The 64466-nt window shown below is 43.9% G+C and overlaps 1 protein-coding gene across 1 annotated transcript; it reads left to right on the top strand.

Moving 5' to 3' along the window:
* Positions 1-6890: 6890 nt before the first annotated feature.
* On the top strand, positions 6891-63699 carry FBLN5 (fibulin 5). The gene is made up of 11 exons (XM_075282419.1): positions 6891-7235; positions 21097-21151; positions 24368-24419; positions 26809-27054; positions 31325-31447; positions 54921-55037; positions 55472-55591; positions 57427-57549; positions 59180-59306; positions 60772-60967; positions 62669-63699. The coding sequence occupies exons 1-11, from the start codon at positions 7222-7224 to the stop codon at positions 62828-62830; spliced, it is 1335 nt and encodes a 444-aa protein (XP_075138520.1). The 5' UTR covers positions 6891-7221; the 3' UTR covers positions 62831-63699.
* The last annotated feature ends 767 nt before the right edge of the window (positions 63700-64466 follow it).

Here is a 64466-nt window from a genome sequence, read left to right as displayed (position 1 = left end):
CGCCCTACAGCTATTCCTCCCAACTCTCCTATAGACATACACTCTGTTTTGCCAGGCTTACATGTGTTTTCAGTGGGGAGTGTTGGGTAAGCCATTGCCAGACTGCTCTACTAGTAGCTTAAAGTGATACTCCCCCTCCTTTGTGAGGATGATGTCATTACAGGTCCTGGAGGCTGCAACAGATGCTGATGACCACATTGGATAAAGTAATGGTTGGGTCTAGAATGGAGTGGTTTACATCAGGTGAGTCACGGATCCGGTAAGGTGAAGCTGCTTGCACACAACTGTATGCTAATCGGCTGCTGTGAATAGGTGGCACACGGGACAATGTCACCCGTGCACCAGCCGTGCTTGCGTGTCTCCTTTTATTAAATGAATAGGAGCCATGGAAGCAGGGCTGCAAAATTTGACAGGAATAGGACCTGTTCCATATTTTGCAGGAAAAAACCTGTATAGCATACTGACCAGTCATACGGTTGTCTACAAGGGGGCTTAGCTGTGTGGACTAAGGTTTCAATTTCCACTCCAATCCTCCCCTCCTTTTTTTATCAAATCACCAGCTATTATTGAAGCACAAGACCTCACTCTATTACTGGCTACCAATCGTATTTCAACCCATCTGTTCTAAATTGTCTGGGTTTTTACTATTACAGACCTGATCACTACTGAGCATGCTCGCTAACTTAAAGTAATATGACATGAGGATGTCAGTATAAGTAAAAACATGGCGGGGGGCTTCTGGTATCTTTGTTTTAGATCAGTCACTGAATTTCTAGTGTCTCTTTAGATAACAAATATGATGGTGGAAGATCCCAAATAACGTTAGGATTAGAGATGAGCGAACAGTGTTCTATCGAACACATGTTCGATCGGATATCAGGGTGTTCGCCATGTTCGAATCGAATCGAACACCACGTGGTAAAGTGCGCCAAAATTCGATTCCCCTCCCACCTTCCCTGGCGCCTTTTTTGCACCAATAACAGCGCAGGGGAGGTGGGACAGGAACTACGACACCGGGGGCATTGAAAAAAATTGGAAAAAGTCATTGGCTGCCGAAATCAGGTGACCTCCATTTTAGACGAATAGTGGATTTCAAATCCGGGTCATATGAGAATGTGAACTTTGTGACTATGAGACAGGGATAGCTGTACAGGCAGGGATAGCTAGGGATAACCTTTATTTAGGGGGGAATGTTATTAAAAATAACTTTTTGGGGCTCTATCGGGTGTGTAATTGTGATTTTTGTGAGATAAACTTTTTCCCATAGGGATGCATTGGCCAGCGCTGATTGGCCGAATTCCGTACTCTGGCCAATCAGTGCTGGCCAATGCATTCTATTAGCTTGATGAAGCAGAGTGTGCACAAGGGTTCAAGCGCACCCTCGGCTCTGATGTAGCAGAGCCGAGGCTGCACAAGGGTTCAAGCGCACCCTCGGCTCTGATGTAGGAGAGCCGAGGGTGCACTTGAACCCTTGTGCACCCTCAGCTCTGCTACATCAGAGCCGAGGGTGCGCTTGAACCCTTGTGCACACTCTGCTTCATCAAGCTAATAGAATGCATTGGCCAGTGCTGATTGGCCAATGTATTCTATTAGCCTGATGAAGTAGAGCTGAATGTGTGTGCTAAGCACACACATTCAGCTCTACTTCATCGGGCTAATAGAATGCATTGGCCAGCGCTGATTGGCCAGAGTACGGAACTTGACCAATCAGCGCTGGCTCTGCTGGAGGAGGCGGAGTCTAAGATCGCTCCACACCAGTCTCCATTCAGGTCCGACCTTAGACTCCGCCTCCTCCGGCAGAGCCAGCGCTGATTGGCCGAAGGCTGGCCAATGCATTCCTATGCGAATGCAGAGACTTAGCAGTGCTGAGTCAGTTTTGCTCAACTACACATCTGATGCACACTCGGCACTGCTACATCAGATGTAGCAATCTGATGTAGCAGAGCCGAGGGTGCACTAGAACCCCTGTGCAAACTCAGTTCACGCTAATAGAATGCATTGGCCAGCGCTGATTGGCCAATGCATTCTATTAGCCCGATGAAGTAGAGCTGAATGTGTGTGCTAAGCACACACATTCAGCACTGCTTCATCACGCCAATACAATGCATTAGCCAGTGCTGATTGGCCAGAGTACGGAATTCGGCCAATCAGCGCTGGCTCTGCTGGAGGAGGCGGAGTCTAAGGTCGGACCTGAATGGAGACTGGTGTGGAGCGATCTTAGACTCCGCCTCCTCCAGCAGAGCCAGCGCTGATTGGTCGAGTTCCGTACTCTGGCCAATCAGCGCTGGCCAATGCATTCTATTAGCCCGATGAAGTAGAGCTGAATGTGTGTGCTTAGCACACACATTCAGCTCTACTTCATCAGGCTAATAGAATACATTGGCCAATCAGCGCTGGCCAATGCATTCTATTAGCTTGATGAAGCAGAGTGTGCACAAGGGTTCAAGCGCACCCTCGGCTCTGATGTAGCAGAGCTGAGGGTGCACAAGGGTTCAAGTGCACCCTCGGCTCTCCTACATCAGAGCCGAGGGTGCGCTTGAACCCTTGTGCAGCCTCGGCTCTGCTACATCAGAGCCGAGGGTGCGCTTGAACCCTTGTACACACTCTGCTTCATCAAGCTAATAGAATGCATTGGCCAGCACTGATTGGTCAGAGTACGGAATTCGGCCAATCAGCGCTGGCCAATGCATTCTATTAGCCCGATGAAGTAGAGCTGAATGTGTGTGCTAAGCACACACATTCAGCACTGCTTCATCACGCCAATACAATGCATTAGCCAGTGCTGATTGGCCAGAGTATGGAATTCGGCCAATCAGCGCTGGCTCTGCTGGAGGAGGCGGAGTCTAAGATCGCTCCACACCAGTCTCCATTCAGGTCCGACCTTAGACTCCGCCTCCTCCAGCAGAGCCAGCGCTGATTGGCCGAATTCCGTACTCTGGCCAATCAGCACTGGCTAATGCATTGTATTGGCGTGATGAAGCAGTGCTGAATGTGTGTGCATTCACATTCAGCTCTACTTCATCGGGCTAATAGAATGCATTGGCCAATCAGCGCTGGCCAATGCATTCTATTAGCGTGAACTGAGTTTGCACAGGGGTTCTAGTGCACCCTCGGCTCTGCTACATCAGATTGCTACATCTGATGTAGCAGTGCCGAGTGTGCATCAGATGTGTAGTTGAGCAAAACTGACTCAGCACTGCTAAGTCTGCATTCGCATAGGAATGCATTGGCCAGCCTTCGGCCAATCAGCGCTGGCTCTGCCGGAGGAGGCGGAGTCTAAGGTCGGACCTGAATGGAGACTGGTGTGGAGCGATCTTAGACTCCGCCTCCTCCAGCAGAGCCAGCGCTGATTGGTCGAGTTCCGTACTCTGGCCAATCAGCACTGGCCAATGCATTTCTATGGGGAAAAGTTAGCTTGCGAAAATCGCAAACTGACAGGGATTTCCATGAAATAAAGTGACTTTTATGCCCCCAGACATGCTTCCCCTGCTGTCCCAGTGTCATTCCAGGGTGTTGGTATCATTTCCTGGGGTGTCATAGTGGACTTGGTGACCCTCCAGACACGAATTTGGGTTTCCCCCTTAACGAGTTTATGTTCCCCATAGACTATAATGGGGTTCGAAACCCATTCGAACACTCGAACAGTGAGCGGCTGTTCGAATCGAATTTCGAACCTCGAACATTTTAGTGTTCGCTCATCTCTAGTTAGGATTATTTCAGAGAGAAATGCATGAGCTAGCCACGGTTAGGAGATGGAATTGAAAGATTTATATATTCAGTTATAGCTATAAGAAAGTATATTACTGTCTGAGTAGGGATCTATATACATCACCTTTTAATGGTATATTTGATGAGATAAGAGAGAACGGTCACTGTCATTTTAAATGATAGATGTGTTCACCTGTTTTAATGTGTTATAATTTAGGGTTGGAAATTGATCCTTTCTCATCTGGTTCAACGTTGGTTCATACCTAACTCTTACTGACTTTAATGAGTCCTACACTTTGAGGCTGGGACCCCACATTGCAGAAACACAGCATTTTTTGTTGCAGATTTTGCTGTCGTTTTTCGAGCCAAAATCAAAAATGGCTATAAAGGAATGGGTAATTTATAGAAAGTGCTTACACTTCTACCTTCTGCTTAATCCACTCCTGACTTTGACTCAAAAAAACTAAACAAAATCTACAAAAAAAACTAAAGCTACGTTTCCGCAACATGGGGCTTTAGCCTAAACAAGCGATGGGAGCTGTGATGGGCCAGACAGCACACCTGTAGCTTCAGTATTTTGTTGTTGCATTGCCTTTCCTATATGAAACCTTAACCTGCCTGATATGATGTGGACACAGCAGGTGATGCCTTATAATAACAGTCACATGATGGAGCGCCAACTACTGGATCTACAGCACACCTGGCAGCCCCTGATTTTACCCTCTCTATTGTAGGATCTACTGTAAAGTAACAGGGTCATAGTGACTTGACTGTGAGAGAGAGGGGGAAGGTTATAGACGCAGAGGAGTCATTGTCGCAGAAGAACTCACAAATACAGCCATCATTAAGATGGTTATGTTTACTACAATTTGCATCATGTGCCTTTCCAGCAGGCGTTCTACTTTATCATAGCCTAAATTCCCACCTAAATTGGTTGGTCCATCTTGCTGCACAGCCTGGGTCTAACACTAGCAGTGTAAAAAAAGAAATGTCTTCTATTATCCACTTGTAAGGTAACGAAATGAACCACCATGGAAAAACAAAACATTATTATATACTATCCAGTTTCCATAGGAATATGAAGAAAGTATTTTAAGGGGATATTCAGGACTATGATTTTCACCTTTGTCACTACTTAGCAAGCACCATGCTGTACATTGTATAGTGCATGTGTTTGGTATTGTTGCTCTGACCCATTCATTTGAATGGGTCTGAACTGCAGGATAGCCATGTGACCAATAGGCATGATATTACTGGCACGGCACAAGGAAGTGGAGCTCAATATCCTTGTCCGGGACACCCCCTTTAACACACTAGTAGTTTATAGGATTTATTCCATAAACTGCACATAGAGAAGAGGAGCAGATCCAGCATCAGTATGAAAACATACAGCAGTACTGAGCAGTTTAGTGGGACAGTAAGTCGCTTACTAGTCTCTTTCCAGCCGCCTCTACTCCCCATTCCCTCTCTATAGACTTCTATAAGCTGTAGAAGTTACTGGATCATTTTATGAGCTGCTAACTACTCTTTCCTGAGGAATGTGAATTCTGGGTGAGTGTGTAAGGAGGCAGAGGAGTGAGCGAGGGGCCTGATAAGTGGAAAAAGAGGCATTTTCCTGTGAAAAGATACATCACAAAGTTTTTTTTATCTTAAATAGTGCAAATATTCTTTATTGGAAAATTGTTACCATATGTGATTCAAAAGAAATAACACTTTTTCTTTTTCCTCCGTGAATTTCCATGACCCACAGTGCGGTGTGCCTCTTTATATTACAACTTGTTTATGAATTCTCCCCTGCACCCAGCCTGGGCCCGGGCAGCTTCTCTCTGTCTCTTATAACTTGTAACAGATGAAGAGTACCTGCCTGAAATGTTGCATTGTGTCCATATACCTGATGGTGGCTTTATATAATAATTGGTTCATGTTGTGGGTATGAGCAATGACATTCATCCATTCATCCTATCCAGTGTGGTGGAGTCAGAGAAAAAGTTACCGATGGCTTAAAAATAAAATGATTATTTTTAATTCTATTATTGATATTACATAATGAATTAGTTATAGTGTGTTACGTTTATTTTTATAGGCATTCAATTGCTGACTTTTTAATGTATTTGAGGTTCGCGGCATCTGACCGCCCGTTGTCATCCTTTCGTGAAGTAGTCGGAGCAGGAATTTGAGTTGTTCTGTGGAAAAATAGAGGCCTACCAACTCCAAAGCCCTGATTCTGTCTATTCACCACCATCGGAGGAGATGTCACCTATAAATCACTGGATCTTACTGTATGCAGTCACTTATATGACTGGTACAATATTTCAGAATTGGGAGCCCACTTTTCACTTTGCCCAGTTATCCCTTTAGTAATGGAGGCTTCTATAATGGGGTGAGAATGAAGATAAAACTACTATGATTTTAGGTGTCCTGTCTTGATGAAATCTGTCATAAAGTGAACCTGTTGCCGTAGGTTTCAGTTTTATGTGAGAGCTGAGGTAGAAGAATAGTCACATGGGTGGGAGAGGACACATAATATACAAGTGCCCAATGGGACCAGGGCTCCCATCGATTTAGAAACTTTTCAGTCTGTCTGTGCCCCTTCCCCCACATCTCCCAGCAGACTGTATCGCTGATGGAAATTGGGTCCATCCACAGCGGAAACGGTCATATGGCAACTAGTCAAATGAAGCGGCTCTTCTGCTTGTGGGGTTAGTTCCCTCATAAGATAACTATTCAATGTGATCCCTCCTCCTTGTAATGATCAGTGCGCAGTCATGAAATGGAAAATATGTGGATTTTTCAGTATTGCTACTTTTAGCTTTGTATTGCGTGTCCTGGACCAGAACACTCTGTAAATGGATCTAGTAGTCACCTTGTTGCCCATTGTATCAATGTCAGCGGTGAGAGCAGCTGGTGTCCAATGGCCAGGTCCCACATTCCCTTCTCTAGCATTTCTTACTGTAGTTCCCATGTACTGTAATAAATCACTGTAATAATTACACAGAGGAGGAAAGTTAATTACTCAATGAGACAGGGATTTAGGAATTCAGTCAAAGTACTTTTTTTTTTCTCCAGTTTCCACTCCTGTTGCTTTTATGTTTTACAGGAAAAGTCCAAAACAAGAGGCTTTTACTGCAGGGGAAGGGTTAATGTGTATAACCTTACCCCCCTTCCTTTTTCTTTGGCAGTCACCCCAAGATTGTTGTGAGGAGTCTGGCCAGTTGGTGAACTGACTAATCAGAACCATCTGTCTCAGACGAGGCCCCTATTTGCATTGTTTAGCATACTCCGAAAATGAAGAGCTCATTTCTTACATTCCTCCTACGACTGGTCTAATGTAGAATTACAGTCGGGCTAAGCTGAACCAGGTGCACCCCCAGAGCTCACTTCAGTGTGGACGGGGCTGGCTGCAGAGCTCTCCCTCCTCCTGACATCATCCTCCATTCCCACACCAAGAAACTCAGAGAGACCCCCTCAGCTGCTGATTCCTCAACTGCACCCTGGGCGTCCACATCCCTCACCATGCTCAACTTCAGGTAAGGTTCTAGATTACTCTGTCCTGCTGGGTAATGGGGGGCCTGGTGCCCACATCTCTGCTATGCTTGTATCAGAACCCCCTGAATTGGGGAGTGCAGCCTGTCGTCTGAGCCATGGACCGGTGGGGTTTGCTCTAGAGAAAGATCTCATGAGATTTTGCGATTATTTTTTGTTTTTTCAGTAATTTTTATTATTTTCGCATGACTGCTTTCCATTGTACACTGTGCTATAAGGAAAGATAAGTAATATAACCAGAACCAGGAGATAGTAGTATTTTCAGTGGTTTATCTTTTCATTTTATACACTTTTATTTAAGAGCTTGTATATGATACTTATATGTATCTGCTCCAATACATTAAATTGAAACTAATATTTTAATTTTCAACAAAGCCTTATTTTTATAGTTATCTGGCTTGGACAGTGTCATTTCTAGGTTACTAGTATGGCTAGTAATATACAGATCACCTTGTAGACATCCATTTAACGGATGCAAACGGATGGCCATCAGTGTTGATCAGCCATCAACGTTTAAAAAAAATAAATAAATCTGTTGCTGCCATATAAAATACTTTTGTGTCCATCCAAAAAACATTCAAGTTTATGTTGCATCCATTTTTTGAATAGAGCCTGACTTGTTTGCGAGGTACGTCACGTTGTTACTTGTATCAGTTTGGAATAATTTTATTTCTATTCTTATATGCTTATAACATCAAATGTTTTTCAAAGCAACAATGTTACACTGATACACTTGCTAATCACAAGAAACTAATGAATGTGACTGGAGTATTATGCATGATGTAACTGGTGTATAAGATAAGTACAAGAATAAGGAGGATACAACAACACAAATTCATTAAGCGGCATATCCCTATAAAAGGGACTCTACCACCACCTAAGACACTTCTAAACCACTTCTATGCTGCTGTAGGGGCTGTTAGTGACATGAGATTTTGTGCTAAAATGCAAACCTGCTGTTGCGAAAATCAACTTTTAAACCATATGGGAATGAACTGTTGGGCGTATCTGGGGCACGGCCGAGCCTGTCAGAGCAAGTGTTTCTGCCTGTGATCTCTGCACATCGGCACCTGTCAACTGTATACAGTAAAGGGCGGCTCCGGGTGGCAACCACAGGTGAGAATGGTTGCTCTGGCAGGTGTGGCCATATCTTGGGTGCCGTGAATGGCTAAATTGGTTACGGTCGGATAAAGTTTATTTTATTGGCAGAAAGATTACACAAAAAGTTCTGTTCACTATGTCACTTACCGGCCCTATAGTATAGAAGTGATTTAGAGGGAAGCTTGGTGGTGGTAAACTCCATTCAATGGATTCATATGGCTAAATTTCACTCATGAAACTCTGTACAAGTGTGTTCTGGAATACCCAACCTGTACAGTGTGCAAGGAGAGTGACTCCTAGCAGTGTAGTTATCTCTAATGCAAGGAGTCCCGCTCCTGGAATCCTGTTCAGGTTGGAAAATCCACCACACACACAGGCGCATTTCCGTCTCTTTGCGCAACAGAAAACACATGCTACCCTTGCTGCCATATATTTTAAAAATAATATACGCCACGTTCTGGCATTTTTAGGAAAGTACTAGGAGTGACATAAAAAGTTATAATTTTACTAAAAAATATGTATTTTTTGTGCCAGAAAACTACACTTAAGCAGCTTGATGCATCTCCCTTCCCCCAAGTGCTAACAAAGCGACTAGACAGATAAAGGCACAGGAACGCAACTTTTTTGTTGAAGATTTTGTGTTTTTATGAGCCAAAGTCCGCAGTGGATTTAATATACAGGCAATGTGAAAGACCTTCCTTTTAAGATTACCATTAGAGATGAGCGAACACTAAAATGTTCGAGGTTCGAAATTCGATTCGAACAGCCGCTCACTGTTCGAGTGTTCGAATGGGTTTCGAACCCCATTATAGTCTATGGGGAACATAAACTCGTTAAGGGGGAAACCCAAATTCGTGTCTGGAGGGTCACCAAGTCCACTATGACACCCCAGGAAATGATACCAACACCCTGGAATGACACTGGGACAGCAGGGGAAGCATGTCTGGGGGCATAAAAGTCACTTTATTTCATGGAAATCCCTGTCAGTTTGCGATTTTCGCAAGCTAACTTTTCCCCATAGAAATGCATTGGCCAGTGCTGATTGGCCAGAGTACGGAACTCGACCAATCAGCACTGGCTCTGCTGGAGGAGGCGGAGTCTAAGATCGCTCCACACCAGTCTCCATTCAGGTCCGACCTTAGACTCCGCCTCCTCCGGCAGAGCCAGCGCTGATTGGCCGAACGCTGGCCAATGCATTCCTATGCGAATGCAGACTTAGCAGTGCTGAGTCAGTTTTGCTCAACTACACATCTGATGCACACTCGGCACTGCTACATCAGATGTAGCAATCTGATGTAGCAGAGCCGAGGGTGCACTAGAACCCCTGTGCAAACTCAGTTCACGCTAATAGAATGCATTGGCCAGCGCTGATTGGCCAATGCATTCTATTAGCCCGATGAAGTAGAGCTGAATGTGTGTGCTAAGCACACTCATTCAGCACTGCTTCATCACGCCAATACAATGCATTAGCCAGTGCTGATTGGCCAGAGTACGGAATTCGGCCAATCAGCGCTGGCTCTGCTGGAGGAGGCGGAGTCTAAGGTCGGACCTGAATGGAGACTGGTGTGGAGCGATCTTAGACTCCGCCTCCTCCAGCAGAGCCAGCGCTGATTGGCCGAATTCCGTACTCTGGCCAATCAGCACTGGCTAATGCATTGTATTGGCGTGATGAAGCAGTGCTGAATGTGTGTGCTTAGCACACACATTCAGCTCTACTTCATCGGGCTAATAGAATGCATTGGCCAGCGCTGATTGGCCGAATTCCGTACTCTGGCCAATCAGCACTGGCTAATGCATTGTATTGGCGTGATGAAGCAGTGCTGAATGTGTGTGCTTAGCACACACATTCAGCTCTACTTCATCGGGCTAATAGAATGCATTGGCCAATCAGCGCTGGCCAATGCATTCTATTAGCGTGAACTGAGTTTGCACAGGGGTTCTAGTGCACCCTCGGCTCTGCTACATCAGATTGCTACATCTGATGTAGCAGTGCCGAGTGTGCATCAGATGTGTAGTTGAGCAAAACTGACTCAGCACTGCTAAGTCTCTGCATTCGCATAGGAATGCATTGGCCAGCCTTCGGCCAATCAGCGCTGGCTCTGCCGGAGGAGGCGGAGTCTAAGGTCGGACCTGAATGGAGACTGGTGTGGAGCGATCTTAGACTCCGCCTCCTCCAGCAGAGCCAGCGCTGATTGGTCGAGTTCCGTACTCTGGCCAATCAGCGCTGGCCAATGCATTCTATTAGCCCGATGAAGTAGAGCTGAATGTGTGTGCTTAGCACACACATTCAGCTCTACTTCATCAGGCTAATAGAATACATTGGCCAATCAGCGCTGGCCAATGCATTCTATTAGCTTGATGAAGCAGAGTGTGCACAAGGGTTCAAGCGCACCCTCGGCTCTGATGTAGCAGAGCCGAGGCTGCACAAGGGTTCAAGCGCACCCTCGGCTCTGATGTAGGAGAGCCGAGGGTGCGCTTGAACCCTTGTGCACACTCTGCTTCATCAAGCTAATAGAATGCATTGGCCAGCACTGATTGGCCAGAGTACGGAATTCGGCCAATCAGCGCTGGCCAATGCATCCCTATGGGAAAAAGTTTATCTCACAAAAATCACAATTACACACCCGATAGAGCCCCAAAAAGTTATTTTTAATAACATTCCCCCCTAAATAAAGGTTATCCCTAGCTATCCCTGCCTGTACAGCTATCCCTGTCTCATAGTCACAAAGTTCACATTCTCATATGACCCGGATTTGAAATCCACTATTCGTCTAAAATGGAGGTCACCTGATTTCGGCAGCCAATGACTTTTTCCAATTTTTTTCAATGCCCCCGGTGTCGTAGTTCCTGTCCCACCTCCCCTGCGCTGTTATTGGTGCAAAAAAGGCGCCAGGGAAGGTGGGAGGGGAATCGAATTTTGGCGCACTTTACCACGTGGTGTTCGATTCGATTCGAACATGGCGAACACCCTGATATCCGATCGAACATGTGTTCGATAGAACACTGTTCGCTCATCTCTAATTACCATTCCTTTTTAAGTCACTTCTGACTTTGGTTCAAAAGCCTTCAGTAAAATCGGCAGCAAAAATGTGCCGTTTCCACAACATGGGGCCTAAGCCTGAAGGGGTTTTCCCATGAAAACAAATGATTCCCTATCCTTGGCCATCACTTTATTTACAATAGGGGACAAAAGGTCAGTAGAGATCTGAGGCGACTGGGCCTCCACACATTTGCAAGTTATCTGCTCTCCTATGGAAAGCCCCCATGATATATATTGGGGTGCATGTTTGGCACAACACCCTTTCTTGTGCCAAATGTGCACCTCAGGTCCTGATCTGCACCTCGCCAACCACATTCTGTAACTGTAGGCATTGCAGGGCAAGGATGGGGGCAGCCCGAGGTGGGGACCAGCTGATTTACTAAAACTTACACCAATTTCCTGAGGTGAATTAGAATAGGAATCTACGCCAGATTTTCATTCTGGTGCTGTGAAAGCACAGCTTTTCCATGTAATTTTTTTTTCTGCAACATGTGTATTACATGAACCAAAATGTCATTCACTTTGCTGGTATTGTAAAGTGCAACGTGAGTTTATGGACCAACCAGGGCAGAGACCCTTTTCCATTTTTGAGGACCCAGATCCTCGCATTGATTTTCTAAGATAAATGCAACCACATCCTTTCAGGAGAATACACCTTGCCAATTTTTTTTCAATTCAATCCTAAAAACCGCCATCTTCTATCTATGTGAGCGTAAACTCTTTAACATCTGTGCTTCACAAATTAAAAGGAAATGCTGAGACTTGTAGTACCACAGCAGGCAACCACTTGTACCTCTCCCTCCTGTTCTTTCTGTTGTACTGCACATCTGTAAAGCACATTGTATGTCTCCATTACCCGCAGAAAGTCACACTTTACACACATTCTGCAGATGATCGCCATCATCCCACACATCCCCAGTATAAGCCAAAACTTTAACCCTCCCCCTGCTGAGCCCCTGACAAATATTAATACAAGGAGCCCTGCATTCTTCCAATAGGACTGTCTTTGTTGCATTTTGCAACCAATCACAGAGCAGCTTTAATTTTTCATGAGTGATTTAAGAAATGAAAGCTGTGCTATGATTGGTTGCTGTAGGTATTCCTGCTTGTTGTCAGTGAATGTGAACCTATCCAATGGACACAGGTAGGTACTTTGTTATATTTAGTGTAGATCTCTCCTGCATCAACCTGTATCAATTGGACATGTTCATGATGAGACTTTAGTCTGTGGATGTAAATCAGAATATTCACATTCATTAACAGCAGAAATCTGGAAAATTATGATAAGGCAAAACGCAAAGGGAAACATTTCTAAGATAATGGGAGGGATTTGTGAAGGCTGGAATATTGTACACTAGTCTTTATGTTCCCTTTGCCAACCACCAAAGTGGACAGCTACAGGGTATAAATGTTGATCAGCATAGTGGTCAGTGGCCCCGCCCATGCTCACCCTGGCCCCACCCACTTTCAGAAAATGTGACTTGCACCTTTATTTACTTGCAAATCAGCAATTTACTATTATTCGATGCCACTGTTGTGTAGAGAATTTGATGAATTCCTCCCCAATGTCCCATATTTTTTGGCTCTATGCACATGAACATGTGCTTTTTCAGTTTGCTAGCTGTGTTTTTATTGACTAGCACACTGACCAGTTATTTTCAATGGCTCCCGTATGTGCAACTATGTATAATCATGGGATCGTGTAGGGTGCCATGAACAGAGTGCAAAACTGAGGACAGGTTCTATTCCTGCCCGATTTGAGACCCAGGCTCAATGGAGAAATAGAAATGGCCCTTGGAGGGCACAGACGGCACACAGATCATGGACGCTATAATGCACATTTGTTTGCATGTAGCCTTAAATTGTGTCCAAAAACGGGTGCATCTGCCTTGTGCCCCATTTATGTGTTTATATGCTGCTTTTCTTTTCTTTTCTGACAAGAAGGTGTGACTTGAAGGGAAATGCTTGTCATACAAGGGGTGGAGCTTAAAGTCTACCTAAACTTTTAAAAAACTTTACATAAATCAATAGTACAATATGTGTGCATGAGGAGTAACTATATTCCTGGCCATTATATTTGTTCAGTATATTTAGCAGTTTCGCTTTCTGCGAGATCAATATCTAATTTTCACTTCTCCTTGAGCTGTTGGGTGAAGACTAATTGCTATGATGTCTCCCATACACTACACACAAAGTAGTAGCGAAAAGCTCCCTCTCCCTCACACACAGAAGTCTCCATATAGGACATTTTAAGGAAGCGTTGACCTGTGTTAAGGTAAGATAGAAATTACTATTAAGCTCTAGCAGCCTTTGTCTATGCCTTTGTCACTCTCATTTGGCTCCTGCTCACTCCCCCTTTTCATAGACTTCTATGTAATGTTATACTTCTGCAATTTGCAGTCCATCATGAGAGTCCAAGACGTACTAGCAAAGTCAATGTCAGTTCGGGGGTTGATAAGAGGACAAAGAATCATTTCTCATTTTTGTTGAAAATATTTAGAATGCTCCAAATTTTTCTGAATAGTTCTGCTACAATAAAAGCCAGCCAACAGGCAGTGTAAACATATACATAATGTTCACCAAATTTATCATCCAGCATCAGTTACTGTGATAAATCTGGTGCATTTTTAGACTGTTTAATCTTCATTTGCTCTGTCTAAATCAAAATTGTTGACTGTTCTGGAATGTCTAGGAGGCTCCTGGAAAAGGGGAAGTATTCTCAGAATCTTGCAAGAGTTTTTACATCTCCTCAAGGCTTCATTGAACATTCAATGTCCCCCATCAAATGGGCATGGGATTTAAAAAATGAGACTTGGCTGTGCTGTGTGATAAAAAGAGCATACTATGGAAGCCACATACATCGCACAAGGTCAACAGTCCAGAAATGTTAACAAGTTTGGTCTAAATTTTTAACAGGATTAGTAATATGTGCCAATGTATATTACAAAGCTACAGAACCTTCCATAAGGGTAAGTTTACACAGAGTTTTTTTTGTCAGGGTTTTGAGGCCGTATTCGCCTCTAAACCCTGATCAAAAAGACGGCTCCCATTGAAATCAATGGGAGCCGCTCAGGTCTTTTTTTCCGTGAGCCGTTTCTTCCGGCTCCCGGAAAAAAGAAGCAAGATGCTCATTCTTCAGACCGTTTTGCCTCGCGATTCGGCCTGAAGACACACTCTCCTCCGGACTAGGCCCATTCATTGGGCCTAATCCAGAGCGGAGTGTGCGGCTGGATGTCGGTGCAGTGCACCGGCTTTCAGTCGCAGCTACCCGGTTTTTGGATCAGAAGGCTGCCTCAAGTTCCGATCCAAAAAAACCCATGTGAACTTATTATTAAGTTCACACAGGGTTGTTTGGATCGCAACCTGCGGTGGAGGCCACCTCAGGTTGTGATCCAAAAACCTGTAGCCACAACTGAAAGCCGATGCACTGCACTGGCATCCAGCCGCACACTCCGCTCTGGATTAGGCCCAATGAATGGGCCTAGTCCGGAGGAGAGTGTGTCTTCAGGCCGAATCGCGAGGCAAAACGGTCTGAAGAATGAGCATCTCGCTTCTTTTTTCCGGGAGCGGGAATAAATGGATCCTGGAAAAAAGACCTGAGCGGCTCCCATTGAAATCAGTCTTTTTGGTCAGGATTTTGAGGTGGATATGGCCTCAAAATCCTGACCAATAAACTCAGTGTGAACTTACCCTTATAGAGGATTCTTATAAATTAAGAGCTCAGGATGGTCCCCCCATATGAGGACTTCATTCTGACTCCTGCATAAAGGGGGGAGGGGGAATGAAGAAAGCATATTTTACGACTTGAATAAGTGGAAGAAAAACATTAACCCATTAATGATGAAGCAACTTCTTCTGTTTCTGAATGTCCACATGTCAAAAGTCTTTTTTTTCCAAATTTTCCAGTCAACATTTCCATACAGGAGCTTGTTTTTTTGAGTGACTAGCTATATTTTTTATGGTTATTGCAGGAACAAAGAGCAATTCTGTAATTTATTTTATAGATTTTTGGGTGTTCAAGTTTTTATTTTTAATTTAGTCTCTTAAGAGAACTTGAACATGATATTGGACATCTCTGTAAATGCTTATTAGGCAGGGTCATTTCTGGCAGGGCCTAATAGGCTTCTATACATGATAGCCTAGAGGTCATTTTGGGCTTTCTGGCTACCATGGTACCCCCTTGCTTGCATTCTCATTGCAGGGGGCAAAGGGAGGGAGAGAAGGAACCCACCCCAACCTCTTAAATTCTGTGATCAGTATTGATTACAGCATTTAAGGGGATAAATTGCTGGACTGGAGTTATCACTGACTTTGGCAGTGAGAGAGCCAGGTGCCAGCAGTATAATATATCCAGCACCTGGCAACTATGTAGCAGACACAGCTTCTGTGTATTCTCCATCGCAGCACTGTATTATTTTAGCACTGAGTACACAAACAGATAACAAATGGGTTAATGGAGAGATTATAAAAGAAAGAAACAACTCTCTTAAAGCGGGTTCACATCTGCGCCCAGTCTCCATTCCAGGCAATTCGATGGGTTTCCGTCTTCTGCCTGAGAAACTGGAGAGGGGACGGAAACCCAGCAGTTAGTTTTCAAATCCATTCACTTGAATGGATTTGCAAAGTGACCACCCGTGTGTGTCTTGTGCCTCTCCGCAGCGAAAGCGGTTTTTCTACCCGGACGCAAAGTCGGACATGCAGAACTTTGTGACCAGTTAAAAAAAAAAAAAAAAAAGGTTTTGCTGCGGAGAGACACAAGATGCACACGGGCAGTCACTTTACAAACCCATTCAAGTGAATGGATTTGAAAACTGACTACCAGGTTTCCGTCTCCTCTCCAGTTTCTCGGGCAGGAGACAGAAATCCAGCAGATTGCCTAAAGCAGAGACCCGGCACTGGAGTGTGCCCACCCTAAGAGAAAAGACAATGGCACAGGTAAATGTAATGCCTTATACCTGGTTCACATCTGCGTTCGGTATTCTGTTCAGGGAGTCAGCTTGGGGACCCCATGAACAGAATACCGAACGCATTAAAAAGTTAGCTAAGTTAGCTAAAAAAAACAAAACCACACGGACCCCATAGAGTATAATGGGGTCTGTGTGGCGTCCGCACGAATCATCCAGAGAGAAATTTACTGCTTGTATCCATTACAAATGTCTGCATATAAGAAAAAAAGTAGCTGAAAACTTGCGCTTACCACATATATTGAAGTACTTTGGGGTGCTAAACCAGGCCTCCGGATTGAAGAGGAAAATCAGTAATGTGAAAGAAGAAAAAGATGGTCCACAATGCACCGAATCTTCTAAAACTTGAAAATCTTTAATTCATCTTAGATTAAAAAACAAAGTGCAAATAAAAAAGTGCAATAGTAGAAAAAACATGCATGGTGAATAGGGATAAAATTATCGCTGACACGTTTTGAGGTAAATAGTAATTTCGGGGGTAACTTCAGTGTTCATTTCACTATGACTAAGGGGTGTATTTACCCCCAAACGCGTCAGAGATAATTTTATCCCTATTCGCCATGTATGTTTTTCCTACTATTGCACTTTTTTATTTGGACTTTGTATTTTAATCTAAGATGAATTAAAGATTTTCAAGTTTTAGAAGATTCAGTGTGTTGCAGACCACCTTGTTCATGGAGAAATGCAAACAACATATAGAGCCAAATTTGGTACATTTTTTGTTGCACGGTAGGCAGCATTGCCATGAAAGTTGTGAAGTGTGGAGTGAGGCATGTTAGACAGTTTTTCTGCCAGAATTCTGGTGCATTTTTCTCAGTAACTCTCCCCCAATGTGTATTAGCTGAGCTGTAATAGTGCAGCACAGCCATTGCACAATGTATAGAGTATTTTGCTTATGGCTTTCTACACTGGATTGAAAACAGCTGAGGGTGGGGGTTTCTATATCAGACCCCACTGATTCGATAAATGAAAGAAGACAAAACGGTGATGTGTAACCTGTGGTTACCCTTCTGAGAGACAGATTACAGACTATCACTCCTGGAGAGAACATCATCCAAACCCTGTGTGGTTCTCACTGTATATTTTTGCCAGAGGCAGAACATCAGATTGTTTTTTAAGTGCCTATAATGAAGAAATTGGAGGTTGCGCAGGGCAAGATAAGATCTAAGAATCCAGGAATGAAAGTTGTGCTATCACTGTAGAAGGTTTACAAAGTCTCTGAGCACAAGAGGAAGCGAAGGAATTATAGAGAGCAGGCAGAACCGGGAGCTGCAGCATTGTAGAGACCCAGGAAGTAATGGCCAGTCTATGGAGCAAGCTGTCAGTGTAGTTATATTCTAGTAAAACAAAGTAGTAGTATAGTAGTTATATTCATGTACCTAGGAGGAAGTATTATAGTAGTTTCATTCTTGTATATAGGAGCAGTATTTAGTAGTTATAATGTTGTACATTTAGGTTAGTATCAAGCTATATTTGCAATGTTGCTGTTGATATATGAGCAAAACTATCCTCCAAAGTAACCATATTCTTGAGAACAGTACTATAGTATAGGCAAATCAGCCTCAAAGAGCATTGGGTCTGGGGCCAGAGGTCTGACACTCTGGGGTCCTGGGTTCAAATATGACCAAAGGCCACATGTGCACAGAGTTTATATGTTCGTCCTGCATGTGAGTGGGTTTCCTCTGAGTACTCTGGTATCCTCACACATGGCCGAAACAAAATGATAGGTAAAGTGGCTTTCCATAAAAAAAACCTACTGACCCCTGTGGGTGTTGGTGACAAGTGCCAGTACAGGCCACCAATTCCATTCCATTGTCATTTGCCTTGACAAAGGCACAGGCTGTTAACATCATTCACTGCTAAAGGGAGGACATTTGCAGAGGAGAGTCAGAGCACTTGCAGCTGTCTTTAGGCAAATCAGGTAAACCAGTCCCCTCCCCCAGTGCACTTGGAGGATGATTTACATATCTATAAAAAGATGATTTTCTCTGTACTCCTTAATCTGGCCATAAAGATATCTTTCTGTTTCTGCTAAAGATCCCTAAACAGCATTTTTATTGGTTTAGGAGATACTTTGGTCTGTGTGTTTACATACTCAACACAGTCATGTGAATGGATCTCATAGAAAGTTATGATCAGCAAGTTCCCTAAAGCTGTAGCAATACTGTATAAAGCTGACATAAAGCTACCAGCTCGGTACAGGAATGCTACAGCTACTCAGGAGTCCGCAACATCTTACCTTACTATGATGCAGGTAGTTCCATTCACACGGCCATGGTCAGTTCAGGAAATACTGAGGACACACAGACTCGGCTCATGGACAGAACACAGGCATGCGCATAGAACTGTTAGTGGGTTGAAAAAGACCTAAGTGGTGTTCATACTTAGGAAATTGATGCTGAATTTGAGGTGGAATCTGCTTCAAAATCTATCTCAAATTGTGCCTGAAAACTTCCTTTCATTCATTTCATTGGGAAGCAATAACTGATTTTATCAGCTAATGGAAAAAATAAGTGTCCTGCTCATTCTTCAGGTGGATTCTGCCTGAGAACTTCCATGGAAACGAATGGGAGGCAGGAAATAGACCTTTTCCATTGGTGCAGAAGCAAAATACATTGGCACTCTTCTCCAAATTCTGCTTCAAATTCAGTCTCAAAATTCGCTTCAAATTCAGCATCAAAATCCTCTTTGGTTTTTAACAAAAGCAGAAAAAATTCAGCATCAAATTCCAATGTGTGAACACCCTCATAAATAGTTTTTTACGTTTTACTGCTCTTGTACAATAACATTTTTATAAAATAAGTATTTAGTTTTTGCATCGCCATATTCAAGGAACTATTATTTATGAATTTTTCAGTTTGACCAATCTGAGTAGGGGAATATTTGTTTTGCAGGATGAGCTGTAGTTTTCATCTGTACACTTTTCTGGAGCATTATGATCACTTTTTATTCAATGTTTTTGAGAGATGAGTAAGTCTAGGTTCACATGTGCGTTGGAGTCTCCATAGGAAACAGGACAGCACATTGCATCTAAAATCGGTGTAGAGAAAAGTCATAGATGGAGGACTTTTCTCTCCGCCGGTTTTATACTATAATTGACAGAGAGAAAAGTCTATAGGGTCCGTGGGTACTCGCTTTTTTAGCGAACAAGCTCTCAGGTCCCCATTTGGACCTGAACGAAGGCGAGACGAATGCTAGTGTGAACCTACCGTAATGTAACAAGAATATACATTTTTGTGTTGTTTTTTATTTATTTTTCTTACCATGTTCACTTGGTAGCAATGCCAATTATGTGCTGATTTGTTTTGGATAGAAATCAATCCATGGTCACATGATATACGAGCCATCGTCATGTGTTATACAATCTATGGTCATGTGATCCTTAGCAGGTAAATGTCTGATTACTGTGCTGTGACTATAACAGGCACCTCTTCCAAAGGGTTGCGCTAGAGCAAGTTCCCCTTTTTCCACCATTGGAGGATTTATTTGCAAATTTTTATTCCATATTATAAATTCACTAACTGTCGGGCAAAGTTTTTCTTCTATGCCATAAACTATAATTGCTTTTTTATATAGCAGTTACCTCCTAATGGTCGGTGACAGAACCTTTCTGACAGTATTACCCCTATGTCCTCTAATACTTATAATGTACAGGGCTGTCACTGCTTTAGGCATTTGGGAACCTCTGAAAGGCTTAATGAATTGAAAGGAAAATGCATTGGTGATTTTCCTGTGGTTTTTCCACACATTAATGTATCATAACTTGAGGCCGTTCCTCTCCCAGAGACCCTGGTGAAGGAAGCCAAGAAAAATGTTTCATTAAGCGTGAACTGGCAGAACAATCCGCATCACGTCGATTACTGGCACTGGTGGGGTCTGAATCTTCTCTGGGATCAGGGTAGTGGAATTGCGTAACCAACTACACAGAGTTCTTTTATTATTTGGTGGGTAATTGATGGGGTTTTAGAGTGAATATCACCTTGGGGGAGAAAAAATCTAATAAGTGGAGAAAAAGGATATTTTTTTCTATTAAAATATATATTGCAAAGTTTCTTATAGCTGCTTGTAGTACTGACTTGTGCTAAGTTTAAGTTAGTAACCAAATGGCTACATCTGTACACTCCAGAGCTTATCCTGTATTATACTCCAGAGCTGCACTCCTTATTCTGCTGGTGGAGTCATTGTGTACATACATGACATTACTTATCCTGTACTGATCCTGGGATATGGCCTGTATTATACTCCAGAGCTGCACTCACTATTCTGCTGGTGGAGTCATTGTGTAAATACATTACTTATCCTTTGCTTATCCTGTATTATACTCCAGAGCTGCACTCCTTATTCTGCTGGTGGAGTCATTGTATATATACATGACATTACTTATCCTGTACTGATCCTGGGATATGGCCTGTATTATACTCCAGAGCTGCACTCACTATTCTGCTGGTGGAGTCATTGTGTACATACATTACTTATCCTGTACTGATCCTGTATTATACTCCAGAGCTGCAATCACTATTCTGTTGGTGAAGTCACTGTGTACGTACATTACTTACACGTACTTATTCTTAGTTACAGTCTGTATTAAACTCCAGAGCTGCACTTGCTATTTTTGCTAGTGGTCATTGGAAACAATCAGCAAGCTTGTTCTCATAGCCTACCTTAAGTATTTAGAATAGACCCAGATGGATTCTCAGTCATATACCAGAAGATCTGAAATGTGCTTGTGTTTTGTTTCAGGATATTGGCCTTGATCACACTCAGTTTCTGCCTCCAAGACCCAGCATATGGACAGGTAAGCACTGGTTAATTATATATGGGGAGAATATGGTATCTGCTTTTGTTCCTTCTCATGTGATTGCCTTCATATTGCATTGTTTTCCATAGACTCTCTGCTCTTACAGTGAAGAATCCCCATCTATGTTGGTGTAGAAGCCTTCACTCGTGTAGACTTAGTATACGGCCACTTGCTAGAGTTACGATCTAGGGGATTATCAGACATTTGGACAAATCTCTGCAATTACCCATGATATTTTATACATAGTTACTAGGTCGCCCCTCTCAGCCATGTTATGTGTTTTTTTTGACTGAATAATATTTTTTTTCAGAATCTTTCTGTGCATTGTAGTTCACTCGCGTCTCTGAAGCCATTTCAGCATCTTCTAAATATTTCTTAGTACTGTACATGATATTCCACATGTGGTCTGAACTATGTTCTCATCATGAACATCAAGGACCCCTTTAATGCAACACATTATCTCATTTGCCTTGGCAGCAGCCTACTGACATTGGTTACTGCAGTTAAATTTACTGCAGACTAATATCCCAAAGTCCTTTATTAGGTGTATTTATTAGTCTTTTCCCATTTAGTATGTAATGCTTGCCCTTTCTCATCCTACACACAGCACCCAAGCAATGCTCCTCAGTAGTTCTCGGCCCAGTTTCACTACTCTCTGCTGTCCTAAATTGGAAAAAGCAGATTTTGGTTTTGAGATAATCCCAGAAACGTGTATCCGATGTCAATTCCCAAACCACTATGTTCTGCGGCCAACAAGCACAGCTGGCTCAGCGTGGGATCCCATTGGCCAGCTTCACTCCACGTTCCCTTAAAGGCAATCTGACACTATAATGCTACGTAATTTTTCACCAGAAATTGCATTTTTTCCTAAAGTTTATAATTATTTTCCATAGAATTTTTATATAATTATTCAATCCATCAAAATACTAAATGTAATATCCTACAGGGAGGTGAAGGGAGACTGATCTGTCCTAAAGAAGAAAGACCGATGGATGCGAGGATAAACTGCGCTACTCTGCGCTACTTTATCCTCGCATCCATCGGTCTTTCTTCTTCATTTATTGTTCCCTAAGGGGTATTTGGATGTTATTACTGCTGCTGTAAATCTCCCTTGTGTTTGGTACACGATCTTTTCAAATATATTTAATAGAGATGAGCGAACACTAAAATGTTCGAGGTTCGAAATTCGATTCGAACAGCCGCTCACTGTTCGAGTGTTCGAATGGGTTTCGAACCCCATTATAGTCTATGGGGAACATAAACTCGTTAAGGGGGAAACCCAAATTCGTGTCTGGAGGGTCACCAAGTCCACTATGACACCCCAGGAAATGATACCAACACCCTGGAATGACACTGGGACAGCAGGGGAAGCATGTCTGGGGGCATAAAAGTCACTTTATTTCATGGAAATCCCTGTCAGTTTGCGATTTTCGCAAGCTAACTTTTCCCCATAGAAATGCATTGGCCAGTGCTGATTGGCCAGAGTACGGAACTCGACCAATCAGCGCTGGCTCTGCTGGAGGAGGCGGAGTCTAAGATCGCTCCACACCAGTCTCCATTCAGGTCCGACCTTAGACTCCGCCTCCTCCGGCAGAGCCAGTGCTGATTGGCCGAAGGCTGGCCAATGCATTCCTATGCGAATGCAGAGACTTAGCAGTGCTGAGTCAGTTTTGCTCAACTACACATCTGATGCACACTCGGCACTGCTACATCAGATGTAGCAATCTGATGTAGCAGAGCCGAGGGTGCACTAGAACCCCTGTGCAAACTCAGTTCACGCTAATAGAATGCATTGGCCAGTGCTGATTGGCCAATGCATTCTATTAGCCCGATGAAGTAGAGCTGAATGTGTGTGCTAAGCACACACATTCAGCACTGCTTCATCACGCCAATACAATGCATTAGCCAGTGCTGATTGGCCAGAGTACGGAATTCGGCCAATCAGCGCTGGCTCTGCTGGAGGAGGCGGAGTCTAAGATCGCTCCACACCAGTCTCCATTCAGGTCCGACCTTAGACTCCGCCTCCTCCAGCAGAGCCAGCGCTGATTGGCCGAATTCCGTACTCTGGCCAATCAGCACTGGCTAATGCATTGTATTGGCGTGATGAAGCAGTGCTGAATGTGTGTGCTTAGCACACACATTCAGCTCTACTTCATCGGGCTAATAGAATGCATTGGCCAATCAGCGTTGGCCAATGCATTCTATTAGCTTGATGAAGCAGAGTGTGCACAAGGGTTCAAGCGCACCCTCGGCTCTGATGTAGCAGAGCCGAGGCTGCACAAGGGTTCAAGTGCACCCTCGGCTCTCCTACATCAGAGCCGAGGGTGCGCTTGAACCCTTGTGCAGCCTCGGCTCTGCTACATCAGAGCCGAGGGTGCGCTTGAACCCTTGTGCACACTCTGCTTCATCAAGCTAATAGAATGCATTGGCCAGCGCTGATTGGCCAGAGTACGGAATTCGGCCAATCAGCGCTGGCCAATGCATCCCTATGGGAAAAAGTTTATCTCACAAAAATCACAATTACACACCCGATAGAGCCCCAAAAAGTTATTTTTAATAACATTCCCCCCTAAATAAAGGTTATCCCTAGCTATCCCTGCCTGTACAGCTATCCCTGTCTCTTAGTCACAAAGTTCACATTCTCATATGACCCGGATTTGAAATCCACTATTCGTCTAAAATGGAGGTCACCTGATTTCGGCAGCCAATGACTTTTTCCAATTTTTTTCAATGCCCCCGGTGTCGTAGTTCCTGTCCCACCTCCCCTGCGCTGTTATTGGTGCAAAAAAGGCGCCAGGGAAGGTGGGAGGGGAATCGAATTTTGGCGCACTTTACCACGCGGTGTTCGATTCGAACATGGCGAACACCCTGATATCCGATCGAACATGTGTTCGATAGAACACTGTTCGCTCATCTCTAATATTTAAGTGTATGTTTGGGAATCATCTGGGTTGCTCGGTATATATATATTTTTTCTTGTTAGTGATCTGTCCTAAATGCTCTTATATTGCTGAACTGAATCCACTTATATAACACTGTACAGATATGGGATTATGTTATATTGTATGCTCTAGTCACATGCAAAGCTGTACATAGCAATAGCTAGACGCTACACCTTATATAATCCACTGCAGCAGAATATGCTTCTGAACCAGAAGAGGATGACAATGATTTATGAGTAAAGTTTAATGATGCCATATCTCCTTCTTTCAGCGTCAATGCACTAATGGTTTTGAGATGGACAGAGCGACCGGCGAGTGCTTAGGTAAGTTGTATTGAGGCACGTTCTAAAAATTATATTGAAAAAAGTATTGGGGCAAAGGGGGCTGTTTGTTTTGTGATTTAAAAGAGTTGCACTGGGGAAATATGTCTGCTTTCTTCCAAAAACAGTTCCACGTGTCCTTAGATTGTGTGTGGTTTTTCCAGTTTAGCTGCATTCACTTCAATGTAACTAAGCTACAATACCAAATGCAACCCATAGACAGCTATGGCACTTTTTTGCAAAAGTTTTATGATGGCGTACAACCCACTTAGGCTAAGGCCACACATATTGAATTGTAGCTAAAAACAACTAAATAACCTTCTGCCAGTTTGATAGTTTTTTTTGTTTCTTTTTTTGTTTTGTTTTTTCACTTTGCTGGGACTGTAAAGCATAGCTTTTTTCCCACTGCATTTCAATGAACGCTAAAAGTACTGTGTTTCTGCAACATGGGGCCTTAGGCTAGGTTCACACCAGTGTTGGCTCTCCGTACAGGGATTCCGTTCCTCTCTCTGCTTGAAAAATACGGAGAGAAAAGAGCGGCAAGCAGCGGGCCTTCAGCCCTAGGAGCACTGCTCTGCTGCTCATACCCTTACCATCTCCTGCCATTCAGTGAAAGTTGATCATCCCACTATTGACATCATCCATACTACAAGAGTGACAAGAGCAGTGCTACCAGGACTGAAGCCCTGCCCCCAATGCACCAACTGCCTCATTTACATAAAACTTCAAAGTTGTTTTTTGTAAAATCTACAAAAGTGACCTGGATAACCAAGGTATGTTGTTTATCAGTGTAACGTAGTGGTAGTTGGATATGCTTGGGAGGAGTGATAGACTCTCAGAAACTATTAACTATCCCCTGTGTCCTTCCCATATTTCTCAACTCAGCAGAGGATGTATTTCAGAGGTTCATGAAGGCTTTGACCCACAGTCCCCACGTCCCTTTTTACAACTGTTCAGTCCTTTCCCTACCATAACCTTCATATCTTCCTTTACAAGTGAAAAGCTTCCACCTTACTCTCCAAATTGCTCCTCACCACCTAAGCACCTGACCCATCACCCCACCTTATCTTCAACCTATTGTCTTTACCCCAGCCCTAACTCAACTCTTCAACCTATTACTAACCAAGGACATCGTCCACTCTCCTTTTGAACATGCAACCATCACACTGATCCTCAAGACGCCATCTCACAACCCATTCTCTTGTCCTGCTATCACCCATTCCCACATGCCATTCTCTTTAACCAGCTATCACTCCATCTCACCACCCAGTTTACCTCAAAACAATCTGGCTTCACGTTCCAACACTAGTGAAATGACCCTAGTCCAGAACACTAATGATCTGCTAACTGCCAAAATCAAACAGCTCTGCACCTCTCCTTCTAGCCCTGTCCTCTTCCCTCTACATAGTTGAAGGCTCCCTTCTGTTATAAAGTCTTTCATCCCTTTTAGACACAGACTTTAATCTCTCTAACTCACACACCACCTCCTTGTCTGTTACAGCTCCATCTATACATTTTTGTCCTGGTACAGTTCAGAGAATCCTTGAGTTTTAGAACCCCATCTACACTACTGACTATAGCTGTATTATCCTTTTCATTCCACCACTTTTAAACCTTGGAGAAAAGGGAATTCCTAATTTTTCCTCACCAGAACTTTTAATCACAGTTACCAGCTCCACATTGTCCCCAATGTCACAAGTCTTGGAGTGAGCCCTTACCTCCTTCAGTCACATTTAACTCAAAAACTTTTCTCAAATCTACTCTTTCCTCAACTTCAAGTCAACAAAAATGCTAGTGCAGGCTTTCAGGCTCTGCAGTATTTTTCTTTGTGGTCTCCCACCTAAGGTCTGGTTCACACCTGTGTTCGGTATTCTGTTTGGAGAGTCCGCTTTAGGACTCACCCAATGGAATTCTGAAAGCATTGACCAGCAGTGAGCTTATAAAAGCACACAGACCCCATAGACTATAATAGGGTCCGTGTGTTTTCTGCGCAGTGTCCGCACAGAACATGCGGAGAGGAAAGTAGTTCTTGAATGACTCGAGCAGACTCCACATGGAAAACACACGGACCCTATTATAATCTATGGGGTCTGTGTGCTTTCATAAGCTCCCTGCTTATCAATACGTTTGTTATTCCGTTGGGGGGGGGGGTCCCCAAGTGGACTCCCCAAACAGAATACTGAACACAGGTGTGAACCAGGCTGTACACTCTTGCGCCATTCTGATCCACTTTTAATTTGCTCCAATATATCCTCCATTGCTAAAGACAATAAAAAACTTGCATGTAGTCTGATCCTGTAGTCATGTTACTCCTTCCGTTCTGTATTCATACTGCCGCCTCCCTTTACCTGATCACATTCAAACCTATAACTCACTGTGGTTCTATCTCTAGACATAGATGAATGCCGGATCATCGCAGATGCCTGTCGTGGTGATATGATGTGTGTCAATCAGAATGGAGGCTACCTCTGTATTCCTAGAACAAACACATTTTACAGATCACCCTACCGAAACCAGTTTGTTCCTGCTGCAGCCTCCCCTCTGGCTCCACCTCTAACAGCGTCCAGCTACCCATCACCCGCAAGACCGCTTATTTGTCGCTTTGGTTATCAAATGGATGCGAGCAGTCAATGTGTTGGTAAGTGTAATAATTAGTGATTATAGTGTTTGAAATATTAAATCTATAGGATAGGAGATGAGTGTCTGATTGCTGGGGTTCCACGACTGGGACCTGCAATGATCGAGAGTATAAGGATCCACAGGTTCCCCTTATAGTTCCAAGTGAACAGAGTAGTGGTGTACATTCTCTGCCACCAATGCATTCACATCTATGAGACTTCTGTGGCAGCTATATCCAACGGATGTACACTCATGCCCCTATTCCTTTCATATGGCTACTCTTAGGCACTTACAGGTCCCTGTTCTTTAAATCTCTGGGAATCCCAGTGGCCACACTGCCAGTGATCACATGTTCATTCCGTGTCCTGTGGATAGGGAATCAAAATGTCATTAATAGGAAAACCCATTTGAAAGTAATTGTGGATTTCATAGCAAACTGCAAACATTTATTGTCCATGAATGCTCATCCTCTCTTCTTTCATAAGCCCCTCCCATGCTTGGATAAACCCCTCCCCTACTGTGATGCGCCTGTCTCTCTATCAGTCTGTAGCCATCCTGTTCTACTCACCTGACATTTATTAAGATTTAGAAACTGGTCACCGTTTTCAACTCTCCCTTTCTCTTATTTTTATATATTATTAGACCTGACCCAGACGCATGGAGGGAAGGCAGACAGACGATGACTTATTGGGGCTGTGTGCTCTCCAGGTGTCTCTAGAGTTTCCCAAATTACTTGCAGTTCTTGGAGAGCTCAGCTCTCATTAAGACTGACACATCGCTGCTTGTTTTGGCTGGAGCTGGCATTGTTTCCAGTCCTTTCAGCAATGAAAAAATAAAAATAGCATCATGTCAAATATGTGACTATACTCGTGCCAGTGTGCTCACATACACATCAGTTCAAAGCATTTACATGCTGTCCTTAGGGTATGTCCAAATGAGACGGAGACGCTGCCTGATTTGTTCTACAGTGCCAGCAAAGTGGATACGATATGAACAAGTGTCATCTGCAAACTACAGGTAATGGCAGATCTGCAGTTATACCTGTGACAGATCTACTTACATTTGGTTTCTCTTTTACTGCAGATCATCCATTTCTGTGTAAATTCTGCTGCAGATGACGGATACCTGTGGACATATCCTTAAACAGTACCTTTTGCCTCTCTTAACTTGGCCATTTGAATATTTGCTTTTCCCATGATATAACAATTCTGGAGGATCTTTCCTCATAGCTCTGTATTGTGTTGTTCCTCTATAATATGCCCTGGGAATTTTTGAGTAACTTTCTGTTCCATTCCCTGTGTATTATCTACTTAGAACAGTTGATAGGGCTGGATTCTGAGTGTTGGACCCCCAACGATCTGATATGAATGACCTCATCAATAATTTCAGGATAATCCCTTTAACAAGGGGTAACAGTAGTTGGGACATTCTGTGGCCACACTTATCAATGTCAGGGTAGTAAAACTGCCAACTGGGAGGTTTTCTGCCTAGAATAATTCATTGCAACTTATTACATTAAACATTTATTATCTATATAATGAAGGGAAATTTATAGTTTTTCTTAAGTCTCATTCTGGTGAAACTTCTGCCTTTGGGGATGTTGGTTTTTTTTGTGGTCAGGCTTATAAATTTTTATTTCTACAGCTGTTCCCAGTCCATTGACTTCATGATAATCGTAGAGACTTCCTAGCCATAATAACAACAATGACATTATTCAGGAACGTAACCTGCCTGTTGCCCCCTGCTGGCTAGAAAAGAAAATTTAGAAAAAAAATAAGGGGAAAGTATTGGCCCAATCCCAGAATCCTCTACTGCCGACTTTATATTTTTGTACCTATGGCTGTATTATGGTTTTTGCCGCCCCTGTCACTTACAACTATAAAATATGCTAAAAATGTCATTAAGAAAGCAAATGACTTCACATTGAAAACATCTATTCTCTGGGAAAGCTAACCCCCCACCTCTTGGATTTGGAAGGGGCTAGAGGGAGAGTTGAAGCCAGGATATTTTGGAATGTGTTGGACACGGGAGTTTGAGATCTGATTTTTATATGTTGCACAAGAAACACAATTTGCTGTTGCAACATCAATTGGCAGGAACGCAGTGAGTGAGCGCGTATATCATCAGAAATGCGATGTAATGAGTTGTTTTGAAGATTTTTTCAACATCTGGGTAACAGACCACAGTATGGCAGGGTGACAGTGAGCATTATGGGGTAAAGTTTTAATTGTCCTGCTATATACAGGATTCATCATACAATATCCCCATCCTCCAGAAAGGCTATAATAATAATAATGATAATAATAATACATTTTGTTTCTATATCACCAGTGTATTCCACAGCACTTTACAAATCATAGGGGTCAAGTACAAACAATATGATACATTACAGAGTAATAAATCAATTCTCACAATAGGACAGAGGGTCCTACTCACAAAAGCTTACAATCTATGAGGCTTGTGTTGTGTTTATTTCATGTATTATTATTTACCTATTCCAATGCTGATCCATCACCTTACAGGTTAAATCTACATAGAAAGCCAAGTCATGTCTTGTACATTACATCCAGAGCTGAATTGTTCTGGTTTTCATTGCACAGGGTACTTTTAGAGTTCAGAAGATGATGACACATTTCCGACTATGCTATTGGATCATATGACTCCACATGGCTAGTAGATAAACCACGGTTCTGTGACTTCTACAATTGTAAATGCAAATCTGACTGTGAATAGTGAATAGCAGTAACCCTTTGAGTATTATCAACCACATTTTCATGGAATGCTAAATATACTTGGCATAAATGTCTCTGGTGAAAATCATTATGGATGATATTGGGACCTGTATCATAACATATCATCCTACTAATATTATAAGTGTGAAAGTTTTTGTGTTTGGATGTTTGGATGTTTGTTCCTCAATCACGCTAAAACGCCTGGACGGATTTGCGTGCAATTTTCCACAAACATAGTTTTCCCTCAGGATTGAGTCACAGGCTACTTTTGGTGCCACTAAACAACATGGCTTCCTAGCAGGAGACTCACAAAAGCAGGACTCCTAGCCCCAGCTATAGACTCACACACACTGCCTGGCATTTCCTGCCTCAACCTGCCTGCACACTCCTTACTGTCACCTCAGGAGTAGCCCTCACTCTACTCACTCACATTTACATATAGCTTTCCACTATACATTGTCTGTATCACGACATACACAATACAACACATCACATTGTCTGACACAATACAACACATCACATTGTCTGTATCACGACATACACAATACAACACATCACATTGTCTGACACAATACAACACATCACATTGTCTGACACAATACAACACATCACATTGTCTGTATCACGACATACACAATACAACACATCACATCACATTTGCTAGCCCACCAAACTTTTTAAAGCACTTTTACAGTTTCACACGTCTGTGTCCGCCCAATTCTCAAATCACCGCAGACGAAGTCGCGGGTAAAAGCTAGTAAATCATATATCACATCACATCATATCATTCAATGCATTTCAGTGGTATTTGTATAAAGGCTGATATTATAGGTTACAGTATTAACAAAAAGCAGTTTCTTATCTCTAGGCTGGGGAATTGGACAATGTCTTTATACTGACCCTATAGCCAGCACCCTGCATGTGGATATTTTCTGCCTCTTAGTTCTATTTTGTGTAAGGAAAAAATATCTTTGGACCATATTATACCAGTAGATATAAAAGATAGAAATGGTTGGCACCTTTTAATGGCTAACAGAAAAGAGGATGACAAATAGCTCAGGTCTCTTCATCACACATGGTATACACAATGTCTGAAGAGTCCTATTTATATATAACAGGACATAGGAACATAATGATAAATGAGACAAGTGATGGAAAACAGAGCTATCAATATTAGGAGGAAAGTAAACCACTAAGGTTAAGTTCACACTGGCGTCACCTATATGTTGCTCTGGTCCATCTAAGGACTGAACAGCAGACGGGACTGCTAAACTATGGGTTAGGGGGCGTTCACACTACTGCCGCTGTCTGGCCCATGGATTCCATCCTAAACCCTGGGGAAACTGGACAGGGGATGGCTTGCTGGCGGTCAACTTTAAAAGTTGTAAAGCTAATACCAGTGAATGAAGAAGTCATGACATGCAGGACCGCCGATTTAGTCATTGCAATTGAAACATGAGTGCAAATGTGAATGTAGTCCAAAGCAGTAGATATTCGAGTCGTCCAACATTTTCATGTCATTTATATTGAGATCACGGCTTTGTTTCTATGTTGCAGATATTGATGAATGTGCGAGCGACTCCCACCACTGTAATCCCACCCAGCTGTGTATAAACACTGAGGGCGGCTACACCTGCTCCTGTACGGAGGGATACTGGCTACTGGAGGGGCAGTGTCTGGGTGAGTTCCTTATTCCTTTCAGCCTTCTTTCTTAATAGTAAAGGAGTGTCAGTCTACAGTTTGTTTTCAACATATATCCCGAGATCATTAGTTGTTTTTTTTCCATAAATCCATCTTCTTGTATCCCATGAGATTTTCTGGTTTCCCTTCCCATTGGCAATGGTTACATCTTACATAGTCATCCTGTAAACAGATCGTGCTCGCGCTCAGCCAGACCTATGAGTGCTACTGGCTTCAAGCACTATGAGGATATAGTCGTAAACAAGCGAGCTCACAGGAAATAAGGAAGTGGAAAAATAAGAAGATGAAAACTGAAATAGATAGCATTTATTCCCTAAATAGATTAAATATACATACTTTGATTAAAGGGCTTGTGGAAGAAATATGGCTGCTTTCTTCCTATCAGGAAGTGACATCATGTTCGTTGGTCACATGGCCATGGTGCAGCTCAGTCTCAATCATATTAATGGGATGAATAGGTGGCATTGCCATTTGATCAATGGACATAATGTCACTTCCTGAGAAGAAGAAAGCATCCATGTTTGTGAAGTCATGAACAACCCCTTTAGTGCCAAAACCCCTTTAAACATTAAGGTTCTAACCAGTGGCGTAACTAGGAATGGCGGGGCCCCGTGGCGAACTTTTGACATGGGGCCCCCCCGACACCGAAGATCTCGACCGAGTCCCTCCTACGCATTCCTGTGCTCTCTATTATGTCCCATAGTGGCCCCTGCACACAGTATTATACCCAATAGTGGCCCCTGCACACAGTATTATACCCAATAGTGGCCCCTACAGGACTAAATACTGTCACGTCACCTGCTGACTGCTATACCAGGACAATTGTGGATAAAAAATGTGGTCATGTGCATTACAATTTAGTAACTCCATGTGCCTCATATTAATAGCAGTTAACCCCATCATCTCCCTCACATTAACCCCTGTGTGCCTCACCATAAGAGTTACTGATATGTGAGAGACATGGAGGTAATAATAAAGTATCTTCATTATTATTACCCCCATATGTCTCACATATCAGTAACTCTTATGGTGAGGCAAACAGGGGTTAATGTGAGGGACATGATGGGGTTAACTGCTATTAATATGAGGCACATGGAGTTACTAAAACACAAGTAATCACCCCAAATGCCTGACATTAATAGGTAACCCCAGTACGTACCTGTGTAGCTTTAGTTTCACTTTCCTTCATCCTTTCTTCCTCTTCAGTGCAGGACGGCAGGGATAAGCCCCGCCTCCTCCTCTCATTGGTGGGCAGAGGACAGCAGAGAAAGGGAGGGGGGAGAGAGAGGGGGAGCATCCTGAAGCGCTGACAGGAGCCAGAGCTGCAGCTCCGGGGCCCCCTGTTGGTGGAAAGTATTCCACCAACAGGGGGCCCCGATCATTATACTCGGGGGTCCGAAAAGACCTCCGAGAATAATGATAGCAGCGGTAGCAGCTGTCACCGGGCCCCTGATGTCCCGGGCCCTGTGGCAGCTGCTACCGCTGCTATGGTGGTAGTTACGCCACTGGTTCTAACTTTACTCTTTCATGCCACCATAGATGAGGTATAGAATACTGTGCAAAACCTCACAGGAGGAGCTACAGAGAAAGGACAGGGGCTGTGTTTCCTATGAAGTGTGAGCTTAAAAATGGCAGTACCACACCTGTCTGTAGGTTATGTCCAGTATGGAAGCTTTGCTCAATTGAAGTGAAAGGAGCTGAACTGTAATACCACTCACAACCTAAGAACATGTGTAGCAGTTATGTTAGTGCAATACCATACCTCCTAACTTTTGAAGAACAGAAAGAGAGACAAAATGTGTAGTGCACATAGCACGCTGCAGCACATTTAGCTCCCCCCACTTTTATGTTGACTCCCCCATTTTCATTCATTTTTCATGTGCCCCCACACAGTATAATCCTCCTATAGTCACCTGTAAATTATATGTCCCCCCCTCAATCTCTCCCCCAGTTTCATATACCCCTCATCTGCCCCCAGTTTCATGTTCCCCTCCATCTGCCCTAGTTTCATGTCCCCCCCCCCTCCACCTCTGTCCCCAGTTCCATCTCTGCCCTCCATCTCTGCCCCCAGTTTCATGTCCCCCCTCCATCTCTGCCCCTAGTTTCATGTTCCCCTCTCCATCGCTGCCCCTAGTTTCATGTTCCCCCCTCTCCATCTCTGCCCCTAGTTTCATGACCCCCCTCCATCTCTTCCCCTAGTTTCATGCCCCCCCTCCATCTCTGCCCCCAATTTCATATGCCCCCTCCATCTCTGCCCCTAGTTTCATGTCCCCCATCTCTGCCCATAGTTTCATGCCCCCCATCATCTCTGCTCCCAGTTTCATGCCCCCCTCCATCTCTGCCCCAATTTCATATGCCCCCTCCATCTCTGACGCCAGTTTCATGTTCCCCCTCCATATTTGCCCTAGTTTCATGTCCCCCCCTCCATCTCTACCCCAGTTTCATGTGGCCCCCCCCTTCATCTGCCCCTAGTTTCATGGGCCCCACTCATTATGCCCCCCATCAATGTTTAACACAAAACAACACTGCTACTCACCTTTCCCACGCTCCCCTGCAGCTCTCTCCACAGTTTTACTTACAGAGTTGTAGGCGTGATGTGAGTGACGTTATCACATCGTGCCTACACATGCAGGAGTCAGCGGTAAAGAAAGCGCTGAGTTGTGACAGCACCTGCTTTACTTGCCTATGTATTCAACTCATCTGCGTCTGGAGGACGCAGATGAGTTGAAACTGGGACATACCTGCTGCTGACTGGCACTGTGGAACATGACCCTGAATCCGGGAATGTCCTGCGGAATCTGGGACTGTTGGGAGGTATGCATTACCACTCATGAACTGTGGACATGTGTAGACATCATGTTTTTTTATACTGTTCAACCTGCTTTTCCCTTTAATAGTAACATTAAAATTGCAGTAACCCTCCCGAAAATGCCCTATTTTTTTCAGATTCTGGTGCCTAATATGCATTTAACCCTTTTGATTATCCCTTTCTGCATTGTAATGATCATAATTTATATTCAAATTTTATTACAACGTAGCTTTACAAGACCTTGTATTTTGTACTAAATGTATTTCTTTGAGGGGGGGGGGGGTTTATAAGAGGATAAATGCATTTTTCTTTTATGGCAATATAATTAATATTATAATGTTATTGTTGTATGGTTGGTGCTACTGATAAAAAATTCCTATATCTTTTGCTATTTTTTTATTTTACTACTTTTGCACAATAAACCTTTTTTCCAGAAAATAACTTCAATTGGTTTGTGTGTCGCCATATTCTAGGACCCATAACATTTTTCTTTTTGCATTGACATAACTGGTCTATGGCATTTATCATCATATAGAATAAATAATCTACTAATTTTATTTTATGGGTTGTTATGTGGTGATGCCTCACACATTGTGTTTTTTTTTAATCTATTTTCATTAAGAAGTAATTAACAATAAAATATTTCTGTAGAACACTTATATGCTGTGGTCAGTATACTGTCTGATTGATAATGGGAGTTGATACCATGAATAAAAGTCGCTACCCCCCTCCTCTAGGATCATCAATCTCCTCTCCATGCATACTGGCTGAAATGAGAGCTGTAAGTATATGTTGCTCTCACTTCAACCAGTGATAACATTGGTTCTTCTGGGGCTGCAGGCATGATCTTGGCTTCAAAGCAAAATTGAGGTTCTAGCCCCCACAGCCTTAGAGGTACAGCCATTTTACACAAATTCTTGCATGGACGAAACTGTTAGGAACTTTGCTCAAAGCCTGAGGGGGCAAAACTGGGGATTAAGGGAAGCAATGGAAATCACTGAGTAATGTTGTTACTCTGTTTCTATCTGCATTGAAGGCTTCATTAGAAACCTCAGTTGCAGATTCCATCAAAAATGCCAGACAAAATAGTCCAGTCAGTGGGGTCTGTAGGGAACTTTGGTGTCCTTTATTCAATGGATCTGGCACAGTCTTATTTTCGTTGTTTTGCTCCTATGATCGAATGGAACAGCGGAAATGAACAACACAGATGTGAACAGAGCCTTAACCAGAACCATATGCAGAGTAGTGATTCCTAATACAAATGTAATAATCCATGAATATAGTTCATGGGTCATATAAAAACCTGTAAGTGCCTCGTCCTCTGCTTGTTCTCCTTCAGGATTTATACACTCTAACCACAGACTTTCTTCTGACTCTGGACTCTCAAGCCTTCACAAATGTCTTCAGATGATCCCATAAATGAGATTTACTGCTTGTTTATTCTCCGCTGTGGCTTCAGATTAAACAGAATTTCTTTCCTCTAGATGCTTCACTGCCTCTTCTCTCTTCTCTTTGAAGACAACAGGATAAATTCTGAGCTGTGGAGATCACATCTGGACCCTCCACACTAAGGAGGCAGGAAGAAGGGACTGGTGTTATATCTTTATCCTGCAGAAGCAAAGGGTCACTATCTAATCCAAGTGCAACTGCGACTGACCCTTTAGTGATGTTATCAGTATTTATCTCCTTCCATAGGGTATGGCATAAGTGCTGAGTAGGTGCAGAGGGACCGTACATGTAAGCATCTCCTCAATCACTTTTACAGGGGTTACAAAAAGAGGCCAAGCAGGCCGCTCCGGCTATTGCAGTAACATCTGTGCAAGTGATTAAAGAGATACACACTTGTGCAGCCTCTCTCCATCCACTGTCAGGAACACACAGACTCCTCTCCTCGAGACAGATGCATGTCCCACCGGTGGGACCTGTATCTATCAGGCATTAATGAAAATCCTATGGATATGGCCTTAAATTCTGAGATGGGAATACTCATTAAATAATCATCGTACAATGGGAGGCTTAGAAGAATAGAGTCTGGGTACAGGGGCACGTCATCACTGGCATAGGCAAATGACTAGATGTGTATATCATCTCACCATCTTACATAAAATAGGTGTTGTCATCCCAGGAATTTGCCTCTCAATACTTGGAGAAGAAGGAATGACCTGGCCGCTTCCCAGGTAAATAGTAACAACAGTATGGATAGTAATACAGACTATACTGATTCAGATAATGATATATACCACAAACTCAGAATGGAGATGTTTAGATGTCAACTGCTGCCCTCATAAAGGAAAGAAGAGTAAAGGTGGTATTAAGAGGCACCAGCCAAAAAATAGCAGCATCGGAGAGGCAGAAAACATGGATGGAAGAAGCAGCAAGGATTTATCTGACATGGAATAGCAATTAAAATGGACGTACAACATAAATCTGAGAAGGAAGGGGCCTAGACTATAATGAAGACACCCAATCTGAAATTCTATCCAAGTTCCTGCCATGGACTATTTTTAAGAAGTCTTTGAGAGGGAACTCAAACAATCCAAGCAATGTAGTCAATCACCAATGTCCAATCTCTCCAGGTCTGACAAACTTGCTCTGTCACAGTTACGTAAATACCCTGATATAGTGAAAAGATCATTGAATAAGGTGGAATCACTGATAAAGCATTATATGAGCAGGAATGGGAAAATATGTTGACTGAAGGGAACAGCTACTGGAGATTAAAGAACAACCCTACAAGGGATGTTAATAATCCCTAATCCAATTATTGGAGGAGGCATTAGAACTCATCAACAGATGGAATACCTTATGTTCGAGAACCCTATGTACCCCGATTGTCATGTTGGGGTTCAAGGTCCTAGAGGGTGTGAAAATAAAAGTAAAAGAGAAATTAAAATAACGTTTTTGAAGAACATGACAAATACATAAATTCAGTAAATAAACCATAATAAACATTAACACTTTAGGTATCGCCCATTCAAAAATAAATAGATGACTTCCTCCTAATAGGGTTTTCGGAATTCACACTTAGACCAAATTTTGTGGAGTACATTATTTCCAATGATTTAATCCTCAGGTTTACCGCCGATTACCATTCTTAGACGTGTACCTAAGAGGTGATGTACAGGAGGGAAGAATTCATACTAGTCTATATAGGAAACCTGTGCGTGGCAATACCACCACCTTCACATACAGTTAAAAATCTGCCCATAGGATATATATCACAGCACTCAGAGCTTGTACTATAGAATCTATGTGACAACAGGAAAGCAAAACTTATTGATAATAGACTGTCCCAAAGAGGAAATTCCAGGAAAATTTTGCACAGGGCTAAGTCCATTGCAGTCCATTCTTCCAAAAAAATACCTTATTCTGACCACACCAGTAATGTGCAATTGTCACCTAGTGTCACTTTTCCCATGCCCTTTAGTACACAATGCCAGGAGTACTATCCAAAAACATCTCGATTTTATACCAACATGCCGCTTTGTCAGCAATTTTGGGGACAGGTGTAAGGATAACCTTATATATCAATAGGTGTACAGCATACATATCAATAGATGAACAGAGAATACCCTGGTTTAAACAAACAGGATTTTACAAATGTCGTTTACATGCAAATTTGTAGACAAAAAAAAAATCCCTCACTTCCATTCACACTTAGGTGCACTGGTGTAACAGGCCGACAGGTCACCTCACCACATCTGAGTTTGATTAAACTTCTTTAATCTACTTTCTGATTTGCTTGATGGGCCCAAATAGCGAAAGAAAGGGAAATTAAAATGTGCTGGTGGGAGCAGCTGTTAATTGTAAAGAAAAGTTGCACAAGGGGGCCCCAAGCTGAGATTTTGCAGTTCAGAGGTCTTGAATTTCCTATATTATACTCACTTAAGCTTTTCTCAGTTATTTCTTTGGTATTGTACAGTTACTACCTGCAGAATTCCATGTAAATAAACCAGTATTAGTAGTAATGGACAGGGGAGGGGGCAGACTGCTCCATATTGTATACACGCACAACCTGCGACAAATGCAAAATGTTCTTCAGTGATAATGTAATTACTAATAGTAAAAAAACTGATAGGACATCATGTACAAAGGCTTATACAGTCATGGACTGCCCAGCAAGATCCTGCACATATTTAATCTTTCATGAAAACTCAGGTACCCTTTAAGATAGATAGATTTGCACTGAAGGCCATGATTACCAGTAATTGAAATCAGTATGAGAAAAAAACAAAAAAATATTTGTAAAATTATTAAAGTAAATCCCAATTTTATAAGATATATTTTAGTTCAGTAATGAGAGGATGACAGCAGCTCATGCAGGCCAAGGCCTCCACATTGACCAGGATGGTTCCTCACATTCTTTGTCTGTAGTTTTCATCTCTGTTCTGAGTAAGACATTTAAAACTAATTAAGCAGAAGACAAGATGCCAGACGAGGATATAGAGGCCAGAGCAGGAAAGAGAACGCATCTGCTTGATGCTAGAATGGCATCTAATGATGATGAGAGAAGACTCCTAAAGGACACTTAAGAGATGTGCTATGCCAGTGAAGAAGCTGACAGACCTTACTCCCCGACTACCAAGAGACATAGCTTTGTAATAATTCCATTTAATATTCATAAGATGTACTGGGAAGCGGAAATAAAAATCAGAATAGGACAGGATTAGAGAAAAACTGTGTTTGCATGACTTTCTTACAGGTTTTTACGGCATTCACTGTGCAGCCAAAATCACGTGTTACCTGTATTCTGCGGGTCGGTACAACTAAGGCAATAACAAATTTTTAAAGTTTTTATTACATTTTAACACCTCAAAAATGTCCAAAACAACTTTAAAAAAAAAAAAAAAAATTATTGGGGTTGCCAAATTCACCTGTAACTTTTTATCCATATACAGGGCTGCATAAGTTGTTAATTTTTGTGGGGCCAGATGTACTTTTTATTTATAACATTTTGGGGAAAGTTTTTTGATTATTTTTTATTAAAATTTTTATGGTAGGTAAAAGAGAAAGATCTAGGGAAAGGGTGGTGGTTTGAACGTTTAATTTTTTTTTATTTTTTTTTTAACTTTTATTTTTAGACCCTCTAGGGGTTTTGAACCATGCTAATACAATACACTGAAATGCTAATGCATTGCAATGTATTGTAAAATCTCTATAGTTCTATTATCACAGCCTGCAAGAGAAACAATGTAATGGCAAGCCTGGAAGCCTTCAGTAGGCTCCCAGCTGTCTTGTTAATGCATTGCTACCTCTGGTTCTCATTCTATGAATGGTGATCCCAGGTAAAATGGCATCGCTCATTTGCCATTGGTAGAATAGTGCTTTCTTCTGTGCTAACTATCTTCCCATCCTGAGTGAAACACTCACAAAGCAATGCCTGTCCTCATAGTATATTCTGCTGTTAGAATCTTGTGTGGGAAATAGTTTTTGCCAATAATAAGAGTAACATCTGTAATAATAGACATGAATTCCAGAGATTATACTGTCATACAATGTTCTAGATTCTCAGAGACACATTCATGTCCCCACTTACACTTCCGTCCCAATCTGCACAGGTCATTATTATCCTTCTTACGTTATACAATTGTAACACATAGCAGAGCCCGGTACAGAGAATGTGTACCATATAGTGGTCATGGTCATACAAACCATAATCTGTTATCAAAATTTGGACAAACTTTGAATAAATCAAGGAAACAAATAAGTATAAGAAATCTTGTCACATAACTGATCAGAGAAAAATGAGAACAGGACGGTTTTGCTCCCTTGTTCTGCTCCATCTCCTTCTATGGGACCACTGAAAAAAACTGAAGTCCAGATCGAAGTGCTACTATCTCTGGTAGTCAGGGTCAAAGTGTGGGTGGTCCCTCAGACCACTGCTCTATTCAGACTGGGGAGCCAAACACCTCCATTCTTGTGATTGGGTCCCACCACTGAACTGAAAGTTATCTCCTATCCTGTGGACAGGAAATAAGTTGCTGCGGTGGGAAAACCCAATAAGGCATTATCTTCGTTTTGTGAAATCTGGTAACACATCTTTGTTTAAGCTTTATTTAAATGAAACGTCTTTAAAGGTAGTCTATCAGATCCAAAATGTCTCTCAAACCAATAATAATAATAATAATTTTTATTTATATAGCGCCAACATATTCCGCAGCGCTGTACAATTTGTAGGGTTCAAATACAGACAGAAAGATACATAACAAAGAAAGTCATTTCACACAATGGGACTGAGGGCCCTGCTCGCAAGAGCTTACAATCTATGAGGTAGAGGGGGTGACACAAGAGGTAGCAGGGGCGGCATTGCTTATACAGAGGTCAGACACTTTTGTAATAGAGGTTACTGTCATTACACAAACATAAGACTTTATGAGCCGTCACTAGTCGTGTCCTTTAACATGTGTATGGAGCTTGGACATATAAAGATAGCCTGAAATGGCATCATATCATGTGGGGTAATGTGGGAGCAGGGACAGAGGAGGGTTACATTTTGGGGATTCTAATTATAGTATGTATGAAAAGATGTGTCTTTAGTTTGCGTTTGAAACTGTAGAAATTGGGAGATAATCTGATTGTCCAGGATAGAGCATTCCAGAGAAGTGGTGCAACTCGGGAGAAGTCTTGTATACGAGCGTGGGAGGTTCTGATAATAGAGGATGTAAGTGGACAGATGGAAGTGCGGTTGGTGAGGGGGTCCGTACTATGGTAGGTGTGGGAATCAATGCCACCTGGGGCTTGGGCAGTTATTTCCTGACGGATCTTATCAATTTTAGCATGGAAATACGTGGCCAGGTCATCAGCACTAAGGTCTCTGAATGGCGTCTGCACCTTGGGTGTGAGTAAGGAGTGAAAAGTTTCAAAAAGCCTTTTAGGGTTGCTGGAGAGAGAAGAGATGAGGGCGGTGAAATAGTCTTGTTTGGTGAGGTTAAGGGCAGAACTATATGTTTTAAGCATAAATTTGAAGTGGAGGAAATCTGCAGGTGAACGTGATTTTCTCCAGAGATGTTCGGCACACCTAGAGCACCGCTGAATAAATTGTGTCTGTGATGTGTGCCAGAGTTGCTGCCTCCTATGTGGGACTTTACGAGTGGAGGGGGAACCACCTCATCCAATGCATTTTTAAGGGTTTCATTATAGTGACTGGTGGCCATATTGGGACAGGAGATTGAGGAGATGGGGGACAGAGAGGACTGTAGAGTATCTGAGAGGTGCTGGGTGTCGATAGCACGTAAATTCCTATATGTGTGATGGGTAGGGGTATCTTGTGAAGGGGAGAGAGCACTGATGCTGAGAGATAGAAGGTTATGATCAGAGAGCGGTAGAGAAGAGTTAGTAAATTTAGAAACTGTGAGGAGTTGATGGAAGACAAGATCAATCGTGTTGCCAGTGTGGCGGAAGAAGAATATTGTGATACTAATACTAGTGCTGTGTAGAGGCTTTAGAAGCAGAAGCGTACCTTTGTGGCCACAAACCAAGGGCAGATGTGATTTGCTAGCTCTGTCTACATACATCTTTTACTGAATTTTCAGCATCTACCTCCATCACAGCTGTCTGTAGGCAAATATGGCAAACTAGGTCTATCTTTTAAAGCCCCTTGATGCAGGGCCGCCAATAGGCCAGTATTACTGCTACTGGCATCAGGGGCCCGGCCAAATTGAAAAATGGGGGGGGGGCAGTTTTGGACCGCCACTGTGTGCCGACTTCTGGCGCCCGCAGCAGTCATTATACGGTATGTCCGATTTCAACTCAGATCTGCGTCCAGTAGGCTGAACGACGCCTACTGGCTGTGTAGACGCGATGTGATGACGTCACATCGCGTCTACATCTGTGCGCCAGTGAGGGAGAGAGGCGCGCGGAGAGCAGCGTGGGAACGAGGAAAAGGTAAGTTTAATGTGGAACGTGAATCTGGGGGCAGATGAAGGAGAGGACGGCATGACACTGGGGACAGAGATGGAGAGGACGGCATGACACTGGGGGCAGAGATGGAGAGGACGGCATGACACTGGGAGCAGAGATGGAGAGGATGGCATGACACTGGGGGGCAGAGATGGAGAGGACGGCATGACACTGGGGGCAGAGATGGAGAGGACGGCATGACACTGGGGGCAGAGATGGAGAGGACCGCATGACACTGGGGGCAGAGATGGAGAGGATGGCATGACACTGGGGCAGAGATGGGGGACATAAATCTGGGGGCAGAGATGGAGGGGACATGAATCTGGGGGCAGAGATGGAGAGGACATGAATCTGGGGGCAGAGATGGAGAGGACATGAATCTGGGGGCAGAGATGGAGAGGACATGAATCTGGGGGCAGAGATGTGGAGACATGAATCTGGGGGCAGAGATGGGGGGACATTAATCTGGGGGCAGAGATGTGGGGACATTAATCTGGGGGCAGAGATGGAGGGACATGAATCTGGGGGCAGAGATAGAGGGACATGAATCTGGGGGCAGAGATGGGGGACATGAAACTGGGGGCAGAGATGGGGGGACATGAATCTGGGGGCAGAGATGTGGGGACATTAATCTGGGGGCAGAGATGGAGGGACATGAATCTGGGGGCAGAGATAGAGGGACATGAATCTGGGGGCAGAGATGGGGGACATGAAACTGGGGGCAGAGATGGGGGGACATGAATCTGGAGACAGACATGGAGGGGACATGAAACTGGGGGCAGAGATGGAGGGGGGACATGAAACTGGGGGAAGATGAAGGGTGTATATGAAGCTTGGGGGAGAGATAGAGGGGGGACATATAATTTACAGGTGACTGTTATACTGTGTGCGGGCACATGAAAAATTAATGAGAATGGGCGGAGTCAACATAAATTTGCCGCGGCACGCAGAGCGCGCCGCACATTTTGTCCCTCTTTTGGTTCTTCAAAAGTTGGGAGGTATGGGTACAGGGGGCAATGGAAAGATGTTTGAAGGTGGACGGGGGGGGTGAATGTTGGGGCATTGGGTGTGCGGCACCGTGGAGAGGGAACTGGGGCAATAATATATAATATATAAGTTTTTAGCTGGAGAACTACAAATCACACAATACCTCCAAAGGTATGTGTGCTTTGTATTAATAATGATGTAGGCTGCTATGCTACTAGCATAGCAGCCTGTTTGGGGGTGGGACTTTCACTTTAAAGGAGTGTTCACATTGTGTTTTTGTCCTCCCTTGCCAGGATACGTTGGTAACCAGTCACAATCAGCTCCCCACTTATCCCTACACGGAGAATTGCAGGCCCTCCTTTTTTTAATGGCCAGTTCTTTGTGCAGGGATAAGTTGACAGCTGATTCTGACTGGTTACCAACGTATCCCGGCAAGGGAGGACAAAAACGCAATGTGAATAAGCCCTGAGGATTTATTAGGAGGGCTCTTATAAATGGTGTTGGCTCTCTATAGGCGCTGTCACACGTAGCAGATTTTACCTGCAAATAGAATCTGATTAAGCCTTGTAATGCTGCTAAATAAAGGGAAATGTAATACAGAATTGGTATGTCACAAAATAAAGTAGTTTTAAAATGGCGGGGGGGGGGGCAGACACTTAGGCTGTATGGGGCCCCAAAATTCCTGATGGCGGCCCTGCCTTCATGGCACCAGTATTTGGCCTGGGAGGTATTCTGAAACCAATTATTTAGTAGTGAAGTGTAATTCCTATGTGACATGGTGAATTGTGCATTGTACTGCCCTGAATATCTCAAGTGAGACACTCTTTTGTATAAGCAGCTGCAGTGTTAGTAAACACTTTTTGTGATAGTTTTTGTTATTTTAAATCACTACTCTGCACCCTTTTAACACAAGTTCTGATGTCTTTATTTTTAGTACAACCCATTAAAAGTTACGTTTTCATTTTGAGGGCACCCTTAAGTATGTTGATAAGAAAAAATTTTGGGTGAATCCATGTCCAGTGATATAGTTCTCACTGTATGTAGGTCTGTTTTTTTTTGGCTGAACAAGGTATAGTTGAGAATTCCACCATAGTTTTTATCATTATTATTTTAGCCCTATTAGGGGACTTCACAATGTATAAGCACTTATGTAATGCTTTGGTACACCAGAGCATTATTCCTTAGGGCTAGTTCACACGTAGGCAAAGGGGCGGATTTTGACAGCGGATTTCGCTTCAAAATCCGCCCCTTTACAATGGTGGTCTATGTAGACCACCGGGCTTTTTCTTTCCGCTAGCGGCGAAAAGAAACAACATGCCCTTTTTTCAAGCGGAAGCCGCGCGGGCTCAGCTGCGTGGCTTCCGCCCCCGGCAGCTCCCTCCTATGTCGGCTCATTCATTTGAGCCGACAGCGGAGGGGGAAGCCGCGACCGCGATGGTCGCGGCAGGCGGGTTTTGACGAGAGAGAGAGACGCGGCTCACCGCATCTCTCTCGGTGTCAAAATCCGCGCGGGCAGTTCACGTGTGTGTCAGTATGTAAAACTATTAGGCTGTGCCTCAGACATGGTAGGCCAGAAGGCCTTTGTTTGGCCCGACCTCTGTCAAACCAAATAGTTTACAGTAAATTCTAAGGGGCTACCCATCCTATGTTTTGAGTGTTAGATCGTAATAGAGAAGATTCATATCTGTTGTATATCACATGCTGTTCCTCACTTTCTCCACTAGGTAGAGCCTTAAACCATTTATTATATGTAATAATTAGAGATGAGCGAACAGTGTTCTATCGAACACATGTTCGATCGGATATCAGGGTGTTCGCCATGTTCGAATCGAATCGAACACCACGTGGTAAAGTGCGCCAAAATTCGATTCCCCTCCCACCTTCCCTGGCGCCTTTTTTGCACCAATAACAGCGCAGGGGAGGTGGGACAGGAACTACGACACCGGGGGCATTGAAAAAAATTGGAAAAAGTCATTGGCTGCCGAAATCAGGTGACCTCCATTTTAGACGAATAGTGGATTTCAAATCCGGGTCATATGAGAATGTGAACTTTGTGACTATGAGACAGGGATAGCTGTACAGGCAGGGATAGCTAGGGATAACCTTTATTTAGGGGGGAATGTTATTAAAAATAACTTTTTGGGGCTCTATCGGGTGTGTAATTGTGATTTTTGTGAGATAAACTTTTTCCCATAGGGATGCATTGGCCAGCGCTGATTGGCCGAATTCCGTACTCTGGCCAATCAGCGCTGGCCAATGCATTCTATTAGCTTGATGAAGCAGAGTGTGCACAAGGGTTCAAGCGCACCCTCGGCTCTGATGTAGCAGAGCCGAGGCTGCACAAGGGTTCAAGCGCACCCTCGGCTCTGATGTAGGAGAGCCGAGGGTGCACTTGAACCCTTGTGCACCCTCAGCTCTGCTACATCAGAGCCGAGGGTGCGCTTGAACCCTTGTGCACACTCTGCTTCATCAAGCTAATAGAATGCATTGGCCAGCGCTGATTGGCCAATGTATTCTATTAGCCTGATGAAGTAGAGCTGAATGTGTGTGCTAAGCACACACATTCAGCTCTACTTCATCGGGCTAATAGAATGCATTGGCCAGCGCTGATTGGCCAGAGTACGGAACTCGACCAATCAGCGCTGGCTCTGCTGGAGGAGGCGGAGTCTAAGATCGCTCCACACCAGTCTCCATTCAGGTCCGACCTTAGACTCCGCCTCCTCCAGCAGAGCCAGCGCTGATTGGCCGAAGGCTGGCCAATGCATTCCTATGCGAATGCAGAGACTTAGCAGTGCTGAGTCAGTTTTGCTCAACTACACATCTGATGCACACTCGGCACTGCTACATCAGATGTAGCAATCTGATGTAGCAGAGCCGAGGGTGCACTAGAACCCCTGTGCAAACTCAGTTCACGCTAATAGAATGCATTGGCCAGCGCTGATTGGCCAATGCATTCTATTAGCCCGATGAAGTAGAGCTGAATGTGTGTGCTAAGCACACACATTCAGCACTGCTTCATCAAGCCAATACAATGCATTAGCCAGTGCTGATTGGCCAGAGTACGGAATTCGGCCAATCAGCGCTGGCCAATGCATTCTATTAGCCCGATGAAGTAGAGCTGAATGTGTGTGCTAAGCACACACATTCAGCACTGCTTCATCAAGCCAATACAATGCATTAGCCAGTGCTGATTGGCCAGAGTACGGAATTCGGCCAATCAGCGCTGGCTCTGCTGGAGGAGGCGGAGTCTAAGATCGCTCCACACCAGTCTCCATTCAGGTCCGACCTTAGACTCCGCCTCCTCCAGCAGAGCCAGCGCTGATTGGCCGAATTCCGTACTCTGGCCAATCAGCACTGGCTAATGCATTGTATTGGCTTGATGAAGCGGTGCTGAATGTGTGTGCTTAGCACACACATTCAGCTCTACTTCATCGGGCTAATAGAATGCATTGGCCAATCAGCGCTGGCCAATGCATTCTATTAGCGTGAACTGAGTTTGCACAGGGGTTCTAGTGCACCCTCGGCTCTGCTACATCAGATTGCTACATCTGATGTAGCAGTGCCGAGTGTGCATCAGATGTGTAGTTGAGCAAAACTGACTCAGCACTGCTAAGTCTGCATTCGCATAGGAATGCATTGGCCAGCCTTCGGCCAATCAGCGCTGGCTCTGCCGGAGGAGGCGGAGTCTAAGGTCGGACCTGAATGGAGACTGGTGTGGAGCTATCTTAGACTCCGCCTCCTCCAGCAGAGCCAGCGCTGATTGGCCGAATTCCGTACTCTGGCCAATCAGCACTGGCTAATGCATTGTATTGGCTTGATGAAGCAGTGCTGAATGTGTGTGCTTAGCACACACATTCAGCTCTACTTCATCGGGCTAATAGAATGCATTGGCCAGCGCTGATTGGCCGAATTCCGTACTCTGGCCAATCAGCACTGGCTAATGCATTGTATTGGCTTGATGAAGCGGTGCTGAATGTGTGTGCTTAGCACACACATTCAGCTCTACTTCATCGGGCTAATAGAATGCATTGGCCAATCAGCGCTGGCCAATGCATTCTATTAGCGTGAACTGAGTTTGCACAGGGGTTCTAGTGCACCCTCGGCTCTGCTACATCAGATTGCTACATCTGATGTAGCAGTGCCGAGTGTGCATCAGATGTGTAGTTGAGCAAAACTGACTCAGCACTGCTAAGTCTGCATTCGCATAGGAATGCATTGGCCAGCCTTCGGCCAATCAGCGCTGGCTCTGCCGGAGGAGGCGGAGTCTAAGGTCGGACCTGAATGGAGACTGGTGTGGAGCGATCTTAGACTCCGCCTCCTCCAGCAGAGCCAGCGCTGATTGGCCGAATTCCGTACTCTGGCCAATCAGCACTGGCTAATGCATTGTATTGGCTTGATGAAGCAGTGCTGAATGTGTGTGCTTAGCACACACATTCAGCTCTACTTCATCGGGCTAATAGAATGCATTGGCCAGCGCTGATTGGCCGAATTCCGTACTCTGGCCAATCAGCACTGGCTAATGCATTGTATTGGCTTGATGAAGCAGTGCTGAATGTGTGTGCTTAGCACACACATTCAGCTCTACTTCATCGGGCTAATAGAATGCATTGGCCAATCAGCGCTGGCCAATGCATTCTATTAGCGTGAACTGAGTTTGCACAGGGGTTCTAGTGCACCCTCGGCTCTGCTACATCAGATTGCTACATCTGATGTAGCAGTGCCGAGTGTGCATCAGATGTGTAGTTGAGCAAAACTGACTCAGCACTGCTAAGTCTGCATTCGCATAGGAATGCATTGGCCAGCCTTCGGCCAATCAGCGCTGGCTCTGCCGGAGGAGGCGGAGTCTAAGGTCGGACCTGAATGGAGACTGGTGTGGAGCTATCTTAGACTCCGCCTCCTCCAGCAGAGCCAGCGCTGATTGGCCGAATTCCGTACTCTGGCCAATCAGCACTGGCTAATGCATTGTATTGGCTTGATGAAGCAGTGCTGAATGTGTGTGCTTAGCACACACATTCAGCTCTACTTCATCGGGCTAATAGAATGCATTGGCCAGCGCTGATTGGCCGAATTCCGTACTCTGGCCAATCAGCACTGGCTAATGCATTGTATTGGCGTGATGAAGCAGTGCTGAATGAGTGTGCTTAGCACACACATTCAGCTCTACTTCATCGGGCTAATAGAATGCATTGGCCAATCAGCGCTGGCCAATGCATTCTATTAGCGTGAACTGAGTTTGCACAGGGGTTCTAGTGCACCCTCGGCTCTGCTACATCAGATTGCTACATCTGATGTAGCAGTGCCGAGTGTGCATCAGATGTGTAGTTGAGCAAAACTGACTCAGCACTGCTAAGTCTGCATTCGCATAGGAATGCATTGGCCAGCCTTCGGCCAATCAGCGCTGGCTCTGCCGGAGGAGGCGGAGTCTAAGGTCGGACCTGAATGGAGACTGGTGTGGAGCGATCTTAGACTCCGCCTCCTCCAGCAGAGCCAGCGCTGATTGGCCGAATTCCGTACTCTGGCCAATCAGCACTGGCTAATGCATTGTATTGGCTTGATGAAGCAGTGCTGAATGTGTGTGCTTAGCACACACATTCAGCTCTACTTCATCGGGCTAATAGAATGCATTGGCCAGCGCTGATTGGCCGAATTCCGTACTCTGGCCAATCAGCACTGGCTAATGCATTGTATTGGCTTGATGAAGCAGTGCTGAATGTGTGTGCTTAGCACACACATTCAGCTCTACTTCATCGGGCTAATAGAATGCATTGGCCAATCAGCGCTGGCCAATGCATTCTATTAGCGTGAACTGAGTTTGCACAGGGGTTCTAGTGCACCCTCGGCTCTGCTACATCAGATTGCTACATCTGATGTAGCAGTGCCGAGTGTGCATCAGATGTGTAGTTGAGCAAAACTGACTCAGCACTGCTAAGTCTGCATTCGCATAGGAATGCATTGGCCAGCCTTCGGCCAATCAGCGCTGGCTCTGCCGGAGGAGGCGGAGTCTAAGGTCGGACCTGAATGGAGACTGGTGTGGAGCGATCTTAGACTCCGCCTCCTCCAGCAGAGCCAGCGCTGATTGGCCGAATTCCGTACTCTGGCCAATCAGCACTGGCTAATGCATTGTATTGGCTTGATGAAGCAGTGCTGAATGTGTGTGCTTAGCACACACATTCAGCTCTACTTCATCGGGCTAATAGAATGCATTGGCCAATCAGCGCTGGCCAATGCATTCTATTAGCGTGAACTGAGTTTGCACAGGGGTTCTAGTGCACCCTCGGCTCTGCTACATCAGATTGCTACATCTGATGTAGCAGTGCCGAGTGTGCATCAGATGTGTAGTTGAGCAAAACTGACTCAGCACTGCTAAGTCTGCATTCGCATAGGAATGCATTGGCCAGCCTTCGGCCAATCAGCGCTGGCTCTGCCGGAGGAGGCGGAGTCTAAGGTCGGACCTGAATGGAGACTGGTGTGGAGTTATCTTAGACTCCGCCTCCTCCAGCAGAGCCAGCGCTGATTGGTCGAGTTCCGTACTCTGGCCAATCAGCACTGGCCAATGCATTTCTATGGGGAAAAGTTAGCTTGCGAAAATCGCAAACTGACAGGGATTTCCATGAAATAAAGTGACTTTTATGCCCCCAGACATGCTTCCCCTGCTGTCCCAGTGTCATTCCAGGGTGTTGGTATCATTTCCTGGGGTGTCATAGTGGACTTGGTGACCCTCCAGACACGAATTTGGGTTTCCCCCTTAACGAGTTTATGTTCCCCATAGACTATAATGGGGTTCGAAACCCATTCGAACACTCGAACATTTTAGTGTTCGCTCATCTCTAGTAATAATTAGAGATGAGCGAACAGTGTTCTATCGAACACATGTTCGATCGGATATCAGGGTGTTCGCCATGTTCGAATCGAATCGAACACCACGTGGTAAAGTGCGCCAAAATTCGATTCCCCTCCCACCTTCCCTGGCGCCTTTTTTGCACCAATAACAGCGCAGGGGAGGTGGGACAGGAACTACGACACCGGGGGCATTGAAAAAAATTGGAAAAAGTCATTGGCTGCCGAAATCAGGTGACCTCCATTTTAGACGAATAGTGGATTTCAAATCCGGGTCATATGAGAATGTGAACTTTGTGACTATGAGACAGGGATAGCTGTACAGGCAGGGATAGCTAGGGATAACCTTTATTTAGGGGGGAATGTTATTAAAAATAACTTTTTGGGGCTCTATCGGGTGTGTAATTGTGATTTTTGTGAGATAAACTTTTTCCCATAGGGATGCATTGGCCAGCGCTGATTGGCCGAATTCCGTACTCTGGCCAATCAGCGCTGGCCAATGCATTCTATTAGCTTGATGAAGCAGAGTGTGCACAAGGGTTCAAGCGCACCCTCGGCTCTGATGTAGCAGAGCCGAGGCTGCACAAGGGTTCAAGCGCACCCTCGGCTCTGATGTAGGAGAGCCGAGGGTGCACTTGAACCCTTGTGCACCCTCAGCTCTGCTACATCAGAGCCGAGGGTGCGCTTGAACCCTTGTGCACACTCTGCTTCATCAAGCTAATAGAATGCATTGGCCAGCGCTGATTGGCCAATGTATTCTATTAGCCTGATGAAGTAGAGCTGAATGTGTGTGCTAAGCACACACATTCAGCTCTACTTCATCGGGCTAATAGAATGCATTGGCCAGCGCTGATTGGCCAGAGTACGGAACTCGACCAATCAGCGCTGGCTCTGCTGGAGGAGGCGGAGTCTAAGATCGCTCCACACCAGTCTCCATTCAGGTCCGACCTTAGACTCCGCCTCCTCCAAGCAGAGCCAGCGCTGATTGGCCGAAGGCTGGCCAATGCATTCCTATGCGAATGCAGAGACTTAGCAGTGCTGAGTCAGTTTTGCTCAACTACACATCTGATGCACACTCGGCACTGCTACATCAGATGTAGCAATCTGATGTAGCAGAGCCGAGGGTGCACTAGAACCCCTGTGCAAACTCAGTTCACGCTAATAGAATGCATTGGCCAGCGCTGATTGGCCAATGCATTCTATTAGCCCGATGAAGTAGAGCTGAATGTGTGTGCTAAGCACACACATTCAGCACTGCTTCATCAAGCCAATACAATGCATTAGCCAGTGCTGATTGGCCAGAGTACGGAATTCGGCCAATCAGCGCTGGCCAATGCATTCTATTAGCCCGATGAAGTAGAGCTGAATGTGTGTGCTAAGCACACACATTCAGCACTGCTTCATCAAGCCAATACAATGCATTAGCCAGTGCTGATTGGCCAGAGTACGGAATTCGGCCAATCAGCGCTGGCCAATGCATTCTATTAGCCCGATGAAGTAGAGCTGAATGTGTGTGCTAAGCACACACATTCAGCACTGCTTCATCAAGCCAATACAATGCATTAGCCAGTGCTGATTGGCCAGAGTACGGAATTCGGCCAATCAGCGCTGGCTCTGCTGGAGGAGGCGGAGTCTAAGATCGCTCCACACCAGTCTCCATTCAGGTCCGACCTTAGACTCCGCCTCCTCCAGCAGAGCCAGCGCTGATTGGCCGAATTCCGTACTCTGGCCAATCAGCACTGGCTAATGCATTGTATTGGCTTGATGAAGCGGTGCTGAATGTGTGTGCTTAGCACACACATTCAGCTCTACTTCATCGGGCTAATAGAATGCATTGGCCAATCAGCGCTGGCCAATGCATTCTATTAGCGTGAACTGAGTTTGCACAGGGGTTCTAGTGCACCCTCGGCTCTGCTACATCAGATTGCTACATCTGATGTAGCAGTGCCGAGTGTGCATCAGATGTGTAGTTGAGCAAAACTGACTCAGCACTGCTAAGTCTGCATTCGCATAGGAATGCATTGGCCAGCCTTCGGCCAATCAGCGCTGGCTCTGCCGGAGGAGGCGGAGTCTAAGGTCGGACCTGAATGGAGACTGGTGTGGAGCTATCTTAGACTCCGCCTCCTCCAGCAGAGCCAGCGCTGATTGGCCGAATTCCGTACTCTGGCCAATCAGCACTGGCTAATGCATTGTATTGGCTTGATGAAGCAGTGCTGAATGTGTGTGCTTAGCACACACATTCAGCTCTACTTCATCGGGCTAATAGAATGCATTGGCCAGCGCTGATTGGCCGAATTCCGTACTCTGGCCAATCAGCACTGGCTAATGCATTCTATTAGCCCGATGAAGTAGAGCTGAATGTGTACACACATTCAGCTCTACTTCATCGGGCTAATAGAATGCATTGGCCAATCAGCGCTGGCCAATGCATTCTATTAGCGTGAACTGAGTTTGCACAGGGGTTCTAGTGCACCCTCGGCTCTGCTACATCAGATTGCTACATCTGATGTAGCAGTGCCGAGTGTGCATCAGATGTGTAGTTGAGCAAAACTGACTCAGCACTGCTAAGTCTGCATTCGCATAGGAATGCATTGGCCAGCCTTCGGCCAATCAGCGCTGGCTCTGCCGGAGGAGGCGGAGTCTAAGGTCGGACCTGAATGGAGACTGGTGTGGAGCGATCTTAGACTCCGCCTCCTCCAGCAGAGCCAGCGCTGATTGGCCGAATTCCGTACTCTGGCCAATCAGCACTGGCTAATGCATTGTATTGGCTTGATGAAGCAGTGCTGAATGTGTGTGCTTAGCACACACATTCAGCTCTACTTCATCGGGCTAATAGAATGCATTGGCCAGCGCTGATTGGCCGAATTCCGTACTCTGGCCAATCAGCACTGGCTAATGCATTGTATTGGCTTGATGAAGCAGTGCTGAATGTGTGTGCTTAGCACACACATTCAGCTCTACTTCATCGGGCTAATAGAATGCATTGGCCAATCAGCGCTGGCCAATGCATTCTATTAGCGTGAACTGAGTTTGCACAGGGGTTCTAGTGCACCCTCGGCTCTGCTACATCAGATTGCTACATCTGATGTAGCAGTGCCGAGTGTGCATCAGATGTGTAGTTGAGCAAAACTGACTCAGCACTGCTAAGTCTGCATTCGCATAGGAATGCATTGGCCAGCCTTCGGCCAATCAGCGCTGGCTCTGCCGGAGGAGGCGGAGTCTAAGGTCGGACCTGAATGGAGACTGGTGTGGAGCGATCTTAGACTCCGCCTCCTCCAGCAGAGCCAGCGCTGATTGGCCGAATTCCGTACTCTGGCCAATCAGCACTGGCTAATGCATTGTATTGGCTTGATGAAGCAGTGCTGAATGTGTGTGCTTAGCACACACATTCAGCTCTACTTCATCGGGCTAATAGAATGCATTGGCCAATCAGCGCTGGCCAATGCATTCTATTAGCGTGAACTGAGTTTGCACAGGGGTTCTAGTGCACCCTCGGCTCTGCTACATCAGATTGCTACATCTGATGTAGCAGTGCCGAGTGTGCATCAGATGTGTAGTTGAGCAAAACTGACTCAGCACTGCTAAGTCTGCATTCGCATAGGAATGCATTGGCCAGCCTTCGGCCAATCAGCGCTGGCTCTGCCGGAGGAGGCGGAGTCTAAGGTCGGACCTGAATGGAGACTGGTGTGGAGTTATCTTAGACTCCGCCTCCTCCAGCAGAGCCAGCGCTGATTGGTCGAGTTCCGTACTCTGGCCAATCAGCACTGGCCAATGCATTTCTATGGGGAAAAGTTAGCTTGCGAAAATCGCAAACTGACAGGGATTTCCATGAAATAAAGTGACTTTTATGCCCCCAGACATGCTTCCCCTGCTGTCCCAGTGTCATTCCAGGGTGTTGGTATCATTTCCTGGGGTGTCATAGTGGACTTGGTGACCCTCCAGACACGAATTTGGGTTTCCCCCTTAACGAGTTTATGTTCCCCATAGACTATAATGGGGTTCGAAACCCATTCGAACACTCGAACAGTGAGCGGCTGTTCGAATCGAATTTCGAACCTCGAACATTTTAGTGTTCGCTCATCTCTAGTAATAATGACATTTACACTTATTTAAATAGCAGTATTTTGTAGTATTCTGTAGGTTACATTTCTGTTTTTGCTTAAAAAATTATGAAAATTTCTGACCAAAATGTTGCCATGTGAAGCCTTATCTTACATCTATTACTAAAATGCACTTTTTGTTACTTTCAACTTCTCACCTGTGTTTTGAACTAGAATTTAAAAGGCAGATCCAAAATCCTTTGTAGGCTAAACCCCCATGTAGCGAAATGCAACAAAAAGAAATATATATAGGGAAAATACTCACAAAACAGAGGAAAGATTTTAGCTGCTGACTTTTTATAGTTATTTTCATTTTATTAATTTCAGAACAATATTCAAGCAATAATCTTCCATATAAAAGATGTTTAGCTCACAGATTATTGCCTGGGATTACAGAATGATCACCAACTAGAACAAGTGCACAGAATAATAGGTTTCTATAATATGTCTTTATTATTGTATATATAAATCCATGATTAAAACAGCATTGTTTACAGTCATACATACATTATGTGATACATTCAGTGGAGCTCTATCTATTGAAGGATACAAAGAGTTGGAGTTGTTGGAGGTGACATAAGATCCACCATAAACTGTGACTTTCTTTAATACATTCTCTGAGCCGGTCTTGTATTCAAAGAATGAATACAAGAAAGAAAAATAGTCAGGATATATCAAATCCTCAACACATTGTCTAAGGGTCCATTTTGAGAAGCAATGTGAAGCAAACAGGTCCAAACACAGAAATGTGCACAAGAGCTTACAGTCTACCGGAACCATTGAGCTCTACAGATAATGTTTTCTCTTGTTAATGCTCTAGACATAGATGAATGCCGTTATGGATACTGCCAGCAACTTTGTGCCAATGTGCCAGGATCCTATTCTTGTACATGTAACCCTGGATTTGTGTTAAATCCTGATGGAAGGTCGTGTCAAGGTATGTAGAGCACATCACCTATGCCCAATATTATTAATAACACGATTTATTATTTTCAAGGATCACACTGGAGGGTTGCGATTTGCTTGTTATGTTCTGGAAAAAACAGGGTCAGTAAAAACACTTAGTAACATATATGTGGTGACCCTCACATGGGGCCATGGGAGAGGTAAATAGTAGGAAGCAGTTTGCAGGTTCTTACAACATAGATCTGCTTTGACTACCTGTAATATGGTAGGTTCACTATGTCACAGATAGTTATCTCTTAAGTACAATATGGGTTTTGGAGGGTCAAGTAGTAAGATCCACTGCTGTATAGTCGCTACAATGGATTGAACCTCCTCGCGGACTGGGTGGGTCCCCAACTCCATTCAGTGACTTGCTTTTCATGCACTGATGTCCTCTGTACAATCACATGTTATATTTTATTTCAGATGTGGATGAATGTACCACAGAAAACCCGTGTGTTCAGAGCTGTGTGAACACCTATGGATCCTATCTGTGTCGTTGTGATCCAGGCTATGAGCTGGAAGAAGATGGCGTCAACTGCAGCGGTAAATACTGCACTCATAGTGTTTCTATTGCACATTACAGTTAGGCTAGAGCTACACAACACATTAGCCCACAAAACATTGGCATTTGTAGACTGTAAGTATACATATTTAGCAATGTATTGTGAAACTTGGAGCTCCTATTAGATTGAGAAACAGGTGCAATAATTTTGGGCAACATTTTAGCCCTAGTCATACAATCTTCTACAAGTTTTGCAAGTCCAGGTTACAATTATGAAACATGATGCAATCATGAAATATGATGGGGGGTTTTTAACTCCTGAATTGCATTATTTATCATTGATTTCTATTGAAAGATAAAGGCAGGCTTGGCATAGCCCACACTTAAACAGGTGAATCCCCTGGTAGGCCTCTGAGCCACGTGGGCCCTCATTGCTAACATCTTGGAAGTCAGTCAGTCTGTTGACTTGATCGGCTTCTACTGGATACACTCATGAATCCAGGAACTTTCTATGGTCTGAGACTTGTCAGATCTCCCTGTTGTGGCTGGACTTTCTTCTCATCCATGCATTGTTCCTGCCTGTTAACCCAGCCACAATAAGCAACTCAAGATTGGGTTTCTTGTAAGTGCCAGACCACAGAAAGTTCCTGCATTCGTGGTCGTATCCATTGGCAACTGATCAAGACAACAGACTGTCAACACTAAAAATGGGTAGAAAAAATCTTTAAAACTGAAAATTTTTTAATTGTTTACATTTCCAAAAATGTTTAACTTTGAATTTTCTACAAATTTCAATATAGTTATGGGAAAACCCATTAAGAATTAAATATGGATTATTAATATGGATCATTTATGTTTCCCTATTGTGTTCATTTTTGTTGTCCATTTTTCATGTTTTATGTGTTCTATTTTTTCCCAAGTATGAATTATTTTTTGTTGCATTTGTAATGTCACTGAAATGCAGTTGATAAAAAAGCCCAGAATAAATATGCACATGTGAATTATGTGTATGTTAGTTTATTATCTCAACCCAATAACTTCCATGGTTTAGAAATGGTGCCAGTACCAGAGTAAAGAAGCCAGAAATGTCAATAAAACCCATTTAATTGTTACATCTTGCTGAGTGTATAGTTATCATTCGATATTATGACATATTATGACATCTAAGTGGATACAGAAGGGAGCCCCCTTTTCCACCTTCTTGTATAACCCCCTTTATCAACTATAAATAAAATAAAAGCAAAACATAATTGTAAATGACAGAACTGCCAGTCTTTTCATCCAGTCCCCTGCAAAAAATGTTAATAAAAGCTAAACAAAATATCATGAGTATCTCTAATGATCTCGTAGATTGTAAGCCCTCACAGGCAGGGCCCTCTACCCACTGTGCCAGTCGGTCATTGTTAGTATTATATCTACCTGTATAATTTGTGTATTATATGTAACCCCCAAATGTAAAGCACCATGGAATTAATGGTGCTATATAAATAAACAATAATAATAATAATGATGTAATCTAAAAATACAACTTGTCACACAAAGAACAAGACCTCATATAGCTAAAATTACAATGTTATATATTTTGCAGTGTATAGATAAAAAAAAATGAAAAAAAAGTTTACAAGCCTTAAAGCCCAAACTATTTTTTTATATGTATTGGGAACATTTTTTTAATGGAAAACAAAAACTGAATGAATACGAAACTATACTACCTAAGTGTAACTGAGCCAGGAGTCACATCTTGTAGTGTAAGTTGAGATTCCAGTTTGTAGTCATTGGATGACCCCCACGTTGTCATGTTTTATACTGTTCCGTCAATGAGTCTCAAGAATAACCTTCTCAAGAAAAGAATGAGGTTTGGTCTCTTTGCTTACAGACATGGACGAATGCAGTGTCTCTGAATTTCTGTGTCAGCACGAATGTGTCAATCAACCTGGCTCATACTACTGCAGCTGTCCGCCTGGTTACACCTTGCTGGATGACAGCAGAACGTGTCAGGGTGAGTTACTTGAAGCTGGGATACTATGTTGAAAAAACATTGCCAAAAGTGTTGCAAGGGACTGATCACTATGGAGCTGTTTATGGGCCTCATAAAGAGAGGTTTTTTATCCACTGTGGGGAAGTTAGCTGGTAGAAGCAGTGGTGCGGACCCAAACAGTCAAGACAGGGACACAAAATGTGCAGCAAACTGGCTTATTTAGACAAAAAAAACTGGAAATTAAATAGACCTTCACTTCAGGTACAAAATAAACAAAACAAATGCAGCCTTAACTTCAGGCAAAAAAAAAACAAAAAAAAAAACCCGCTCGTCTGACAGAAGGTTAACCTAACTATACGTGTGGCTTACTTCTAGCCACATTAACAAAACAGGCACAATATTGTCTCACTGGACTCAGGGTTACAGGACAGAACCACAAACCTCCTTTCACCTCATGGAACTGCACTGCAATGCAAGAGCTGCAGCCTTTTCTGGCCCAGTAATAAGTCAAGGATCTATACCTGGGCTGAGGCCTACTCCAGATCTGCCCTGGACCACACATATGTCAGAAACCTGGGGCTGATATCTCTGGACTCCAGCACTCTGCCTGTCACCTTCTCACACTACAGATTCTATGTGTTTCAGTGGTTACAAAGAAAATATGTGTAGGATTGCACAATGGTTCTCAACCTGTGGTACCTGTACCCCAGGGGGTATGGCATGCAGCCTCAGAGGGTATGAGCCATGGCAGGGAACCACTGCTGTGCAAATGGTAGATTTAGTAAATGCTCAGGTTCTCAGTCTCCTAGTGTCGCCCAAACCACCCAACATCTTCAAATACTGAGATATAGTGGCTACCAAGCAGAGGTAGGCATCAGAATATGTTGGGTCAGAGTTAAGGGTGTTAGTCTCCTCTACAGCAGTAGGTAGTTTGTGCTGAATAGATAAATAGCTTCTGATCTATGATATGATGAGCGAAAACCTGGTCAGAAGCTAAAAGACCCTCAGAACTTTTAGGCTCCATTCACACAGAGTAACGCCAGGCGTCATTTGTGTGTAATTTGTGTGTCTTTTACGGCCGTCATAAAACGTTTACATAGAGTTCTATAGGAAAAGACGTCCGTAATTTACGGCCGTCATTGTAAGTCATTGTAATGACGGCCGTAAATGACGGCCGTAAATTACGGACGTCTTTTCCTATAGAACTCTATGTAAACGTTTTATGACGGCCGTAAAAGACACACAAATTACACACAAATGACGCCTGGCGTTACTCTGTGTGAATAGAGCCTTAGTCTGCGTTTGCAACAGGTATGTTCACTAGATGTTCTTTCCCACTTGACATCAAGCGTAGGATCTGCCACATGATGGACACCACAGTGCCCATTGGGGGTACTCGGTTGGAACTTTTTTCACAAGGGGGTTCTTGGCTTGAAAAGATCTACAAAAACATTGGTCTAGAGGTATAGTACCTAAGACTGTAAGACCAGACAATATGTTGGTTAATTGCAACAACTTAAGACATTTGGCACTTCAAATTAGAAAAATAAAGCTTTTTCTTGTGTCCTTCAATTTTTGGTCACCCTTGTTGTTGGAAGGGGGTGTTCTGCTAACAGACTGGCACATCAATACTTTACACCATTTCTTCCAGACATTGATGAGTGTGACACGGGGAACAATACCTGCACAGCCCAGCAGACCTGCTTTAACATCCCAGGAAGTGTTCAGTGCTTAGATCCTGTGCGATGTGATGAGCCATACATCCAGCTCAATGACAAGTAAGTATATTTAGTATGCTTCAGTGGACTTTATCTAGGGATTCCTTAGCTCAGGGTAGTCCTTTGTATACAGGGAATTAAGCTTCTGAATATATAAGAATAAAGGCCATCCAGGACCAAGAGCAAGTAGTAGGCTTGTCAGATGTTTGCAAATGTCTAGACTGGGATTCCAGTGTTGCCAGTGCCTGGTAACTGAATTTCACTACAGTTTTCCTGATGTCTCTCCAGCAAGGATGAAGGTAATACCCTGCACAACCCCTTTAAGGCTGTCACTGGCAGATTGGTCATGTATATCATCGGGAAAGTTCCCGGGTGTTGACCGTAATATGGGCTGCTGGGCCGGCAAGCTAGCAGCCCCAAGGCCCAGTCCATACCCTAACTATTGCTGTGGAGTGCAGCTCGGTGGCTCTGCTCTATATCTTCAGCGGAGGCACTTTATTGTATGTGTTGGTCGAATCCTGCGAGATTCATTGTGCAAGGTTTGCCCAGCGGTTTTGTTTGGACCACACAGGTCCTAACCGGAGCTGCCATTATACCATGTGATTGGGCCTCAGTGGTCACGTCATTGTGACACAAAATAATTCCAGTGTGACCTATGTGACGTTACGTTGGTGTCATTCATGACGTCTCAAAGACATGAAGATGTCGGAAGACCAACGCTGGAGCCAGGAGGGAGAATAATACTGTTTATTATATTGGCTTTCCCAGTATTTTCCCTGGTGCTGGATATATTGGTGCCATTAATTTCGGCACTGATATCTCCCCACTGTCAGAAGGGCGGACTTTACATCCTAGCATCATTTGACAGTACAAGTCTATGGAAGAGTACTGTCGGCAGAATGGCGTTCAGTTCCCCACAGCCCAGCGATGACGCTGAAAGTTCGTTCACACCTCCGCTCGGTGTCCGTTGTGTGCATTCTGCTGGGTTTCCGTCTTCAGACCCGACAAAACTGGACAGGGGATGGAAACCCGGCGGTCAGCTTTAAAACCCATTCATTTGAATGGGTTTATAAAGGTGACCACCGGTGTCTGCCTGTGGCTTGTCTGTGGAGAAACTGGTTGTTTTAGCCGGACACAAAGTAGGACATGCAGGACTTTGTGTCCGGCTATAAAAATTAGTTTCCCCGCGGACAGGCCGCAGGCTCACAGCTCAGAGCAGAGCAGACAAGTTGTACAATTGTTTAATTCATGCGACTTCTGTGTGAATCTTTGTTGCATGACACATGTCACACTAGAGTTGATGCTTCTAATGCATGAAAAAGGTAGAAGCGTAAAGGTATACAAACAAAAGGAACATCGCAAAACTTCAATATGAGTAACACCAAACTGACCCAGAGTGGAGCTTGCAGAAATGTGACTAGTAGTATCACCTCAAAGCCAATACAGGAACAGGTATCCTTTAATAATGATGTTGGGATTTTGGGTACATTCGGTCATCTATGTACTTTTTATTTGTCTGATCTAGCCGGTGTATGTGTCCTGTGGAGAACCCAACCTGCCGAGACCAGCCCTTTACCATCGTCCACAGACACATGGACATTGTATCCAACAGTAGAGTCCCTGCAGACGTCTTCCAGATGCAAGCCACTAGTCGCTATCCTGGAGTCTACTACATCTTCCAGATAAAGTCTGGGAATGAGGGAAGAGAATTCTACATGAGGGTAAGAAGGGTTTAAAGTGCAGTTACCAGCAATGTCCATGGATTACCTGACCGTAATACAAATCTATTATGCACATAACACTACAATCCCCAGCATAATCTTGACCAGAGGACATGACAGAAATACAGTTCTTTTATACTCTACACATGAAACACTATACCTCTAAACAAAATCATAATACAATTCCCACAGTACCTATATGACAAGCTTGCATTGTGTGACTCGGCCTCATACATTATCTGTAATTTTTCCACTGTTTGTGCAGTGTATGGAAAATTCATTACTAACACACTGTATAAACTAAGCCAGAACACACAACTGTGACGCAAATTAGTTCTTATACAGTATTTATAGGTGAGCAGATAAGGGACTTTTGTACATATCTCAGGTTATTTGTTACTAGTGGACCTTTTATAAGTTCTCAGAAATTCATTGTAGACTGTGTATCTAAAAGAATGGAGTTTGGAAACCCCATACTAGCTTGTAGGACCCCTAGTTTAATGCTCTTCTGAGCGGTGATCGGAGGTGGAGGTGTAAACCACAATAGACTGAAGCTTATCTCCATATGTTTAGAATGTCAACAATCTTCTGCAGACGTATTCTCCAACCTTTAATGGAAATTACAACGCCTTGCATGCTCCAGCAATCACAAGGAATTATGCCATTGTAATGGCTGTAGAGCCACAAGTTGGAGAACGCTTTTTATATTAACTGTTCTGTTTACTTTAAAGTATAACTTTCACTTTTACTTTTTTTCTGTTGGGGAAGTGATTTTGGAACAATTTTGTAAAATACTTTGTTAAATAGCAGCATAGTGGCTTAGTGGTTAGCACTATTGCCTTACAATGCTGAAGTCCTGGATTCAAGTTGGGTTCTAACCAAGGGCAACATCTGTATGGAGTTTGTATGTCCTCCAGTATACTGATTCTAAACCGACTGTATTTCCTGGGATGAGCACCACTACGCCAGGTACTTCATAATGCTCTGTATGCTTTGAGTCCCTTGGTTAGAAAAGTGTACTACTAGCTGCTGAAAACATCTAATCATTGGGGGTGCCATGTGTCAGGCCCCCATGGATCTGATAGCAGATTCCAGAGGAAACCCCCGGGCAAGGAGAGCAAATACAAAAAAAAAAAAACCCAAAGGAAGGAAACCAAAATCAGGGGCGCAGCCCCAAATAAGTACAGGGGGGAGGGGAATCTGACAAAACATAGAACACTCACTAGATATGGTAGGGAGAGGGGAGACACAACAAACATCAGACAAAGGAAAAGGGAATGGGGTTATAAGTGAGGCAGAAAAGAAGAGGTCGGACCCTGGGAGATCCTGGATGCGTAACCACAGTGGGGCAATCAGCTGAACAGAGAGGAGAACTCTGATGTCTCCTGAAACACAACCACGGCCGCCAGAGGGCTTCAAACCTAGCAGGGTCAGGAGAGTCCTCCGCAACCAGGCCCTCCATTCTACGAATAAGAAGGAAATCCTAGAGCCATTCTAAAAGGGAAGGGGTCATGGAGCTGCGCCAATAGCTACTGACGCTCTTTTACAGCATTGCTAAGAGAAAACGTCAGACTTTTTGCAAATAAAAATCAACAAAATCACCCTATAAAATATATTATACAAATACATAATCATTTTCCCGCCATATAAAAAGTTGAAAATAAAATTACACTTTAATTCTTTTTTTTCTTACTTCAACAGCAAACTGGACCCATTAGTGCCACCTTAGTCCTGACACGACCAATTAAAGGACCCCGAGACCTGACTCTGGACCTGGAGATGGTATCTGTGAATACCGTTGTTAACTTTCGAGGCAGCTCTATCATCCGACTGAGAATATTTGTGTCTCCGCACTCCTTCTGAGCCCACACTACATGGTGTAAAAGTATCCTCCCTTTCCTAATGCACAGACCTGCATCAGACAGTGAATGTTCACCTATATATAAGCTCCTGTATATAACAGAAGGAAACTCAAACTATTCAGTTTTTACATTTTATAAAAACAAATAAAATCTTCAGCTTGTCATTAAATTGTCACAGCGCTGAAGTGACCAATCTCCATGCTCTACATGATCTGTCTATTTGCTTCATTACGACAGCACCACCTGTGGGCAGAGAGATTGTACTGCAGCCAGTAGTGACTGAAGATACCAGGCTAGTTCCACACTACAGTTCTACTTTCCACTATTTTGTTCCATCAGAGAATCAGAACAACGGACAGTAGCGATGGCAGAATCACACTTTGTATCAGTCATCATAAACTACAATGTAAGACAAAAGACTGAAGGACCCTTCCATCAGTTTTCAGATGGGAGAAGAAAAGCAGCATTACTGCACTATTTCTTCTGACTCAAAAATCTGGAAGCCAACTGAAGGGACCTTAAGTCTATTATTTATCCGAATCGATGAGATTGCCATTTGTCTGCCATTAGGTTGCATTGAGCAAATCTCTTTGCCAGGTTTGAGATTCAATTTGCTTTGTGCATTCTATAGACGGACATAATTTACTCACTTCCAGTTCTAACACTTACTCACAGATCTATGCCTTATACATTGGGAGAGATCTGGACTTTACATTCACAAGATCCACATTGCGGCATTTACATTTCTACAGGTTCTGCGACATCATGAAAGGGGATTTATTTAAGCAATACACATTTTTGAATGTTTTTGTTTACTTGGATAAAGAAAATGGAATTTTAACATTTGCTCTTTTTTTGTGGTAAGAAATTCAATTAAAGATGTTTTGGAAACAAAGGTGTAATGAGCCATCTTTGGTACCCAGATAAGTGGAAATAAGTCAAAAGACATGAAACGTTATACTGGAGAGATCTCACACACAGTATATTAGACAATTTTGGTGGAACCAGATGACCATTTAATGTGAATGGGGAAAAAATGTCATGGAGAGATGGATTTAGGCCTGGAAATAAGTCACCACCCGAGATGTCTGTCAGGGCTCGTTCACATCTGCGCCCGGGTCTCCGTTCTGCAGGTTTCCGTTTCCTGCACAAAACAGAGGCAGGAGATGGAAACCTGCAGGACTCTTTCATACCCATTCATTTGAATGAGTTTGAAAGCTGTCCGGCTGTGAGCGGCGGTGAGCGTTTTATGCTCTCTGCCGTGACACCGGTTTTTTTAATCCAGACACAGAGTCGGACATGCAGTACTCTGTGTCCAGTTTAAAAAAAATCGGTTTCGCGGCGGAGAGAATAAAACGCTCACCGCCGCTCACGGCCGGACCCGGTCTGTGGTTTCCGTCTTCTTGCATGCAGAAGACGGAAACCACAGAATGGAGACCAGGTGTGAACCTAGCGTCAGTGGTTTTGTCCCCTATCCCCATCCAGAACGTATTCAGAGCTCAGCGGTCATTCGTATGGAGTATGGACTGCTTGGAGAGATCTAACGTGTATACCCAACCCTAATATACTGTTACCATGTGGCAGTGGCCAAAAGATTTTGGAAACTATGTAACTGTTCATTATACAGAGAATAACCT

The sequence above is a fragment of the Leptodactylus fuscus genome, chromosome 7 (assembly GCF_031893055.1).
Source record: "Leptodactylus fuscus isolate aLepFus1 chromosome 7, aLepFus1.hap2, whole genome shotgun sequence".
NCBI classification, from domain to species: Eukaryota; Metazoa; Chordata; class Amphibia; order Anura; family Leptodactylidae; genus Leptodactylus; species Leptodactylus fuscus.
Note: the sequence above shows the minus strand (reverse complement) of the source record. Positions and strands in the feature narration are given on the sequence as shown.

Excerpts from the sequence above, each read along its gene's own strand:
- FBLN5 (XM_075282419.1), top strand. Across the intron at positions 57,550-59,179 it reads TGACAGCAGAACGTGTCAGG|ACATTGATGAGTGTGACACG; the intron begins GTGAGTTACTTG and ends CATTTCTTCCAG. Across the intron at positions 59,307-60,771 it reads TACATCCAGCTCAATGACAA|CCGGTGTATGTGTCCTGTGG; the intron begins GTAAGTATATTT and ends TGTCTGATCTAG.